The sequence below is a fragment of the Coturnix japonica genome, chromosome 28 (genome assembly GCF_054131305.1).
Source record: "Coturnix japonica strain WE chromosome 28, WE-NBRP24, whole genome shotgun sequence".
Lineage (NCBI taxonomy): Eukaryota > Metazoa > Chordata > Aves > Galliformes > Phasianidae > Coturnix > Coturnix japonica.
Window position 1 is genome coordinate 3,546,289 of NC_140690.1, and position 71,363 is coordinate 3,617,651.

A 71,363-nucleotide genomic window follows, 5' to 3' on the forward strand; every position below is an offset into this window, starting at 1 on the left:
GGGGTTCAATACAGTCAAAACAATTTCTCTCACCTGTGACATGAATCATGAAGGTGAGTTTCTGGCCAGCAGCCTCGCAGCTGTACTCCCCTGCATCTTTCTTCTCCACCTGGCTCAGCACCAGCCGACGCTGTTTGCCCTCTGACTCCACCCTGAACTTCTTGCTCGAGGTGATCAGTTTCCCCTCCTTGTACCACTTCACCTCCGTCTTCTCCTGGGCCACCTCGCAGCTCAGCGTGGCATTTTGAGTCAGTACAGCCTTCACCTCCTTTTGTACCTTGTCCTTGTTTGTAAACACGTCTTCTTTCTCTGCAGGGACATCACAACAGTCACACCGTTTTGCTGTAGTCTGCTGCAGAGCTTACTCCAGTTCCCCATTTTCACTATACTTGCCCTTCACAGGGAGCATTGTGATACCTCATTAAGACAGGAAAATACTTTCCCCTCTATTTTGCCTTGGGAAATTATAGGCATATCAGTTCATATCATATCATAAATCTAAACATTTCGAAGTCTGATAGCAGATTTGGACATGAGATTTAGATCACCTGCATGCACAACTGAACCTCCTCCCTTATCTTTTTTTCTTCTCATGTCTCTCTACATTTCCAGTAAATCAGAAGGGAACGGCCCTCTAGAACAGGTTGCCCAAGGAGACTGTGGATGCTCCATCCCTGCAGGCATTCAAGGCCAGGCTGGATGTGGTTCTGGGCAGCCTGGGCTGCTGCTTGGCAACCCTGCACATAGGAAGAAGGGGGTTGGAACTGGATGAGCACCGTGGGCCTTTGCAACCCAGGCCATTTATGAGTCTGATTAGTGGCATTTTCCACCTAATTGTGTCATTCAAATTTTGTAACCAGATCTCTTCAAACACCTCCCCTTTTCTCACTCCTTGCATGCCTGGTGTGCACTTGCACTGTAACCCTGCAGACACCAGCTGACTACAAGAGCTGCACAAGTTACCCTCCTTGCCTATTGTTTGTTGCAGTAATTCATTCCTGGATGTAAAAGCACATGTAGAAAAGTGTAGCTATGACACTAGATGACAAAGAAAGTCCTAGAGCCAAAATGTTTTGCACCAGAGAGGCTGTCAGTTGATCCTCCAAATGCAAGACACACCAAATGAAGCGTTCCTTTATCTCTGGGATTCCAAGCATTTTCTCACCTCTGACTTTCACTTGGAATGTTGCTTTGTCATCTTTTGTTTCACAGCTGTAGCTCCCTTGGTCTTTCAGGGTCACATTTTTGACCATGAGCTTGCGGTGCGTCCCCTGGGAGATGATGGTTGTCCTCTGGTCCTGCTTCACCTCTGTTTGATCTTTCTTCCATACGACAGCTTCGCTTGCAGCTGACACCTCACACACCAGCTCCAGGTCTTCAGAAGGACTGACTGATATTTCTGGAGTCGTTTTGGGCTTGTTGACAACATTAATGGCTTCATCTGAAGAAAAAAAGAGAAAGTGGTTTACATCCTGACTCAGGCTTATTCAGCATGAAGATACAGTTAGAACTGATTGTAATGTCTCTGCTCATTACATTTGGGTGATCGAGTTTCACCTCTGGAGGTACTCACATACAAACGTGTGCTTGATTCTCCTGTGTAAGGAAAGAGTAAGTTCTATGCAGACAGTTCTTATTTCTTTTAATCAATTCTGTATTCTGCACATGTTCTTCTGAAGCTAAAATGAAGGCAGCTAAGTAACGTGTTTTCAATACATGAACAAACCTATTCAACACCTTGTCTCTAAGCTAACAAGCAGCGTTTGATGAGCACATCAGTATTTCAAGCCCTTCATTCCATCCAGACAGAACCTGCCTGAGGAGCAAGCTGATGGCTGTCAGCTACAGGCAGACCTAGCTTAGTATTGCATTTCTTACAGCAACAACTGTTGCTTTCAGTCACTGAATATACCAAGGCCAATTGCTATGCCAGGCGCATTTATGGCATCAGTGAACAAATAATGCATTAAAAATTGTAATAGACAGGAGCCATCTATTCTTTTAAAACTAGGTGACCAAAGAAGAACAGTCCCTCTAGAGTCAAGCTGTTAAGAACTAATAGCATGAATCAATATCACATAGATAGATTACAGCGAAAGGCTTTCAGTAGAGCTTCAGTTCATAAATGAAAACTGGGTTATGGAAAATATGCTCAAGATATACACCAAAAAACAGACCTTAACGCCAGGTTCTGTGAATGCAGCCAGCTGAATTTCACAGATATTGAATTTCAATGACAATTTCTTGTGTTATTTTACCCTCCAGCTCCACCCTGAACAGGAACATGTCAGTGACAAGCATTACTCCTCCAGGCTTGACCTGACAGTGTTTTACTTGCACTATGAGCTAATGGCTGTGCTTACAGCACCTCAGGGAGACACCTCAGAGATCACAATGTCCTTCGGGTACAGCAGGAGACACTCAACTCTCCAAATGTGGAGTTTAATTTGTCAAAAGAGGAGACAGGATTCCCATGCTAAGAACTTAGGAACATTTCAGTCATAGGTTTAAAGATGATGTAAGCGCTGAGGCAATTCATGAACTAGAAGAATGAAGCCCAGATGTCAGGGCTCAAGTCATGACTCCAGCCCGAGCTGGAGCTAAGGCTGTCCTGAATTCATCACAACACAGTTACATGATTTGCTCATACTGTGGATTTGCATAGGGACAACAGGAAGTTCAGAATTGCTTCAATAGAGATATGCAAACTTTGTCCTAAATACTGGAAACCCACAGGGTTGGACAAATCAAATGAATTAAGTCTGAAGTGCTTTACATGGATTGTGATCCTATGTTTGCCTCACAAACTTACCTGAGACTTTCCAATCAAAAATCAGAGTGTCATCTCCAATTGTGTAGATGTATGTTCCCTCGTCTACTTTCGTTACAACTGAAGCCACAAGCTTATGCAGTTTCCCTTTATCTTCCATTGTGAATTTCTTACTGGTCGTGATTTCTTTGCCATTTTTGTACCACTTCACCATGACATTGGCTTCAGAGGTCTCAGAAACAAATTCAGCTTGCTTTCCAGCAACGGCCCTGATAACTCCTCCAGTTGTCTCTTTGATTACGAAGTTTGCCAGTGCTGAAACAAAATATGGACACATAAAATATGTATGATGGTAAAGAACTGCAGGGACATTGGTGACCATGAGGCATTCATTTATCATAAGATCAAACGTGCACGTTTAGTCCTAGTTCTAATTGCTGGATTCTAATTCAGATGCTGGCAAATTGGCAGCTTTTATAAACCACGTACCAGATTACCTTATCTCCACAAGTTGAAGGACATACACTGGACAGGGGACAGAGCCAAAGGAAGAAGCCCAAGGCTTCAAGAAAATGTCTAAAATAGGAAAACTGAGGAAAGAATTGGAACAAGCAAACTAGAAGGAAATCAATGGAGGGGGTATCTATTACTGCACTGTAACCCCCTGGCAAACAAATCGAGCCTAAAAGATGGAGATATCACTTAGGACTGAAAAGATAAACAGAATTCCTTTATGGAAATTAATTGGAGCGCAAAAGTTAGATGATAAAACTGGCCCCTATTAACACACAGTGGAATAATTGACTTAAAAGATTCATGTGCATACACTACTCTAGGGCTTTGTTGTTTCTCCACGGACCAACAAGGGTGACAAGCCAGCAGAATATGATGAAGAGCCTCATGCAAACTCAGTGTAAAAAAAAAAAAGGCAATTGTTGCTGGGAAGAAGGTGCATTTGCATTTGTGTCATCTGCAGAGGGTACTGCAGAAATGGAAAGTCTTCCACTGGAGCAAACAAAGGGCTCTCATTTATTGCAATCAAGGCCCAGCGTGTGGATCTCAGAGATCAGACCTACACCCTGCAGCAAAACAGAGACCTGCGTGGGAAAGTTCAGTTTCTCTCTCCATCTGTGTCAGAAAAAGCCCACCATGGAATGACAGCTAAGTAAACATCCCTGTGACTCTTCACAGGTCTCTTCTACGTTTGGGATCACTGCTACAAAAAGAGCTGTTGACATCATCTCTCGTGGCCACCCTGAGAGAAGAACAGGAAGACTGGGATGCTCTTTTTCCTATCTTTCCCTTGACTTCCTCTATATCTTAGGGACGAATCACAGGACAGAACACAGAAATCAAATGGCTCTACAAAGCAGATTGGCCAGTTCAAGTCAAAACAGCCACTGAAAACACCCCAGATGCTGTCTGACAACAGCTGGACTGTCGGGGAGTCAGGTGAATGCAGTCTGCTGGCCCTGGGCAGGAAGAGGACAGCCCAGACTGTCACATACCTTTCACTGAAAGCTGATAGAGCATTTTATCCCCCTCACAGATGCACTGACAACTTCCAGCATCATCCATAGAGACGCTGTGAATTTTCAGGGTGTGTTTCTTCCCCACAATGTGCAGTTCCTATTTTTCACTGGCCTTGAGCTCCTTCCCATCCTTCATCCACTCCACAGTAGCGCCTGTGTCTGAAAGCTCAGCCTGCAGTTTGGCTTCCTCACACAGCCGAGCGCAGGTCTTTTCTACATCTTTGCTCTTATTGGTAAATCTCACTGCAGCACCTGTCAGGAGCAAAGGCCTCGTTATTTCAATTGATATCAGGCTAACGTGGTCAATGTTTGCTGCAAGATCTCTGAAAAAGTATCACCTTCTGTTCCTGCACTCATCATTGTGTCAGTGCTGAGCAATTCAAGATATTTCATTTGGTCTTCTTGCCAGATTTACTAAGTAAAAATCAACCAAACATCTCCTTCTACTGATTAATAATGCTCTAAACATGCTTCTGCAGAGGTTTCCACCCAATGACAAACAGGTCCTCCCATAATGAATGTTTATTTTTAATATTTTGTCATGCAAAGCTGATTGATAAAGATATTATTGGAATGATTGCTCCCCTACTTCTAAACTATTCCAGTGCAATCAGAAAGGCTATCTGAACCTGGAGCTGAAAGTACTGCTCTATGGTGATGCAGTGGTAAACCTGCTGACTGAATGCACTGGCCAATAGCTGTGAACTGCAGACATTCATCAGCTGGCATGGGCATGAAGCAATCTGTTTCAGATACCAAGCAGCTGGGTAGATTGGCTTACCCTACACTCAGTGCTATCATGTTGAGGTCACTTACCCTGGACTAAATATCTCTGTGCATTCCAACCCCACCACAATGGCAAGTCAACAGACATGATGAACAGGGTGAAGGAAGGGCAGGAGAAAAAACAAAACGGGAGGGATATCAGAGCTGTTATCTGGCCTTCCTGCACAGATCCAAATCCACTTTGCTACTGAGATAAATTCCAGTGCCACTTCAGAGGGGGAGTCTCTGAGAAAAGACCACCCAAAAATGGCCTACAGTGACAGCCCAAACAATCTGAACTAAGAGAGAAGATGATGCCGTTCCTTCCTCCCTTTTGTGACCTTACAGACCCAACATCAGGAGGTTCCGTGCAGAGGAATGTGACAGAGCTCAGCACTGCACAATTATGCCACAGATTTTGTACCGTATCAGCCCAAGTCGCCTGTCCTTATTACAGGTGAAACTTCATCCAGTTTGCACTGAAATCAACAGCGATTTCCTTGATTTCATCTAATTATTTTTTTTATCAGTACCCAAATGCATTTTACAGAGAGGTGAAAATTCTGCAATTTAGGCCTGCTGACCTTCGTATGGGACAAAAGGCAACAGAGGCGGCACTTCAAACTCCTACTGAAAAGACAAAACAAACAAAAAAAGGCCTGTGGTTCTGCCACTCTCTTCCCTACAGAAAAGTCTTTCTTTTCACTGCAGCTGTGGGTCAGGATGCATTAAGAAACTCATAGTGAGCATCATGCAAGCAGAGGGACTCCTCACAGTCTTGTTTACTTGAAGAACAGGAGTGAACTATGTAAATCCTGTGCTCAGCTGAGCTCAGCGCAGAGCACAGCACCTGCCCTAAAACGAGGCACTTTGCACCCCAAAGCAAAGGAAAGGCACAGCGTGGTTTTCTCAAGACCTTGAGACGGGCCAGTGTCAAAACCTGCAGAAAGCTACACAAAAAGCGGATCAAAACACAGCAGACACGTGAACACCAAGCAGGAATAGCCTCCTGCCCAGGAACCCGCCAGTGCAAGGAACCAAGCAAGGCAAAGGTGGGAGAAAGTCAGCAAAGCCAACCGTGATTGGACAAGAGCAGGGGAGTATCACATGTGTATAACGTATCATTGAGTCTCAACGAGGTAAAAACAAACAAGAAAGGAAACTGAGCAGAGCAGAGATACACACCTGAGAACTCCCCTATGGGCCATGTCCAGCGAAGCACAGAGAGACAAGGGAAAAAAGGAAGTGAAAAAAAGGATCGATCAGTGACTGAAACCAACAAAACTAAAATTTTGTTTCAAAAAAAAAAGAATTAACAATGATTCAGCCATTTCAGTGTCAAAAGGCATGAAATAGTAAGGACGGGAACTGCCACGACTCTACATACAGGACAAAAAAACCAAGGAGAGGGAACCCCTGTTAGAACTGCAGCCACACGCCTCAGCCACCCCCAGCCTTCCAGACACGAGTTTCAGACAGTCGCATCTCAGCCTGGATAAACCTTTCTTTTCTCAGTCACACAGCACTAAGCGCAGAACGGCCAGTTTCCACTGCCTTCTTGTTCCCCTCCCTTTGTGATCATTCTCCTGTTAGCAGACAGATCTGCTGAAATTAAACGTGCACTTCAGCCACATTTCAGCATGCAAAGGACAGCTGCATTTTACAACATTTTTTTTTCCAACAGCAGCGCCAGGGCTCAGTCTGATAATTTCATTTAAACTTCTGTATAGAAAAACATCATTTATATACATGAACTTACCACTAACGTAACAACTGCTGTTTTCACCATAAAACACCCATTACATGAAGTAAGATTTTAATCTCCAAAGCAAACACAGGAGGCCACCCTAACACTGAAAAAAAGGACTTCACAGGGCCCATTACCCAACTGTTAGTCCTACCCTATGCCCAGAGTAAAGGTATAATGAAGACCAGGAAAGGAGATATGAGAGAAAGGGGGAACAACCCACAAGCAGCTGGGACTGCTACACTTTCACAGCTTTATCAGACTGCTACCTGACACAAAGCTGCTTCTCTGACTGCTTCAAAGTCCTCATTGGGAACATAGAACATAATCAGACTTCAGATACAAGAAGCTCCTTCAATATCAGCCTAAAAGGAGAATGCAAAACTCTCTTGGATTGACTAAGAAGGTAAAAACTGCAGTGAAATCTATGATGTTTCCATACGAGAACGACAATTGTTCCCCTTAAACTTAAAGAAATCTTAACAAAAGGGGTTTTTTTCTTGCAAACTTCCAAGAAAAGCTCTATTCCAAGTGAAGCTGCCAGAATGCAGAATTACTGGCGTGAAGATTTGTGGGAGGAGGGGAAGAAGCAATCTTCAAACAAAGGAAAATAACTTACAGACACAAAGACAGCCCAAATACACAGCCATTAACTCAAGCTGTTGGGTAAGAATTACTGCTGTAGGTGCATATTTCAGTCACAGTGTATCCCAAATTCCATGCCATTTTCTAAAGGTCAAACATCCAAGTTCGGAAAAAAGAGTGAATCTAAACGCTTCTAGAAGCCTAACGGAGCTATCTTTGCTTCAGAGAAAACAGAACAGTCCCAACAAATTTTACCTAGCAGATCTGCTCCTTCATCAACATCTCCGATCACCTCGGATCCTGCTGTGGAAAGTTCATGATAGAGGGAGTCTGTGTTGATGCCAAACGCTTTGTTCACAATCCCCTGGGTTGGGCTGTGGTTGGAAGAAAGAAAGGCAAGGATTCTTCTTACTTGGTGATGTTTAAGCCAGAACATAACTCTGAAATACTGAGCATCACAGACCAGTACAGTCAAAACTCTGAGAGTGGATTCTGCCACGGGTTGACTGAGGGAATTCAGTAAGTAAAGGAAAAAGAATGTTTTATTCCCCATACCATGTACCAATACCTACCTTGCATGACCTCAGCCTTGCCTCGCTGATGCCTTTTCAAATAGCTGATAACTACTCAAAAATTCATAGAAAACCTTCCACTGGCAGTCCTAAGGCTGTGCAGTGATGCCTACACTCCCACCAACTTCAACAGCAACCCTCACAGCAGTAAGATCAGATAAGGACTCAAATGCTGTGAACAGCCCTGGATTTCTTTTTTCCTGTCTCAGAGCAGCCTGGGCCACTCACACAGATCCTTCCATATTACTGATATGTGCCTTCCCTGGAGATCTCAAAGGCTGCCAGCACCTCATTTTTGCATTAGGCAGAATTTATGCATTTTCTGAAACAGCTGCATCTTGAGCTCTGGACCACAATATCCACCCTTCACAAAAACAAGACAGAGGGCCAAGAGCAGAAAGTCACAACCAATACCTGTTACCAGGGCGCTCCAGGCGGGGATCCTGACACATATCCAGCTCAGGAGTAGAGTCTATGATGTCCTGAACATCGGACCACTCGTCACTGCTTCCCATACCTACGTAAGACAACACATGATCTATGGCAACAGTGCTCCTTAAAGGCATTTCTGCAGCTGCAAATAGCACAGCTTGACAATGTCATGGTGCTGCATATAGTTAAAATTTCACTTTGAAACTGCACAGTTCAGTGCATGAAATCTAACCTGGTTTCTGTATAATCTGTAGCCTAAGACCAATATTTGAGGAAGAAGATAAGGGACTCCCCCTTTTGCCAACTTACATAGAAACCAACATACTTAGAAACCAAAACATTTGAAAGCTGAGGCAAGCAACATAAACACAATGTCTGTTTGCATAGAGAATTCCCGAAGGATTAAGGATGTCACCTGTGTACTACATTAGCCCCTTTAATGTGTTAGAGGTGACATTTTTGTCCTTTCCAAGCTGCCCCAGAAGTAAAATCTACAAAGCCCATGAGAACAAGAGCGTTCATTGCTTGGTTGAGGCTGGCACTGTGGGCAAACAATAATAAAATACAGAACTGGACTCAGCTGTGAGTCTTTTTATTCAAATGCTACACTAGAGGATGTTGCACGTTGTTTTATAGTCTCAACCTGTTAGGAAACAGCTGGTGAACGTTAGCACAGGAATTTCCTCTGTATTACACAGAAAAGGTTCTGGTTCTGATGCTAACCTCAGAAACCTGTATTCATAAACATGCTCCAGCTCCCATACCTATGCTGACATTCCTCATCTCCTGCGTGACCTGGACTTCCACGTTCCGGCTGTTCCGCTTTTCTCGTGTCCTCTTGTTGCTCTTGGTTGTGCCATTGTATTCGCTGATGGGTTGGATGCTCTCATTCAGGGGTGTGACAGCAGCAGAGGGCACAGATGATGTGGGAGTGTTGGACTTGGTTCCAGTGGTGCTCGGCGTGGTAGCTGCTGAGGACTGCCCAAATTCAGACATTTCATCTTGGGGACATTATGGCAATTCCAGGGTAGGGAAAGAATAAAAAGGGAAAAGCAGAGCTATATATTTCAGTTAATCTCCGGTTTGTTGGTATATGGCTGCCTTAAAGCATTAAGCAAAATGAGCCTTGCTCACTGCACTGACTAAATGCCCAGCATTCACTGGAGACACGTGGCACTGCAACCAGAATGCAGCAGTGAGTTCCCATGCTGAACTCAGCAAGCAAATCCTACCTGTGAAAGGATTGACATCCTTCTTCTCTTACTATGAAGAGTTATCTTCACAAGCCACATCATTATGCGACCTCTTCATCATGCACCTCAAGGAAGAAGGTCTTTTCATAAGTGAAAAGCACCTCCAATTGCCACTGACTACAGCAGAAGCTGAAGGGCTTTGGCACTCGCAGTAAGCCAGGACAGCATTTCCCAAGACTGGAAGGTAACACGGACATTGCTTGGGAAAGTTGCGAGCTCTTAGAGGATCCAGAAGCTGCCATTACAGTAAGCCACTGACATACCAAGAATGAGAATCCCCTGCGTTGAGAGAACAGCAGCGTATTTCTTACACCAAGCTGCAGAAGCAAAGCAGATAACAAACTGATGGTCCGATTTTGCTAGTGGGGGAAGCCCTATGTCCCCGCATGATGTTACACAGAAGCTTGCCAAGCATGGGTCTGGCTTGGCAGCACAGAAGAAACAGGTGTGGTCTCCCCAAATTGATAAGGCAAGACCCAGAAACTCAAAAATAAGAAGCTGACAAATTAACGAAGGCAACAGACTTCCATTGTGAAATGTGCATGAGTGAGTCTCAGCTTTACAGACATTACAGCCCCATTTCTTGTATTAACACCTCTTGAAAAACATGGGAGACTTGTAAGGCTTTGTGAGGATTTTACACTGCAGCCCTTGTTTGTCAATTAAAGCAGCGCTGCTTCAAAGTCAGCCAATTAATGTCTTGACCGATGCAGTAATCATCCCCAGTACCAAATGAGATCTCTCCTTTCTTCACGGCAGCCCACTCTAATTGCTGCCAGCAGGGAGATGGCAAAATGAATTTGGAGAGTTCTATGTGCTGATGACTTGCAATTGGGTGCAGTGACGCACAGCAGCCGCACACCCAGACTCAGCTATAATTGTTACTGCTTGCCTCTCCCCTCCTGTGCAACTGCTGCAGAGGCTCAGACTGCTCAGCAGCTGCTTCAGGCCTCCCATCCTCGGAGCTGTGATGCTGGTTCACTAATTTCTAAGTCTTGCTCTACTGTTCTAACATTAACTGCACAACATAACAAAGCAATTCAAAATGGGATGAGAGAAATACTGAAATATATTAACCCTTTGCAGCCTTTCTTTTTTTTTTTTTTTTAAATCTGGAATCTTATTAACACCTTCCCTTAATTAGACCGGCCACTATGCTTATCTTAAAACACCCTGCAGTGCATTGCATGGCACAAGTCAAAAGGTTCTATATTACATCTGTGCATTTATATAGAAAGGTTTATTTTTAATATTTGACCATTCAGAAAAATTGATGTCTTGTTTGGTTTCTGCACATTCAGTCCAAGCAGCCCCCACGCTCCCACATGGAAGTTCCAATGGCTTCCCTGCACATTTGCTGATTTTACAAGCAAAACTGAGATGGAAACACTTCACTGTGGCTACATGTGGAAACCACACTTCTCACCTCCACTCCAGATTCCTGTTTTGTGAGTTACTTTTCTAATAGTTTAGTTCATTTTTTGGGAACGTGATCCAATAAACCTTGTAACACTTCAGCTGCAATTTACCTGCTGTGCTTTCTGTCATACAGAGGGACAACAAAGAGTTCCAAGCATAAAGTGCAATCATAAAACCTCTTCCCCCACCCAAAAAAACACTTCTGTTGGATGAACAGATTCAGAGCTCCTTCTTGTACCCACAGCCTTTAAGCATAACTGAAGTCTGTGAGAATTTCAGCCCTGCAAAAGGGATGTGCAGATGTCAATTCTTGGACTTGGGATCTAGATGTCATTTAGAAGTTCTACAGCATCTATAGAGTGATACTTGTATTGAGAATACAAGCTTCCTGCTTGTTGACATTATCCTTCTCTCACCCAGAACACATCAGGGAGTTATTACCAATGTAATTCCACTCTATGATTATACACTTGTAGTTTGTAGTCATCTAGAGAGTGTCCTTTATTAAGACTACCAACCTGCCCTGGAGAAATTCCTCTCAAATGTTAACACTACCAAGGCACTTTTCTTCGCAGTCCAGAACATCTATTAAACTTCGCTGGTATCTTCCTTCTACTGTCCTTCTGATTGTTCCACTATTACTGTTCCAAATATTTTACCGACTGTATAGCTCTCCTCTGCAGTCCAGGAGGCACACTGCATTGCTCACCCAAAGAAAACTCCACAGCCACCACTTACCTACAGCCATACCTGTCAACCTCCTAAACATCAAATGTGCAGTAGTGACCTCCAAAATGCATTGCAAAGGCTCAACATTCATAGCAGTCATATGTCACCATGAGTAGTCACACTTGTATGGTTATAACACTGAAAGCATAGTACATAAAAACAAAAACGTTAAGGACTTTCATCTCCAAATCATTATGTAAAATAAACGTGCAACTGAATATAAAAAGAAAATAACAAAGGACAGCAACTTAAACAGAAAATAGTCATAATAAGTACACAAGTACAATTAAAACATAACTAATGTATGGCCCCGTAAGAAGGAAAACTAGCCAGAAAAGTCAAGATACACATATTGGGAAAATAAAGTCAGTTACGTGTCTGCAGTCGATGTCAGTGAAATATCAGAGCAGATGAAGAAAAAGCAAGAAGTGCACGAGCACCACTGCTGAGATTTCAGCCATGCAGAAGAGCTGAAAAACAGCATTTTTAGTCAGAGTGCACACAAGTAGCTCGCAGGAGGAAAATTTTCCATTCCAAACTGCAAATCCAGAGTCAGATAATCAGTCCTTTTAATTATTCATATGTTTCTTCAACAGCCTTAGGAAATCCTCCCTAACACCCCAGCTATCCAAGTCTTCCATAGCCCGAGCTCTATCTGCACACTATCAGCTGACCTCCTTATTGTGTTTCCCACTTCTGAATTTTCCTAGCAAGCATCAACACAAGCCCCAGACCCACCCATCAAATACATGTAGAGCAGCACGGTACTATTTCTGCATGTTTTCTTTTTACCAGAAATGGACTTTTTGCCTGACATCACCAATAATAAATGACAAAGTCATCAAGTCAGTAACTCTCCATTACTTGAGCTTGGAAACCAAAGCTTACAATCTATTACAGTGGATTCCCGCTGTATTCTCCTGCAATGCAGATCCTGAATTACTGCTGAGTTCCCCTCAGCTCTCACTGAAAACCTCTCAGAAGCCCCGCAATGATATCTCTGAAAGAATGATGCCTTCAGTAGTCTGGAAGGTGGATCTCACCTCAACTTTGTTCCAGCTCCTCTAAAGGCTTACACCTGCCACACATGCCTGACCAACAGAGAGCTCAAGAGCACACCCATACCACAGTGTGCAGTGCTGTTCAGAGATCCAAAGGAATAAATTTTTTCCAGAAGTACAAATACGCTCTCTGTACATTTTGGCTGCCGTGTGATTGTGTGCAGCAATGTGCTGGCACACGTCAGACTATCTGAAGCTACACATTCACATCCACATCCCACTGCACTGTGGTTTTGCTATTCCCTAACTGCAGTAAAGCTCTCCAGAAATTAGTGTAGGATCTGATTAGTGCCTTTTAAGACACCTTTAAAGCAGACCAGAAGCTCTGCAGGGAGGACACACTGCAAGCCATGCTGGGTGGATGCATCACTGGCTGTCAGGGCTGACACCAGGCACCTGGGAAACATCGTTTAAGAATCTGGTAGGATTCTGAGCAAAGACTGAGAAGTTTGCAGGCACAGAATGTGGGAAAGATGGCTCATCATGAGCGGCCTCAGCTGTTAATAAATGCACAGATCTGTCAACTAAGAGCACAATCTCTGGGTCTTTGAACTCAGACCAGTCTCCAAATGGCACAGCACCTGAAGCAAAAGGCACAACGATCCAGCTGCTCTGGTGTGGCTGCCATGCTGTGAGGCTTTTGGCAAGCCCCAGTGCAGAAGGCAGTGCACTGAATGTGACAGGCGTACTGGATATACACAGCACAAGACTAGAGCTGCAGACCAGATGTGTGAGGAAGTGAAGAGCTTTAAAAGCACAGTGCAGGACTTGGGCAGTCAGATGTTTAGTACCCCTTTTAGCTGAAAATAGGAAGGCCAGAAGAGTGGTAAGACAAAAAGAACAACTGCTGAAGAGCAAGAGTAACTCTACTTCTAGCCCCATCTGAGGAGCAAAAGCTTTGCTCTTAGAGAGGGAAAGAGAGGAGGCAGGTTCCATCATTTCCTCTCACAAATAAGCTAAAAAAGGTAAGGATTTTATCTTCACTATATTTCTAACTGTCCTCACATATACTCTTTTCAACTTAGGGCCAGCCAACAGATTAACACTGAGACAAGGGGGTAACAAGCATGAGGAGCCTTATAAATCCATCCCACACTGTACACCAGATCTGCGATGGGACATCCTCCCACCTCATCACAGCCACCACAAGAGTAAACTCACAGCAGGAAGAGGCTGCAAAGGGTTATGGACACAGGTTAACCTCCACCTTAATGAAAACATGGATGCTATTGACAGTGGCAGAGTGGGAAACCCTTGCTCTGTGATGGTCTGTAAATCCTTGTAGCTGGAGTTGGACTGCAGCTGCCCGAGGCCACTCAGGTGCCAGTGGTCCAGTGTTGGGACGATCTTGGCCCCTATCTGCCCACGTACCATGCCATCCGCGAGGGGGAAGACATTCAGAGAGTTAGGACGTTCCTTCCTGCTAAACAGAGAAACAGAGAGAGAGGGAAAGCCAATCTGTTAGCTGTTTACGAGCTTCATACACAAAAGAAACAGCACACTAGCTCATGCAAAATGTTAGTCATTAGAAACTGAACCGCACTCCTTGCCCCAGCTTAGCAGTTGTGTGGATTCCCAAACCCACAGCTCCATGGTGCTGTTTGTTCAGACCCAGAGTGTCTACAGGTAGAGCCAACCATCTGCCTAGAAAGTCAAAGGGGGTCAAGTGACCAGGACAGGCACAACTGACATCAGCACCCCCATGCAGTGTTTGAAGGAAAAGCAAAAGTGCAAAGAAACCGAGCAAATTCAAACCAATGTGTCCTTTGAGAAATGGGTGCACCGTGGGAAAACGCCACAGCAGACAATCCCACAACAAAATGGGCATCATTGAACGAAGAAAGAGGCTGAAGTGAGTCACCTACACGCCACTTCTGCACATTCCACCCCAAACCTGGTTTGCACCAACAGCAGAAATCAGTGGGTTTTGGATCACTTCTAATACTAAGCAAGAGAAGTAATACTTGCATTCTGTGATTCCTCCTCCATATCCAACTACAGTCTTCTCAAAATTCAGAATTTATACAAACTTATAAATAAATGCATCACTCATAAAGCCAGATGTCTGTATTACTTTTTCTTTATCACTCTCCTTTCTGGCAAGTGCAGGTGACTAGCAAGCTGTGGATTTGATTCTCAATATGGAAGCTGGCACAGATTTGGGGACCAAGTTCCAGTGGGAGAAAATGTAGAGCAAGCAGTGGAGGTGGAAACTCAAAAAAGAAAGTAGCTTGTCAGCATGAACACTCCAGAAACAGGGCAGCAGTCAACACCTCCTTGCAAGACACCGATCTGCTTCCCTGCTCCATCAGGCTCCATGCCAGCCCAGTACAGCACTGCTCCTGGACACAGCAATCATTTCACCAAGACTCAGCTCAGCTACCACCATCACACAGTGGGACCAGCAGCCTCCAGCAGTCCCTTCAACCCAACCTGTTCTGTGATCCTGTGATCTGTGACCACGGGTGAAAAACAACTGCAGCTGCATCTGAGGCTGCCCCAGGACTGACTCAAACACACTGACATGGCAGGGGCAGAAAAGAGTTCATTTACAAAGTGAAAGCAAAATGTCTAACGGAAGAGACCAATGCTCAGCCTTTCCATTCTGAGCACTGTCCAGCTGACACGGCACACTGCACCGCTGTGCCAGCATGGCTCCTGCTTGGAATGGCTGCTTTCTGTGCCCCATCAAGGAAAAACTGCAGGAAAGATAACTTCAGTTTCACAGTCCTGATGTTGGTGTTACCAGTCCCCAGAGTAGTTCAGAATATCCTCAGGGTTGCTATAAATTTTCAGTGCTGACTACAGCCCTTTGGAGTGACTTTCATACACCCACGTCCTTCTGGTCCAGGGGGACTCTGAGCACTTGGTTAGTTCCACCTCATGTTGTGAGGAAAACAGCAAAAGCCTCTATAAAGGCTTGCAGTAGCCAAAACCTGGATCAGAATGCTCCTCCTGTAAGACCTTAAAGCTTAGAAAATGTAACAGAACTACTAGGTTTGCCATCATTGCAAGGTGGCAACAGCCCTCTTTGTAGGCTGAGGGTGCGGAACTCACTGCCTCAGCCAAAGTCAGATGTGCATTCTGACAGTTACTGGTGACATGCATTTCCTGCCCTGCTTAGAAAAGAGGTGTATTTTGTGCTTGTCACGGTTTGAACTAAAAATCCACCTGCGTCCGTGACAGGGGGCCGTGGGCCCCGGAGGGGCCCTAGGCCGAAAGGAAAAAGTTAATTAGGAAAAGAAAACAGCGGCAACGATCTAAGGAGGCACACTTATTTACTAAATGCTATATCGAAATACCGGATAACACAATATAATACAATATAATTGAAAATTGAAAATTGAGCTAACAAATCAAGCAAAATAGGAGAGAGAATGAGTCCCGTAACCGAGAGGCCTACTGTGAATCTAGGCGAACGGCTGAAGGCTCCCACACACTCCCCTGAACGCCAGAACTCGAAAGACGTCAGTCTGTTCTGCGACCGAGTTAATATAGAGTCCAGGTCCCGTGACCCATCGTGTTGTTCTCTGGGAGATGTAGTCTTCTTCTGTAAGTTGCAGATTCAGTAAAATTATTCATGCTTTATATGATGTTATGATGTGGAATACTGATAGCAAAATTACAAAATTATTAAACCATGACAGTGCTCATATAGGAAGTGCTCAAGAAACGTGTAGATGCGGTAGGCAGGGCATGGTTTAGAAGGGAAATATTGGTGGTAGGTGGACACTTGGATCATTGGGGATCTTTTCCAACCTTGGTGATTTGATGATTCTAATTTAAAGGAGAAAAGACAACTTTTTAAAGTAATCTGGAAGGTGAAGTGCAAATGTCCAATCACACAGGGATGATCCCGGTTTGGAATCCAGCCTCTGCCCCTTCTGCTTTGGGTGCATGAGCTCCTTCCTGATGTAGCAGCTTGCTGGCTCCCTCTGCACCAGCCAAGGGAAGTGTGCCATGTGAGTGAATCTAATGCAGATGTCAGTACACAAAGAGGGCAAATAGGCCAGCACAGAACCTTTCAGCATCACACCACGACCACCCAACAGCAACCTCCAGAACTATGATTAACAAATAGCAGTAGGATTTACCTTTTCCTCCATGACTGGCGATGACTGCAGCGACAAACGTAACAGCCAAAACAGAGCAGCAATTGCACAAAAAGCAAGACAAAAAAAAACCAACAAAAAACACAACAACAACTATTAGAGAATGAAGGTCATGCAAACATGCAGCCCTATCAGAGACAGCGAATGCATGCACTTTTATTCATACTACTTGAAGGTGTGCACTGTACCCATTCCCCTCCTCAGATGGCAGCAGACACACACACCCCCCAGCAGTTCTTGCACCATCTTCTCTCAAGTGACAAGGAAGCACCCTTGGTGCATTTACAGCCTTATGCAAATATGTATTTACACAGTCTACCATATAAAACACACCCAAGCACATCCACAGGTGAAGGTAACCAAATGCACTCACAAACATGTAGGAAGACATTGAGAGATTACACCCATATCCCCCCCAAAACACATCAGTGTACCAACTCACAAGTGCTGGTGTTCACCCACACGCAGCTGTGCAGACACAGGACCACACAACCCTCAAAGGCACAAACATACACAAATACAGCACACATGAACAGCCCAAAGCTTGAAATGAAGGAAAACGACCCACTTCCCAGCTGCTGTTCCTACAGATTCAGATGGAGGCCTGGCAAGGGCTGTGTCAGACACAGAGAGCTGCTCTTTCTTCCCATTCTTCCAGGAACTAGCAACGCGTTACATGGAATAGCATCCCTCCAACACAGAGACAATCCTCAGTGCAAGGTTTGTCCTTCATACCAGAGAACGGGGTGTGGGGGGGCAACCAGCCTAACACACTCCAACCATTACAGCTGTGATCAGGATTGGTTTGGGGCAGAGGAAAACAGAAACAACCTATTGAGGGAGCTGTCAGGAACACACACTCTCACAATCCTAACAACCTACTGGTTCTTCTCACCCCATATCTTCTCTTTCCATACCCATCATGCCTGCCTCCATTCACCTACAGAGGCCACCATCCAGCTTCTGCTCTTCTTTCCTTGTATAGATTTCTATATTTTTCCACTGGTCTGCTAGAAAAGCATTATCTTCAGATGGGAAAGGGTTACACTGTATTCTGTAATCAGTTTTATTTTTCTAAGCCACTCTCTGACATGACACCAATTTACTGCTCTGCAGAAAACACAGCACTGAGAACTTACTACATGGAAAGAACTCAGCCAGATCAGAATGTTCCTATTCCAGTTCCTTTTAGATCCGCTACAGATTTGTGCTGTCCTTCAGAGTTTGTGCAGGAGAAAGCCTAGATAAGTCTCTCTGCCTCTGGAGTTTAGGGTATAACTGCTTCAAACTGCTATATTGCTGCCCCTGAAACACTGCTGGATATTCTCCATGGCAGGAGAGCTGAGCTGCTCTCTGCAGAACAAAAGAAACAGGACCACACACTGACACTTGGCTTCCTGCAATGCTGCACCCTGCCAGCTCAGCAATTCCCAGCTCCCCCTGTTCCCAGCTGAGACATGGAGATGGCAACAAGACAGAAACGCACACATCAGCACAGCTGTTCTTCCTACAAACATTCATACCTTTCAGGTAGGTGGGAGAGGTGAGTTGGACTGAACAAAGACCTAATCCACCCTGTTTCTCCTTCACCATGGGTGTGCCTAAGAGCTTGTACAGAGACATCTGACAGCAGAGGCACACAGCCCAGCAGAAGTCTCAAACATGGATGTTCTGCAGTTACAGAGCCCATTTTCCTTCAGCATCCTCCCTTCCTTCTAACACAATGTTACGTTACCAACAGCTGTGAACAAAACTCCCGTTCCCCCCAGCAGCCCTGTGTGCACACCAGTAAGGCACCAGTACAGAACCAGAGGCTGACCCCCAAACCTTCCCCTCACAGCACGATGCTCGGGCAGGAGGCCAAGCACTGGCTGGGGAAGGAACATCACGTCTGCAAGGAATCAGGGAGCAGTTTGTGTCTCTCTTGCTCTCTCCTCTGCTGTTTTACAATACACAACCAAAACCTTGATGATCTGAATTCCTTCCCAGGCACTCCAACCCAGCAAAAGGAAGCCACAGCTTCCAGAGAGCTTATATTGTTTATTTCAAGACCTGACACTTCCTTCCACTTTCTTTATCCCAAACCTAATGGACACACTAGTATTTAAATGTTACGGATCTAAACAGAAGGTACTAAAATAACCTTATGTTTAGAAAATAGGAAGAATATTTCTTCTTTTCTTCATTTGAAATTATCTTTTTATATGTGGTTTTAATAGAGTGGTTTTATATACTGCACTTCATTTCCTGCTACTGCCATTCCTTTAAACAGAGGCTGGCTCTGATCACTTTGGTGCTATGAAAACAGAGGGGAAAAAAACAAAGCACTTTCATGGGCATAAGTAGATCTATTGAGTGACTGACTCAGATAAATCTTCCCTTAAGAAACTGGGGAAGAAGTTACATAAAGGCTAATGCATTTAACTACTCCAGTTTCGCTGGCTATCACACATGCACACAGACACACACAAATGAACACTCTCTTCCATCCCCATCCATTTTATGGATCAGTCTTTTACATGATACCTAAGAACACCAACGTTGCTTTCCAGAAGACGTCCATCTGCAGCAGCACAATGAAGTCTAAGCTTTGTAACAGAACACAAAAAACTCCTCTCTGTCAAACCTTAGAGACCTTATCCACAACTCACCCTCAACCCATTACAAAAAGCTTCAGGTACAATCCATGCCCACAGGGAAAGATCCTTTGGTTTCTTTCTCTTGCAAATATGCACTCATTTGATAAGTTCCTGGATGGCAAACATTATATGGAGAGGTTATGGCCCTACCTTCTCCCAGGTACGCTGCCCTCAGTTTGATTATTTCCCACAACCTGCTGCATCTTGGATCGTTCGATGTGTTCCACATAGGTCTGGATCATCTGAGAAGAGGAAAAAATACGTGAGGCAAACAGAATAAAACAAAAGACTCCATTGGACTCCATGATCATTATGGGTCCCTTCCAACTTGGGATATTCTGTGATTTCTGTTTTTTGAATATTGTTTTCCAGCATTTACTTCCAATTCCTTAAAATTTCTTTAAAAAATTGCTATCTGATGTTCAGACAGAACCTCCCGTGTTCCGGTTTGCACCCTCTGATTCTTGTTCTGGCACTGGGCACCACTGAAAAGAGCATGGCTTCATCCTCCTTGCACCCTCCCTTCAGATAATGTTGATGCTCTCAAGTTTCTGAAGCTCTAGTCACTGTCAGGATGAAAAACCCAATTCTCTGATGTGGTTTTATGGGTAAGCTAAGAGTTTGTTTATTTGGAAGGAATCAGGCAACAGCTTACCTCTGTGTGACGCTGATGTAAAGCATTATACTCTTTCTTCATTTCTGATTCACGCTCCTCCAGCCATGAAACTGCCAAGAAAAGATTCCACCCATCAGCTAACATACAGATCTAGACATGCTCCATGCAAGAGAAGCAATGAAACCTGCACTACACTAGTGTGGATATGTCGCACCCTGTAGATTGCTCTGATTTTTATACCAAAGAAAGGGACAGCCACAGATTTCAGGCTTTCCACAAACTACATTAAAACAAACAAGAAAAAACAGCACATGAAGAATATCTGCAAGTATATGCTCATGGAAAGCAAACTACATAATCGTATCTGGTGCACAGCTTTGCTTACTCTGATCTGCATAGTTTTTGGTCTTCAGCTCCAACTGTCGAGTCTGAAATTCAAGGTGTTCCACTTGGATTTGTAGCTCTTTCTTCTGCTGTTCCAGGGCATCTTCAAACTCTATGAACTTCTGTACAGGGAAAAACCAGAGAAGGAAGCAAGGATGAGGAACAGACCTAAACGTATTTGACTTTTCCTCTTCTCTCCTCCTATACTATGTGTGCGTATATATACATATATATATGTACACACACAAAAAAAGCAAGAGATAAGAATTTCTATGTGCTTTAAGTTAAAACAGCATTTACTCAAGCTAGAAATACTTATCTTCTAAAATAAAGTAAAAGATGTACTTTGTGTATCATTAAGATATAATCTGCTGGCCAATGCAAGTTATGTAAACCAACACGGTTCCATCATCTTCAACAACACCTTTATCATGCTAGGCTGAATTTGGATTCCTGTTAGTTTTATGTCAGAAAAGCCAAATTCTGTGTCTACGGTCACGCATTTAGAAGTGCCTACGTCAGAAATCTCCTTCAGACATCAGAAAGTTCCCACTATTAATGATGTTGCATCTAAATTTTGCAGGAAACATACAAGCCTTGTGGAAAACCAACCCACAACCGTCACACCTCACAGTCTCCTTTGCAATCCACTTCCCAGATCTCAGACCAGAGGTTTTTTCAGGCACACATCAGAGAAGGGGTAGAGAGTTACACGGTAAAAACCAGAGCAACTTTGACAGGTGATTCTATAAGGATGGCACATTCAGCTCCAGAGCTGCTAAGAAAAACTTGAGTCTTACTTTTTCAGTTCTGTAAGTTGAGTTATGCCTCAATTGGTGCAGAATGGAAGCAGTGAGTGATGAGACCTCACAGCAAGAAAATCCCGGCCAGTCTTCTCTGGGCATCAGTAAAAAAGAAAAAGTTCTAACCAAGACAGCCACACTGAGCAACAGGCCTAAAGAAGCCATTTCACTTGGTTTGGACTGGTTGAAGCTATGCTAAGAAAAGCAGTATTTCCCTCTGCCCCCTCTCAGGGTTTGCTGGAAGCACTCCATGCTAATGCTCTGTTGAAAAACTTCCAATTACAGCCCAGCGCTAAATCCCTCTCCCTTCTCACTTGCTTGGCTTTCACTCTTGTGCAGCTCTCCTGGCACAAGGTGCCCATCTCTTCCCAGCTCCCCACCCAGGCGTGTGCCACCCAGCCAGGCAGGAATTGTGCTTGGAGTAGCAATAAACTTTAACTGACTCTAAGGAAAACATTCACAGAACTCTCAACAGTAAAACAGGAAGCAAAAGAAAGCAGGAGACCAATTTTATTCCCACTATGTAGGTCAACTTTAATAGGATTCCTGGATTTGCTACCGTTGCTTTGGTTTAGTTTAGTGAAACCGATTGGAAGATTAAACATTCCACACTAAGGCTCTTCTTAGTCCTGTCTGTCTTGCTGCCTCACAGTACTCAAACAAACTGCAAACTAGCAATGAGCCGACCACGTGGAGAAGAAACAGAGACAGCAGCAATAAAAATTAATGCCACTCTAAGTGTTCTCAGGGAAGAAGAGCATCTCAGGTGAGTGCACTGCAGCAATATCCTGCTCCATCTCCTACGGAGATCGAACACCAGCTCTGGGCACAGGGACCCAACGGCTCCTCACTCTGTCTGGCTCCAAAACGCTTCTTGGCTGTTCCTCCATCAGAATCTCCCAGCCAGTGTCTCCCCCTGCATCAGAAAGTCAAGACAAGCAAATAAAGTGGGTGCCGTGGGAGTGGCCACCCAGCAAGCATGGGGACATGGAGGCACTGTTCTCTAAGGAACTGAGAGAGACCTGAAATCCAGCTGCCCTGGTCCTTATGGGTGACTTCAACATTGCAGATGTTAACTGACAGTAACACACAGCTATCTATTTTCCACACATATGTTTACAAACTGCACCAGAACAGAAGGAAGGGATGCCATGGAGCCTGGACAGGCTCAAGAAGTGAGGCCTCAGGAACAGGTAATTCAAATGATGTTGAAGGGAAAATCTTCCTTTCTTTTCTACCCCACTACAATGAAATCAGTGGGTGAACTGGAAGAACAAAGAGCCCACTCCCACTTGTCCTGGGAGAGCAAAGCCGAGCACAGCATTACTATTTTTTCCAATCCCTTCATACTTGCTTTCAAAGGATAATTTTCCAGCAGTTATAGGAGCCAGATATATTTTAAACAGTTAGTAATGATGGAACATGACGCTGCTGTACACATACAAATTAGTCTTGCTGGAGCCTCTCCCTGGATTTCAAGCAGGATCGCTGGTCTCTAACATCTCAGGATAAGGTTACAACCAGCACCATGGTTCACACGCTCATCGTTAAATGGAAAACAATGAGCACAAAATCATCTTAAGTGAAAGAACGAGTATTCCTCTGCAAAGCAGCGGTACACTGGAGATGGCTGAGCTTCCTGCATTACTGGCTTTCAGAGGAAGAAAATGACTAAAAATAGTAGCATGCGGTCAGAAACCATCATATCATATTAACAATAAATCAGGCAGAGTGAGCTAGATGTGCATATATGCAGAAATCTTATTATAAGGTCTTAATCTGGGCTGGCTGGCAGCACGTATTACATGCTGACGGGAACAGCAGCAGCTCAGCCGTCACCTTACCCTGCGGCTGGGCAGAGAGCAGCGCTGGGATGCACTGCCCGGGAGAACAGGGAGGATGCACAGCTGGATGCACAGCTGGATACACAGCTAGACGCACAGCTGGATGCACAGCTGGACGCACAGCTGGACGCACAGCTGGATGCACAGCTGGACGCACAGCTGGACGCACAGCTGCCTGTGAGGAGGGGGCTGTCTGCAGGGCAGGAAGGACTCACACCACATTCCACTCCCCACCTGCAGGAAGGCTGTCAGCCAGGGAGCCAATGCAGGCTGTGCAGCCTCCAACTCACAATTTGGGGCAGTAATTAACTGGCAATTTGGGAAGTTACGTTGACAGTATTCTGTCTTAGGAGGCCAAGACAAAGAAATAGGGCAGAACCCACTGGTGGCAGGACGCAGTACTGCCTGGTGGGCAGATGCTTTGAGCTACACCCCACGCTCAAATCTTTGCTATCCTCCCCAAAGAGAAACACTCCTCTGAAGGAACACCTCCACCTGCACAGGAGCACACAGCCTCAGTGAAATAACATCCCCTTGACAACTGCAGCCCTTAAGGGCTTTTGCTTCTCTTGCTAATTTCAAGGATTCACAAGCACATCTTTTATGTGTTAGCTACTTTATAGTTGTAGATTGGTCTTCAAATGCTTCTGTGAAATCAAATGCTGTTATTTTGGCATATATCAATAAAACCATCTCCTGGATTCCTATTCCAAGGGATCTGAGCCTTTTTTTGAAGAATGAGATGCTCTGCCCTTTAAATGCTCTCCATGAAGCAGGCCTGGTGCTATGGCAGAGCCAGGGCAGGCAGATGGGCTCTTCCCAGCCCTGACACAGCTCTGCCCCCGCACACCATGGATCACTGTAGAGGAGCACAAAGGGAGCATGGGCAGCTAACAGAGCTCTTCAAGGCAGCCTTGTGGTAAGTGGGGCTGACAGGGCAGGAGGTGCTACTCGAGTGCAGCAGATGAGACCAGACTGGGAGATGCCACTCATGAAGAGAATCAAAACATCACACAGGAGGAACGAAGTGATGCTGATGGTCAGAGAGGAGCTGGGACTGGGCAAGGGCATGCAAACATCGTGACTGCAATGAGAAGACTTGAGAGAAGGGAGCTGAGCACAAAGCAAAGATGAGCCCCAGGTCAGCTGCAACACAGTGTGAGGAGACAGACAGACGTGCTGCCATCTCCAGCCAACAGGATGTCACACAGGTGAACACGCAGGGTGATCACACCAGATAAATCCTACCATTGTCATTTTGAACAGTGCAACACTCCAATTCATGCTGAAGCCTTCCAGGAAAGCCACCTGCTATTGCAGCCCCACACGCCCAGGGATCAAACCAGGCACAGCCAAGTGTCACCCAAACCAGCTGCACACAGATCCCTCCATGGGGCACTCCAACCTGACCCTCCTCCAGCAGGCAGCGAGCAGAGCTCGGCTCGTGCCACCAACACAATGGAGACCAAAGGCAGGACTGGTTTCTATTAATACTTCAAAGGCACAGATATCTCATGGAGGCAGAAGTTACTTGGAGTAAAAGTCAATGCTGGCACAAGAACAAACCAGTAAAAACAGGCTGCAAGTTAAAAAAAAAAAGAAAGTGGAATTCAGGAGGAGGTCACTTTTAGAAGAGCAGACGCAAGAGGTTTAAGTAATGGCTTTAAGACAAAGCCTGATACATTTATGAAGCAGCTTCTGTAATGCAACTGCCTGCAGTGCTGAGGAATGGGCTGCTGAGTCAGCAGGTCCCTCCCAGTTCTGTGCTCCTACAAGTGGGTGCCATCCTAACACCCGCTACAGAGCAGGAAGAAAATTCCTATGCAAGGTCCTATGCATAAGCTGCAGATATCACTAAATAGTGGGAGCTGCTGGCTCCCTGGAGTGTAGGGAGGCCTTGCAGTGAGAGCTTGACGAGTTAGTGGGATGTGCATTAGGCTCCACATGAGGATTAACAAGGGAAGTGCTGTACTCTGCACTGGGACAGGGCAGCCCCAGCTCTGTGCAATGACAGGAGCGGCACAACAGAGGTGCTATAAAGGAAGGGAAGAAGATCGCTCACCTGGAGCAGAAGATCTCGGATTCACATGGGAAAGCTGCACCAAGGGGGGATCTCCAGAAAGAGACCCTTGCCAGCAGCAGTCAGCCCCTAAATGGGCTCTAGGAGAGGTGCAGCCATTACCCTGCGCTCACACAATGCAAAGCAGGTGGAAGAACATGGCAATACTGAAAAGCTGACGCTGTTCCACAGCTTCAGTGGTTTGGAGGTCAAGGAAAAGAAATGTGACATTCTGAGCCCTGCAATCACAGACTGACTGCACTGCTTCATTTCAAGGGACTTCTGACTTCAGTGCTCTTGTCCGGGTGCTTCTGCTGCCCTATTTTAGAGCAAGTGGAAAATATTGAGTCACTCTGCATTCAAAGTGTCCAGAAAAGCTTCGCTTTTGGCTGAGAGTATTTTGAAAGATACTGAATGCAACCATCCTGGGAAAATGAGTGGCAGAACATGGAGACAGAAACCTCTGCTTCAGAGGAAGGGAAATGAAGGCTGTGCAAGCTGCCCCAATGGAGCAGGACATGGCTAGGTGCACGCTTATGTAAAACAAGATCTGGTGGTTCTGCAGTAGCGGGAACAGGAGGATACGACACAACTTTTATGCCAGAGAATAACATCCACTGCTCGTTTCAGTTCACTTAACATCAATAAACTAACGATGTAATCAGACGCCCATGACATGATATTGCAATACAGGAACAAATTACTTTGTGATCACCAACTCCCAGCTCCCCAGCATTGCTGCAGCTGTTGAAATGATCATTGATACACGCAAAGAACTCAACAGCAAGGGATTGAACATCGCTCCTGGAGGTGGAACCCCCACTGAAGGTGGGGCTGGAAGCTGCAGACCCAGGACAGGCAAAGCACACAGCGCCGAGTGCTGCTCAGGGACGGAGATGGGCTTCCCCTGCTACAGAAGTGCAAGGCGTGTTCTGGTGGGGGGTGCATTTCTCTGCTTACAATGAGCTGATGAACAGCAGAATTCTCTGTAGCATAAGAGATTTTCACTTCCATAACACGTAATCCACTGCACAGGAAGAGGCACACAGGAAACTGCTGCAGGTAATGGTGTGCTTTGGTCACACACAAAGGGAATGACAGCTGTATCTCACACACGTGAGCTGATAGCAGAGGCTACACAGGGGGCAAAACCCATTTGTTCTCATAGAAGCACATTATCTATTCCTTTCTGCTAACAAGGCCCTATGCAGATACTTTTTTGCCCATTCAGCTCAGATGCGCCTGAGGATGACAGAGTGCTTTTACATCTGCCAACAGCACCGTGCTGTGGGTCCGAGCGTCCCTGCAGGATGTAAATGTTGTCACCACATCTGCTTCCAGGAGCAGGCACAGCAGGAAGCAGCACCCCCTGTACCTGGTAAACTGAGAGCAGAAAGATACGAGTCCAAAGATGCAGGATCCATCCATGGGGCTGTTCCACCCCACGCCCCGAGCCCCACTCCTCCCCAGCAGCAGCACATTTCCAAGTATTTAATTCTCAGAAGCTACAAAATACCGGCTTGTGGAATGAAGTCCCACACTTGGAATTGCTTTTCAATCCCTCCCTGCCTTCATATGAATTTGAAAAGATCAGCTGTAAGTTTTATTAACACATACTTAAAACTTAAGGCTACAACCCAAATTGACCAGCATTAGTACAGGGCGATAAATGTCCTGGGCTCACGTCCTCACCATCCAGCACCCAGAGCACCTCCATTGAAATACTGCACGACGCTTTACTCTGGAGTCATGAAGGAATTTCATTTACCACATCTAAGCAAATCAAAACCCGACTCTGAGCAAGACTCCTGGGACGGAAAAAACCCTCTACTCTCCCAGTGTTAAAACACAGCCAATACAGACGCATACATTCCTTTCCCAGCAGCTTTGCAAAGACATGCTGATGACACGGCAGCATTACACTTCTAGCGGTACCAATGTGTCCGGCACGTCGCAGACCGGCCCTGCTGGAGGCCGGAGCCGCCCGGCTGCGCCTATGGCCAGAAAGATGCCGGTGGTGTCGGCAGACTCGAGCGCTCAGTGCGGAGCAGCGCGCTCAGCTCGGCTCCTTTGTCCCCGCATGAGGTGCTGTGCCCCGATGCCGCCCGCTCCCAGCACCTGCCGCAGCCCCGGGGATCCGGGACCCGCAGCGCCCGGGGAAAGGCCGCTGAGATCAGACAGGGAATCATCTCCAGGGCAGGGGAAGTACAGGGAAGACATCAACCATCTGAGGGCCGCGTTTAAACCCGAAACCGGCAGGAATCCTCCAGTCATCCCCGTGCAGCCGGTGTTAGAGCTCGGGGCAGCGCAGCAACACGGAGCCATTCCCAGCTATTCCCAGCCATTCCCAGCTATTCCCAGCCATTCCCCTTCCCCTCCGCACGGGCTGCGCGGAGCGGATGGAGCGGGGCCGGGAGCGCAGCCTGCGATGCGGGTACCGCCGCAGCACATCACATCACATCGTATCACATCATCACATCGCATCGCATCATATCATCGCATCACATCGCATCACATCCCCGGCCCTTGGCGCCGCGCACAAGATGGATGCCGGGCCCCGTTGGCGCTGGGCCGCTCTCACTCACCACCTCGGCCTGTTTGCGCAGCACCTTCTCCCACTCGTGAGCAGCTGCTCACTGTCCTCCTGCAGCAGCTCCAGCTCCACCTCGTGCTCCTGGTTATCGGTCAGCACCGAGTCCAGGTTCTCCAGCACCGTCACCACCAGCAGCATCAGCTCCTTCACCACCTCCTCGTTGTAGCAGTGGATGAGCCGCTCGAACTCGTGGTAGATGCTGTTGGCCAGGCCCGACACCCGCTCCGACATCACCGACCCCGAGCAATAGTCGTTGCCCGGGTACCCCCCCACGCCGCCATCATCCAGCTGGATCTCCAGCATCGTGCCAGCCCCACAGCGATGCGCTGCGCCCCGCGTCAATCCGCTCCGTTCCGTTCCGATCCGCTCCATTCCAATCCGCCGCTGCCAAGACCCACCGCGCTCCGCCCGCCAACGGGACCCAATGAGCCGCGCGGCGCCGCCCCGACACCGAGACGCGGCGCTGAGCGGACGAAGCTGCAGCCGGGCGGGGTGGGGCGGAGCTGCGGCATCCCCGTGTGCGCCGCACGGGCTGCGCTGCCGCCGTGTGCATGTATGGAGCCGCCAAGGGGCGGGGGGGGGGAGTCACAGAACGATGCGGGGCCGGAACGAGCCGAGCTGGAGAGCGGCAGGGGAACACCGGGAACACACAACATAACACAACACAACAACACAACACAACAGCACAACACAGCCCGACCCCCGGCCCCGCACGCACCACCCGATCCCGGCGGCGGGGAGCCGAGTCCCGTGAGCTCCGGCAGCGCGGGCCGATATAGGAGCGATATTTCTGGATGGGAGGAGTCAGGAGCTATAAGCTCATTTTGCAGCTCAATTAGTGATGCCCCAAACGCCTCCAGACCTGAACGTCTCTGCCCAGAGCCTGTGAAAACCAGGGCACTCCTGTGCGCCTGCATGTAACAGTAGTTTCAATGTAGGTAATGATCCTTCAAGGTGAAGTGCCTGCGGGTTCTGCAGCAAAAGGGTTTGATGGCCCCATTGAGGCGGGGATGGATCCAGAGAGAAAAACAGGGAAAACTGGCTGCCTGCCGTCCCCTTGGTCACCCCCATAGGACCCCACTGAGCTCCAGGCCCTTCTCAGCTCCATTGCTCCTCTCTGGACACACTCCAGGGTCTCAGAGTCCCTAATGCTCCGAAAAACCAATAAAGGAAGTTGTCCAAGGAGAGGTGAAAAGAACCTCATCGCTTATTCACTGCAGGGAAACATCTTCAGTTTGGGGGGTAAATGGAAGAGAAACGGCTGCATAAAATGACAGCTTACAGACAGGAGGAGGCTGTCAGGTGTCACGGTGTTATTAAAGGCCACAAGAGCACGAAGGGAAGGAGTGCAAGAGTGGGATTAGGGCAGGGGAGCTCCTGAGGGCTGCCAGCAGATCTGCAGCCTGCGTTCGATCTGTGTGAAACCCACATGGCACAGTTTGACTTCAGCACATTGGCACATCCTGAGCACAATGGAGTTATTGGTGCAAGGGCAGTGCCTGGGGGATCCCAGCTATTCTGTGCTGTGTAACAGCAGCAGAAAACAGCTGCAGAGAAACCTCAGAGTGCTCTGTGAGATCTCAGCTGCAGCTTATCTTGGGCTGTGGAGTCTGAGCACAGGGACAGCAGAAATCCATCTCCTGTCCTGCACTGAGCTGGGCCCAGCAGGGCAGGCAAACCAGGGCCTGATCTTTGGGAAGGCTCCTGATGTGGATGTGAGTTAGAGCTCAAAGATGAGTGTGATTCCACAATCATTATTGTCATCCTACAGACTCCACGTTACACAAAGCGGAAGGCACTTAAACCTGCCCTAAAAGCATCATTGCAGTGGGAATATCACATCTCACCCGTGATTCACGGCCTTAAGCCCTGCAAACACTCCATTCTATGTGATGTCATTATACCTACCTATATTGCTAGCATGCTGTAGATTCGGTGCACGACGACTTTAAAAAGACACATTTAAGGCTTGTCTCACAGAAAGGAAGAAGTGACCATGAAATATTATTATTTCATCTGAGATGTACTTAGTTATGGAATGGAGCACTGATGAATCACGAGGCAGCTCTGCTCCGAGCATCGTGCAGAGGAGCTCATGGGCTTCTCTGGGACTGCAAACCTCCCTCTGAGGAATCTTAACTGCAAGAAACCTGGCCTGAAGGTTTGGTCCCCATTCCCAGTGTTGTGACAAGAGTCACCTCAGTTCTCTGTTACTTTACTTCAGATAACCCCACTGGGTGACCCTTGTGTTGGTCTCTTACAATTGGATCTAGGAGGTGCTGGCTGCCTGTGTTTATGATGAAAGAGCAGCAGTGATGTGGGTCTGTGTGAGGTCACAGTCATTGCTGGGTTGGGAGGGTTTGGCCCCCAGCTGTCGAGCAGAGCTGGTGCTCTGGTGAGCATGCTGCACACAGACACTGAGCTGTGAGCGTTCCTTGTTGGAGATCATCCTTTGCAAGCCCACTGCAGGCACCGCTGCAGCGTGTGTGTGAGCTGGGCACAGCCCGGACTGACCAGGCCAATAAGGTGAGCTGGGTTTGGTGCTGGGCGGCTGCTGGAAGGAGTCTGAGCAGAACAGCTGGGCTGGGGAGGAGCTCCCAGCTCAATGGAGGCCCTTCCGAGTGGCTGTTTGCAGGGGAAATTGATTCCTTGTGAGATTCTGTCACACGTTTTGGTGAGGATGATGAACTGCCATTACTGCCCTGTGTGATGCTGCAGTGCAATGGAAAGCACAGCAGTGATAATGGGGTATCAAAGTCCTGGGCTGCAGCAGGTGAGGATAAGCCCAAGTGCAGCAGCTGTGGGCACAGAAAGGAAGGAAAAAACTGCTGACCATTGGAAGGGCTCAGGCAGGCAGTGATCTCCAGTCAGACACCCTCACCTGCACTGCCAACCCTTCAGTGATGTCTGGGAGGGGTTTGCATGTGCCTGAGCTGCCCTGGGTTGGCCCTGCCATCCCACCAGGTGCTCAATCTCTGCTTCAAGCCGTGACTGAGCATCGCTGCTACAGCCCTGCAGAATTGCTGCTGGTCCCCAGCCTTTGTTTTAGACATTAGAAGGGAAGGAGAGCACAGACTTCATGGAGTGCAACTTGTGCTTTATTGACCCCCGGATCCAGCACATTTTTAACAGAACCCCCTGAAGTCCTGGTGAGATCCAGGTGCTGAGCTGGGCCGTGGGCTGTGCAGTGACATCACAAGCACAGTGAGCTCACAAGCGCTGCCTGGGGCCGCGGCTGCCACCAGTGAGTGCCAGAGCCGTGAGTGCTGCGCAGAGTGTGGACACGCTGTGTCAGCCCTTGTCCCGGCTGGCAGTGACGGTGGTGGTGGCTGCTGGTGCTACCTGCTCTCACTGACGGTGTTGCCCAGCCATTGCACTGGTGTGTTAGCTGGAAGGGAGGAGAACTGCAGCTGTGCCCGGGTAAGCCAGAACTGGAGGTTTCTCAAACGTGTGAGTGGTAGCGCTGCATCCACTGCAGCTGCAGCAAGGGTAGATGATGGAGTCCTTCTCATGGCAGGAACACAAAATGTATGCTGCAAGGTATATAACTGCTGGTGGGATGGAGAACAGCACTTGCTGGGGAAGTCATGGCACTTAGACACACATTGGTTCCAGAGCTGGCACAGTTCTTGCAACCAGCTGCTTCCAAGGCATTGCCCTCCTCGAGAGCCCAAACTGCATCAAAAGAAAGCTGGGAAAATTCTTATTCCTCATGATTCTTCCCTTGTAGGCACTTCCTGTAGGGTTCCGGTCCGAGAGGACTCTTTGGGGATCCAAGCAGTTCGAGCACAACTGTCTCTTTGCAAGAGCAGGGAATTCCTCTGGAAATAACCCAGACGGGCTCTAAGAATTTCACCATGTCTCAGCAAAGAGGCGACTGCTACTTCTACTTCTACTCCACCTGCACTAAGGTACGGTTGACTTTCTTCTGCCTGGGTTTTCTTCCATTTCCTCATGTTGAAGAGAAAGGGGTGGAGCAGGGGAGACCTGCTGGTGATGTTACCCTCATAGCGCTGCTAACAGCCTGGGCTAATGGCATGGACACGTTTCAGGCTGTGCTCTTATTTTCCTGTGGTTTCCTTGTGCTTGCAGGGAGACAGCTGCCCCTTCCGCCACTGTGAAGCGGCTCTGGGGAGCGAACGAGTCTGCAGACTGTGGATGGAGGGCGGCTGCTCAAATAGAAACTGCAAGTTCCGTCACATGAGGATTGATGTGAGTGTTTGCCTAAAGATGTGCTTTCCAGCTTAGTCTACAACACCACTTTTCATGGCTGTGGTTGGGCTGAATGCACTTCTGCAGGCTGGATATGTTTGCTGTGAAAATCTTACTGGTTTCTGTTTCTAGAGGGGACTGGGAGGAGGTAAAGAAGGCAGAGAATTCAGTGCCTTAGGTATATCACAGCGGGAGATGTTTGCATTAGGAGCCAAAAGCATTTTCTCCCCAGATGCAAAAAGCTCGCATTGCTCAGCCTCCTAAAGCTGCTGGAGCTGGGTGGTAGGAGAGAGTGGCACTGCCCTCCTGCCAGCAGGGCTCGGTTGTGCCCTATCAGGCCTTCTCCGTCCTGGATTTCTTCAGAGCAGTTCGTTCTGGCTGCTTGGAGTAGTGAAAGGAGGGGCAGGAAATGAGGGTACAGAGCTAAGGCTCCACACAATGGTTTCTGATGGCTGTTGGAGCGCGGCATCTCCCTGCAGACCTGATGTGCCTGTTTCCATGGCCCTTCCTTTCCTTCTCTCTGCAGAAGCAGCGCAGTTTGATTCCCTGCTTCTGGGAGAACCAGCCCGGAGGCTGCCAGAAACCACACTGCGCCTTTCGCCACCTGAAGGAACGCGGTGGGAACAGACCGACTGCGCTGCTGAGCCACAGTGAGTGTCCGATGGCGTGAAGCATGAAAGGCTCAATTCTGAATGTCAGTTCTGAGCGGGTGCAGGATGCATGTCACCATTCATTGGGGAGGCAGGGGAGAGTCGTGATAGTGAAATATCCGTCTGTGCTTTGGCTGTCAGAGCAGCGCTGGGCTTTTTCTGGAGTGAGGAAGATGCACTGCAGGTCTGTGCTGACTGCACAGCATTTGGGCAGCGGAAGGCAAATGTAACAAACAGTGCTTGAAAATGTGAAGCTTGTGGTTGACTGTGCTCAAACCTGCCCCCAAAGAGACGCTCATCAATCATTCCTTGTTTCTTTTCTTCCAGAAGTTGACACCAGTGGCCTTCCTCCAAAGAGAGGCCTTGCAAAAAGTCTGGGGAACCAGACAGAGGTTGACAAGGCACCAGAGAGAGGTACAGATACTCAACAGGCTCCTGGGTTTGATGCACTGTTTTTCTACTGAGATCTGACTGTTCTTTCCCGGGACTCTTCTCTGCAGTTGACATCCCAGTTTCCTCCCATGGCCCAGCTGGACTAAAACGCAAACGGTCGGAGGAGGAGAAGGGAAAAGCAGGGGAATCACCCTGCAAGAAAAGAGTTAAAGGTGAGCACGAGGAGCTCGTTACGGTGCCTCAGAAAAGCAGTGCTGTCATTTTGCATTGCTCTCTGTCAGACTTTTCCTTGCCCTGGATTATTACTGAGGGCAGCTATTGGGTTTCTTTGTTCCTTTGTATGCGTTGTTGGTACACAGAGATGACCGTGTGCAAAACATGGCTGAGAATCCCGGACAGGGCAATGCAATTCCACTGGCCAAATGTATTTAACTTTGTGGAAGGGTGGTGGGACTGATAAGAGAACTTGATCTCTCTTGAGGCGCAGCAAGACAGTACCAGCTCTCTCTTCCTTTTACTTTAGGTGGGCGCAGGGTCTCTGTGAGGCCCATTGATTGGAAAAACACCTTCCCCCCAACGCGGAGACAGAAACGAAAAGCAGCAGAAATTCATCCATCTGCTGCTGAGGACGCGGATGAGCCCCCAGCTAAAAAACTACCAATGGTAAGAGCAGTGGCAAAAGCAGTAGTGGATATGAAAGGTTTACATTGCCCTTGAAGAAAAGGAAGAAATTCCAAGTGTTCTACAGCTCTTCTGTTTCCCTTGAAGGCAGCAGATGCCTCACAAGGTACTTGTAGAAACTCTGACTCGTGCTTCATACTCTGTCTTTTTTCTTCCTAGGAGACTCTTGCTTCAGTCCCACCCGAATACACCGTGCTCAGCACCGAAGTCATAAAGCTTCCAAGCAGGTGATGACCACAACTTGTTCTTCCTTAATGCCCTTTTCCCATCAGACAGAAGTTCTTTCACATTGGGGGAAAATGGGGTGTTTGAGATGTGTCATGGCATAATGCAACAAAGGAAGAGGTCATCTGAGATCATTGAAACTGCTTTGTCAAAACCTCTGCTGAGTTCATGGGGAAAAGTACCTCAGCCAGCAAGCAGGATTTTGCAGAGGATGATTTCTTGACATGTTTACAGACAAAGCAGTGAGGGTGACAATGTGTTTCTGCTACAAAGCCCAGCCCCTGATTGCCAGACTCAAACTGCTCTACTTGAGCAGATGAAAAAGGCACCTGCTGGTTTCCTTAACTCCAAAGGCAGCCGCAGGTTAATCGAATCACCATCCCTATGTGGGTGTGAGGGGCGGGAGGGTCAACTACAGACCTCAGAGCTGAAAGCACATCTCAGAAATGTCACGTAGATTGTTCTTTTCCTTCCCACAAGTCTGGAGCTGCTCCCAGGAAGCCACGCAGACCCCATGGCACAGCCAGAGGAATCCAACACTACATCATGTTCCTCACAAGGGGCAGAAAATTAGCAGCTGAGCTGCACAGGGGCAGGGGAAGCAGCCATCACTGAAGACAACAACCTTGAGGAGCTTCTGATGGAGCTCACAGAAGAACTGGATGGAGAAACTGATGTGACGTTGAGGATGTGGATGAGCTCCTTCTGGACCTGTCCGACATGACGGCTTAACACCATCGCCTGATTGGACAGTTTAAAACAACAACAATTAAAACCAGCCCTGTTCCTTTCCAGCCCTGCTCCTTTTTGTTGTTACTCTGTGGGTATTTCTGAGACTCTGCACAGAGTCTTAAAGCTGAGTCAAAGCAGTGACAATCAGCACTGACTGCATCCTGTTCTGATTTCCTTGTGGCTCTGAGTTCAGGTCCTGCACCCGCCGCCAGCTCTGGGTGCTGCTTCAGCATTGAGGGCACAAAGCTCCTCTGTGGGCACAGAACGGCGTCCATCCAGGGCTGAAACTTCCTCCTTCCTTCACCCTCAGCAAAACTCTGCCTTGGGCCCAATGGGAGCTCTGCTGTTCTGATTCCTTGGGCAACCCTTTGAGAAGGCAGTAACAGTGGGCTCAATAACTGAGGCTGAAGCACAGCACTCAGGGCAGGGGCTCATGGGGGAACACAACAACGGGGGATTCAGGAGCTGGGGGCAAGGCCGCTGTGCAGGGAGCGGCCCCAGCAGCCGCCGTGGCTTCGTGGTACCCCGGTGGTCGGGGCCTGGGCGGCCTCTGGCGGCAGCATTGCTGGCACAGCCCTTACGTTCCTTTCCATTCCCTCCCGTTCCCCATCCCATCCCATCCCACCCCATCCCATCCCCATCCCCATCCTGTCCCTTTTCGTTCCTCCCCGCCCACCCAGCGGGGAGGATGCGGGATCATCTATGAAGGTGCGGGGCCGGGCAGGGCTGCGGGGTGTCCGTGCTGCGGGTGCCATTGCCATTGCTTTGCCCCATGTTTGGCTTTAGCGTCCTTCTACTCCATCGGATCGTACCGCGCTCCGCCTGCAGCGCAGCGCACTGAACTCACCACACCAGGTCTCCGAGCCTCAGACTCACAGCCGCCATCTTACCGACACCGCGCAATGCACCACGGGACAGCACAGCACCACGAGGGGCGGGGGCGGCGGAGACGGTGATTGGATAGTAGCGGTCACGTGGGCGGGAGGGCTGTCCTTCTTGCTGCATAATCAAGTTTCTGCCAGCCTGTAAGACTTCCCCACGTAGATACCACTTGGGAGGTTTCACAGAAGGAATGGATATCTCGCATTCAAATTTGGCTTCTTCAGGCTCAGTCACATCCTCATCACACAGCTCCTTTACTAGATTAATGGATTGCTCTTTAAGAAGGATGGAACAAGAGAAAGCAGATATTTAGAAAGAATGTAAAAAACCCTTACATTATCACCCTACTTACTCACGTCAGCATTACTGCACATGAACACTACACCTATCACCTCAAAATGCCTTAAAAAATAATTAAAAATAGAAAGAAAGGAATGTTGTTAAGAAGTCAGACAATAAGACTGACAACCTGAAGAGAGCCCAGATCTTCTGATTCCCAGTTCAACATCCAAATCAAACCATGACCTTCCCATCCCGATATCAAACTCCTCGCATTGCAAAATGGAAAAGAGGTTCAATGAAACACGAACACTGATAAATACTTTGGTTAAATACAGCAACTTAGCTCTGAACAACAAGTTTTCACCTAGTAAAGGTCTCTGTAGCTCAAATGTAATGACTCAACTTAGGAGAAATTCCTTTTCCAGGATGTTCTTGCCCTTATCATTCTAACAGTGGCAAAGCTGGGGACTGAACTCTTGAGTAGTGTGCTAACTCAAATGTCTCCATTTTCTTTATCACACTTAACATCATATATATACCCTAACATTGTATATATTAAAAAAAACCCAAAACCTGTGCTCTTCTGAAACAGACAGAGAAAATGAAGAAAAAGTCAAGCTATGTTTTTTATCCCTCAACGTTCAAACACAAATCTGAAGACTAAAGGTAGAAAATCAACCTCCTAAGAAAATAATCTGTTTTACTTAGCAAAAGTAAATCCCAAAAGACAAGCTGGAGATTTTGTGGGCACAAAGGTAGGTAGGTAGGAGTTTTTATTTCTGTCAAAGGTCCTGGTGGTGTTTAACTTCCTTGACATTAAAGCAAAGGATGTTAGCTGGTTTATAACATAATTTAAGCGAAATCATCATCAGAAGCATAGTTACCTTTAACTGTAAGATGGGCACGAGATTCTGCCCTTTATGCTACAAATTTGATTTCTGCTGCATCATTGACTTGGGCACGTGTGTAAGTCAGCAAGTAGGTCTTTACTGAAGCAGAGAACCACAGAGTCACTAAGGCTGGAAAAGACCACTAAGGTCATCTAGTCCAACCTCCAACTCATCCCTACCAAACTGTGCTCTTGAGAGCAAACCCACAACTATACTTGGCTTCCTTGAGCAAAGAGTTCTGAGGCACATGGCCAGGCTGAGCATCACCCATCTGGTTTCACAGCATCACTGCCTGTTCTCTCATGTCAATGAAACCACCCATTCCCCCACATCCACATCCCCACCAAAGTGTAATCTAAACATGGCTTCTACAAGGACTGACCGAATGCGGCCACTGTCACCATTAAAGTACCTGAGACAGAAGGATCACACTCACTGTCAGACAAAATCCCTTTGGAGAGGTGAACTGACTGCCCTGGTCACCCCCACTTTGGAAAGAACTGCACTCATTTCCTACCTGCTCCCAGCAGTGTGGGATGGTGGGATAGCATCACACTTCCCACACTAAGCTTCCCACCATGTCACTTGTTCCACCTAAACCTCAGTCCCAAAACAAAAGGGGAACTCCCTTCTGAACTTTCTTCACTTCATTTCAGATGTCCTTTCTCCTTGATCTCCAACCCACCCCCCACTCAGGAGAAAGACCCCCTGCTTACACCTTACCATCTTGCCGCATTCTGATGTTGTCATCAGCCTTCAGCTTGTCGTCATCTTTGTACCACTGGCTCTGAACCTCATCGTGTGAAATCTCACAGACAAAAGATTCACTCCCATATTCATTCACTTCCACATCTTCCAGTGGTTTAACAATCTTGATATCTCCAGCTGTGAAACACTAGAGATATATTTGTCAGGGTATTTCCAGAACTGAGTGCAGCATCTTTTCCTTACACATATTTGCTTGGAAAATAAGTAGGATTATGTTTTATTATAAACCATCATCCATTCCTGATTCATTTCTCTCTTCAACACGGTAAATGCATTATTGCCTTTGAACTTAAAGATAGACTTACTAGCTACAATGGAGCTCCCTGCAAACACTTTTCACGGAAACCAGAATCTCATTTATTCTAAAACTCTTCAAGCAAAATTAAGGTTAGAAAAACAATAGGATGGAATGAATCTTTAAGGTCATTTAGTTCCAATGCCCCTGCTATAGGCAGGGACACCTCCCTCCAGACCAACTCTTCTCCTCAGGGTCAAGGCTTCTCTCAAATCATTCTCCTCTAAGCCTGTGCCTGTGCTTGGGATTGCCCTGACCCAGGTGCAGGGCCTTGTACTTGGCCACACTCAAGTTCATGAGGCTGCCAAGGGCCCACCTCTCCAGCCTGTCCAGGTCCCTCTGGGCAGCATCCCTTCCCTCTAGCACATCAACAGCACCGCTCAGCTTGGTGTCATCTGCAAACTTGCTGAGGCTGCATTTGATTCCACTGGCCATGTTGCCTACAAAAATGTTAAATAACACTGGTCCCAACACCACCCTCCACCTGGACACTGAGCTATTGACTGCTGCTCTCTGAGTGTGACCATCCAGACAGTTCCCTATCCTGCAACTGGTCCATCCATCAAAACCATTTTTCTCCAGTTTGGTGACCAGGATGTCATGCAGGACGGGATCAAATGCTCTGCACAAGTCCAAGTAGATGATCTCAGTTGCTCTCCCATAGGCCACCAAGTTTGTCAGGCATGGCTTGACCTTGATGAAGCCATATTGGTTACCACCAATCACCTCATCTTTATTTTCCAAACAACAAACCTGTCTGAACCATTGGCTTCTCTGCATGCTCATCATTAGTCTCTCCTTAGCTTGTGTGCCCACAATGTATGGGGAATGTCAGCCACAAATCTTACCTAGGGGACGTCTTTGCTTCAAAATCCCTTGAACATCACACAATCCATTTTAAATCTCCAGGTCTGCACTTATTTATGTCAGAATCAGACCATATTTCTGTGCTGCTATTTCCCTTTCATTCTGAAGGGCTCGGATACAACTTGGATTAACCTCAGGAGCAGAGTTCCTGCATAAAACAGCCAGTACTGAAACAGCAACCCAACCTGGTTGCAGACTGAGAGAGAAAATGAGAGTTCACCACTTGTGAATAATGAGACTTCTCTTATTTCCCTGGGAAGTAATGCCCCCTTTTTTACTTTGATGGAGCTCTTTCCTATCCTAGAAGGGAAAATATCAAGTCAGATCTCCATGAGTCCTTCCATCTCTGCACTGAGCAAAGGCAGCCTTCAGATCTATGCTTAATTCACCCACTCCCCTAGAATTAATGGAACTGTGCTTACTGGCACATATGCTGAAGCTTAAGCACAGTGCAGTGTTTTCAACATGTAGGAATGGCTATAGAAAATTCAGAAATTCTGGCTGACCTATGACAGCTTAAAGCACTGCGGAGGACTGTTAACAAACTCGTTTGGACATCATCTTGAATAAATGACGTTATCCCCAAGTAAGGGAAGGAACAGCTAAGCACCGGGGAGGTACACAAAGTGCCAGAGCAAATTCTCACACTGTCAGGTGCAAAGAAAACTGAGATTTCACCCTAAAACCCAGTTCACAACAAGGCTACAAAATCCTGGCTGACAATTTCTGTGTTAGAGATGAAGCTCAAGACTGTACTCCAACCAACAATATTTTGTACAGCAAGACCTCAGGAGTTCACAAGAAACCAAAAACAAACTTAAATTTCAACTTGATAAATGAACTCAGGACATAATAACAAAGAGTGCTGATCTGGGCAAGTAAAAGACCATAGAGAAGAGAGCAATGCAAAAGCTATCAGGCAAAAGCTCAGACTCGCATCCCTTGGAAGTGAAATTAAAGGCTCTCATTCATTTCCAGAGAAGTCAGAAAGGAAAATTCCATTACATGCCATACCTTGAACCACTTGATGTCCACCTTGGGCCTGGACAGCTCACACTCAAATGTGACCTTGTCCTTCTGAGTGATGCTAATGTCTGCCAATGGTCTGCTGATTTACAAAGGCAATTCTGAGAAGTAGAAAGAAGGATGTGTATTTAGTTGGGAATGAGGTCTCTAGGAGCATCTGGCATAAAGAATAATGAAAGGCAGTGCCTACTCTCCATGCTTACTAGAACTTGTAATTAACAACAATAAAACCTGCAGTTTTGAGCCCATTATCATTACTTGTGCTAGGGACAATCATGTTACAACAATCCTCTTCATATTGGAGGGATATTCTGGTGGCAATGGCCCAGTGCATAACATTCTTTGCAGCTGGAAGGAAAGCTGGTTCTGCTGTTCAAGTAATCTGGGACAGGAGCAGATAATGACACCTTGCACCAACCAATACCGGTCACAGTGAGCCTCCCCGATGAATTAATGCCTTCTGCTTTAAAGGAAATGAGTCCTGCATCTTCAAGGGTCACAGAAGAAAGTGTCAAGGAATGTTTCTTCCCCTGGACACCCATCGTGAAATTTGGTGCAGGCTTCAGCCGCACGCCGTCCTTCTGCCAAGTCCCTTCCACATCCTCATGGGACACCTCCACCGAAAAGGTGACAGTTCCCTTCTCAGGGAATTCCAGGGGCTGCAGACCTTTCACCAGCTTCATCTGCCACACTGAAAGACAATGGGGACAGGTTGGAGATCTCACACCAGCAGCTGAGAAATAGAATCATCAAAGGAATCAGAGAAAGGTTTAGGTTGGAAGGGACCTTTGAGATCATCCAGATCCAACCCCCCCCTGCTTTAGGCAGGGATGCTTCCCTCTACACCAGATTGCACAAAGCCCCATCCAGCCTGGCCTTGAATGCTTGAATAGCATCAGGACTTCCAAAACAAGTTACTTCCCTCTTCCTCTCCCAGGTACAGTATCTGCTAATTAAGCAACAGCCTTTGCAAAGAAGAAAACTTGTTCATAACCAGGTCCATGGGTGCTCTTAAATGGATTCTTCCAGATGGAAAAAACATTTCAGGTGGCCTCCTAGATTTTACCCCTTTTTGTGTTGCACACAAGACTGAAAATAAATTACTTTTGCAAAGTTCTTCTTGTCATAAGGAAACAAACATTTGGGGAATGGCAGAATGGGGTACAATTTACCGTCATGTCAAGAAATTTGAAATATCACTCACATGTTCTTGGTGTGATGTTTCTGCTATAATTATTTGGACTAATTAAGCTTTTCCCTGATGAAAGCCTAAAAGTATATCACAAGAAGGACCAACTTACCCATGACCTTTTATTTGTCTTACTCAAGCATCTCCTCCTGACCAAAACTGACAATAAAATATTCAGCCAGACTACAGGTTTGAGCAGCTGGGTTGTTTCTAGGATCTCCTGCAATCTCAAGCTTGGAACACACACTTGTCTTTTGACTAAGTGTCTTTTACAGTGCAGTAAAACAACAGGTTTTCACATGGCTATTCCTCATTTACCTTGCTCTGAAATCATTCACAAACCATGCGGGATCAGTCCAGGGAGAAGGGGAGGAGAGGGGAAGGGAAAGGGGAAGTCCACTGTCCTCTAAAATCAGGCTTCTTAGCCTAAAGCTCAACAGCAAATAGCAGTCCACTTCCCCACATTGCTAGACTCCGAGCATTTAAAGAACATCAGCTTACCTCATTATGAGCTCTAACATAGCCAAAGGAATTCACATATTCAAATATTCTCTTGAGTGATGAGAAATATGGAGCATAACTTCAGACTTCTGCTGTTAAACTCTCACTTCTATCATCAACCAGGGTAACAGCTCAATGCTGTTTTAGATGGAAGACTCATACTTTAAATAACTCAGCTCATTAAGGCTTGGATTTCCTACTACAATTAGCTAAATTCCAGTTTGGATCATGCTTCACCTTGGATCACTTAGAGATTCAGCCACTTAATGGTACTAACTCAGTTAGTCTACAGATAAGCTGTTTTCTATAGCAACAATAAGCTGGGATTGCAACTGGATGTCAGGAGAGCACAAATCCCGCAGTTATCCTGCACCAACATCCTCTCCTTCCATCAGAACAGCAAGTTTTTAAACCAGACTCATGCAAGCTTGCATGACACACCTTGTGCAAAACTGTTGGCAGCCACCAGGACAGCCAGTTGCTTCCTGTATAGACACTTTTCCATCAGTTTGGGTTTTTTGCCTCGCTAGAACAACATCCAGTGGTGAAAACTCACACAGCTGAAGCAACCACGCTGATATACCGCAGTCACTGGAGGTGCTCAAGAGCCACGGGTATGTGGCACTGGGGACGTGGTTAGTAAGTCCAGTGAGGGTGGGCTGGGTTGGACTCAGCTATCTCAGTGGTCTTTTCCAGCCTTGGGTCCAACTTGTAAGAGGGAATGAAGCAGCAAACTGCCCAGCACTGAGCTGCATTCTTCTGACACGTGGTATCAGTGAACTGCTGTATTTCCCTATCTTCTCTGGAGCTATTCATCTAACCTAACTGAAACAGTAATCCTGAACCTAGATATAAATCAGGATCATAGTCACCCGTGGCTGCTTATATATTCAGAAAGATACTCTAGAGGGTAATTCAGTGCACCTAGAAATTAAAGTAGAAGTTCCTTAGTCAGAAGTATTCCACAGCCAGGTTTTCAGCTCGCTACCACTACATTAAAAAGGAGAATCCAATTAGTGGTGTGGGTCATTGATATTGTTCCAGGGGGAACTGTGGCTGTCCCATGCCCACAGGGTAGAAGACAGCCAGTCTTCCTCTAAGCCACATAAACAGCTGCTTAGTGCTCCCAAAGCGAATGCTCACCAGTTGTTTCCAGCTTGAAGGTCATCTTCTGGCCAGCAGCCTCGCAGATGTATTCTCCAGCATCTTTCTTCTCCAGCTGCTCCACAACCAGACGCCGTGTTTTGCCCACAGATTCCATTCTGAACTTTCTGGAGGAGGCAAGCAGTCTTCCATCCTTGTACCATTTTACTTCGGTTGTATCCTGTGCTACTTCACAGCTGAGGGAGGCACTTGCTGCCAGGGCAGCACTCAGCTCTTTCTGCACCTTCTCCTGGTTTATAAACACAGGTTTTGGCTCTGAGGGAAGAAAAGAAAAAGTATTGACTGAGGGACTGAAATGAGACCATCTTGCAGGTTTGTATGTACAGCTTGGAACAGGTTTAGGTTACCACTTGTGCCCAAACTAATAGCCTTCACTAGAGAATATCAGCTCTTCTGTTGAAACAAAGTGTCAAATCTAGGCAAGAAAGAACCTAGGAACTGAAGGAACCAAGAGGGTCCTTGAACACCAGTCCCATGGTTGCAAGTCACTATGCAAACATATTGAACCCAAAAGAACATCTGTCCTGCAGGAAACCAAAACCTGAGTTCCTTTTGCTTAAGACCCACTGTGAAACATCAAAACACATAAACATGCGATAGTCAAACCACTGGCTGCCTTTTCATGACCCAGAACAGTACTCCTGGCTTCCTGAACAGACTCCTCATGGCCTCTACCATTGCCACAACTGTGACTGTCAAAGGCACAAAGGAAATATGCTCACCAACGCAGTCCTTTGTTCTTTGTGTGTGATTTGCAGATATCTATCTTACTTTGAGCTCTGGCAATAGTCAGCTCTACCAGGTCTCTTACTGTGAGTAGCAGACTCACCTATCCATATGCAGCCTCCAACATAAAGGCATAGTAAAAAGGCAGTGTACTACTAGGAGAAGTTCCTGCTTCTCCTGCCATGAAAGGCTGCACGTACAACATGCACTCCAGCCTCACTGCACATACTTATCTTAGTCAAATGTTTCGGTGAACAAGAATTACAGTTTGGGATCTCAGGCACAGGAGAGATTTGAATAATAACGTGAATATTGTTTCCATTGTACAAATATCAGTAATTATTATTCTACAGACAGACTGAAACAGGTCTTTGTGCCATACTAAAACCAAATACTTGCTACAAACCCAGGCAATCAAGTCTAGGGAAAAAACCTCAGCACAGACTACTGCACCTGGATCACTGTATAATGGAAACTAGATTTTACTTTACTGTTCTCTGCTGTATTTCATACAACACCTGTCTTACCTGTGACATGAATCTTGAAGGTGAGTTTCTGGCCAGCAGCCTCGCAGCTGTACTCCCCTGCATCTTTCTTCTCCACCTGGCTCACCACCAGCCGACGCTGTTTGCCCTCTGACTCCACCCTGAACTTCTTGCTCCAGGTGATCAGTTTCCCCTCCTTGTACCACTTCACCTCCGTCTTCTCCTGGGCCACCTCGCAGCACAGTGTGGCATTTTCTGTTGGTTCAGCCTTCACCTCCTTCTGCACCTTCTCCTTGTTGATAAAAGCATCTTCTGCTTCTGGAATTGAAGGCAAATGGGCACATTTAAGACATGAATCTTTTCTACACAGCCTTCCCCAAATGCCCAAATTAGTCTTTGGACTGTACCGTTGAGGACAGCTTTCCCACTCACATTTCCTGACAGTGCTATGAACTTGTATTGGCAGTAACTATGCTGGTACTAACAAGGATAGCAATTACAAGCAAAATGGTAGAAATACAGAAGATATAAGGAAAAGGGAATTCACCAGAGCTGAGGCAATCCTCCCTGGCAAGCAATCTCCAAGAGATGCTGCCTCAGTGAGGGTCAGCCCTTAAATGAGGTCTCAGAGGAGGTGGAGTTGAACTCCACCCCTCCAGGGAGCACAGCTACATAACTTTCACCTGTGCTCCCACAGCTGACCCCACACTTGCCTCAGCTGATCAATCAGTGGTTCATATTGTGATCTCCCATACACTCCACCCCTTCACAACGTGAACCAATGATTAGGTGAGTTCCCCTTACTACAGAGACCAAATCACAACGCTGATACAATCTCCCGTCGCATTAGATGTTGATATTATTCAAATGATGATGATTGGATGGGTGTTTATGATCTTCCATGGGCCAGTGCTTGATAGATGTTACCGGAGACAAATCATCTTGAAGTGCAGGTCCGTCTGCGTTTCATCAGTCCAGAGTAATGGTCCTAGAGGCTTAGAATCAATCTTAAGGGGAGTAATATAGATGTTTCAAGGGTACTAGGAGGGGAAGATCCGCCCTCCAGGGCAAGATACAGGCCGTATTCTTATCTTGGGTCAATACTTCTGCTTGTACTGGATTATGTCCCGGCCTCCGATACCATACCCTCTGGCCAGATATCTGTGGCTGTATAACTATATCTGGCACCAGAGGAGGAGTCTTGATCTGCCATAGGGACATAATAGGTGTTCCTTTAGCAATAAAGGCCGGAGTATTGACCACGATGTCAGTAGGCCATGTACCTATCACCGAGGGGGTGACTGAACCTCCCACCTCCAATAATCTCCCCCAAGGTGCAAGTAGGCCACACCATTTGGGTCCTACCTGCACCTTCCAAGGCCAATTTATCTTATGGATTCCCGGTTCTAAATTCTCAGGGGCAGGGAGCAGAAGATTATTTTCAGTACCAACCTGCGGTTTTACCTTATTATCGGTGCCTGTAATTTGATCCTAAGAGGGGAGGCCCATATAGTTTGTAACATTTTCAGGGCACTGGGTCTGCCATCCCGAGGTCTTTCATTCAGGTCCCGCACGGTTTCATATAATCTTTTTGTCCACCCCTGCAGGGACTGAGAGTCTGTCTTCAGGGCAGCCTTAAGGATACCATTATAACGTTCAATAAGGCCTGCCCCTGTTGGGTTATATGGCAGGTGGAATCGCCATTCAATGTTGTTTTCTTCTGCCCAGCGCTGTATCATCGCTCCAGTGAAGTGAGTCCCTTGGTCACTCTCGATAACTTGAGGTGTCCCGTATGCAGACATCAGTTTAGTAAGTGCCTTAATTGTGTATGCTTGATTTGCCTTTGGTACAGGATAGGCTTGCAGCAGTCCACTTACAGTGTCAACGCAGGTCAGGGCATATCTCGCCCCCTCAGACCGAGGGAGGGGCCCAATGTAGTCGACCTGCCATCTCTGAAGAGGACTATATCCTATAGCAATGTGGGATGTTGTTTCAGGCAACGGTCTCGGTCTCATCTTTGAGCAAGCATCGCAATCCTGACATGCTTGAATGATATCAGATAGTTGTACAGGCAGCCCCCATGCTTTAGCGGCTGCCCACATTATCTTCTGTCCAGCATGCCGTAGCTTCTGATGTAACCAACGGGCAATATTTTCAGATTGTGAATTCTCAATCCATCGGAATCAGGCCAGTGTGTCAGCTTCATCATTTCCTGGTGACTGCAAGGGTTGATGACCAGAGACATGGTAGACACATACTGTCCTGTGTTTGACCGTATTCCAAATGTCTACCCACATGTCTTTACCCCAAATCGGTTGGGCGTGGATAGTCCATTCCTGGGTAGCCCATTGCGTAATCCACAGAGTGAGCCCCTGGTACACAGCCCAACTATCTGTACAGATGTTCAGGACGCCGTCACCAGGTTCTTTAGTTATAACCATCCACACGGCTCGCAATTCTGCCCATTGGCTGCTTTGACCATCCCCCTCATCAAACCAGATGGTCTCAGTAGAGGGATGGTATGCTATTGCTCGCCACTTGCTCGGGTTGCCTCTGCTGGACCCATCCGTATACCAGGCATCTTCAGGAATAGGATATCTTCCTTCCTGAACGGGACTCTTCTCTGGTGGAGCAACCATCGGTTCTTTTGATGTATCACTGTGATACGTCACTGGGCCTAGGATCTTCTGTAGTTCTTCTTTAAGTGGAGATGAAGACAGACTGCTTCTCTGGCTTAGATAGGCGACCCATCGTGCCACCGTTTGTGCTTGGGCCACCCCCGTCTTAGGAAGGTGAGTCAAATCTCTCACCCACCCCTGGATTGGTAATGAAGTCTTAACTATGACCTCTGCTGTTTGCGTTATCGGCTCTACTGCTTGTAATGCCGAATAGGCAGCCAATAACTGTTTCTCAATCATGCTATATCGTTCTTCTGCTCCGTGCCAAACCTGAGACCAGAATCCAATGGGGGTTCGAACAGAACTCTGGCGTTGCCACAGGCCCCAGCCAAAACCATCTTGAGTAACATGAACATCTAGTTCAGCTGGGAGGGTCGGATCAAATATACCCAACGCCTGAGCTTGTTTAACTGCCAGTTTTGCCTGTTGGAAAGCATCCTGTTCTATCTTTCCCCAATTCCATGATTGACCCTTCTTTGTAAGCTTATATAATGGCCTTAATAGCTGAGCTAAATGAGGTATAAAGGAGCGCCAATACCCCAATATACCCAAAAATTCTTGCAATTGTTTTGATGTTGTAGGGACTGGAAACGCTTGGACTTTATCTACTACCGCACTGGGTAGTACTTTGGTTTTCCCGGACCAAATTACTCCCAGGAATTTTACAGATAGCCCCGGACCTTGCACCTTCTGTGGGTTTATAGCCCACCCTCTTTTCTGCAGATAAGCTATCAACAAATCTGCTGCTTGTCTCACCACCTCTGACGAATCGGATGTTAACAGGAGGTCATCAATATAATGATATAAATTGACATTATTTGGCTTTTCCCACTTAGCCAGATCACGTGCCACTAAATTATGACAAAAAGTGGGCGAATGTACGTACCCTTGGGGTAGGACCTGGAAAGTCCATTGCCTCCCTTCCCATGTAAATGCAAACTGATCTTGCGATTCTTCACTGATTGGAATACTGAAGAATGCATTCGCCAAATCCAAGACACAGTGATATGTTTTGATTTCCCTGCTTAGTGTGTCCATTAGGGAGGCAATATTGGGTACAGCCGCATGAACAGGTGGCGTGACCTTATTTAATTCCCTATAGTCTACTGTCATCCTCCATGTTCCATCCGGTTTTCGCACTGGCCATATTGGGGAGTTATATGGGCTATGTGCAGGCCTTATAATACCCACTCTTTCTAATTCCTGCACCGTCTTTGTTATTTCATCCTGCCCACCCGGGAGTCTGTACTGTTTCACATTAGTAATCCGGCGTGGCTTCGGCAAACAAATAGGCTCATGTTTTGCATGGCCTCTCAATATTGTCTGGATTGCCCGGATACTAATGCATCTCTGCCGCAATCGGAACTCTCCCACTGTTGTATGGAGAGCCAGACCCCACAGGATATCAATTCCTAATATATACTCTGGAATTGGGGCAATGGATACCTTGTACTCCTGTGGTGGAAGACGCCCGACCCCCAATTTTACCCAGGTTTGGGTGACCGGAATGGTTTGTCCCCCAAAACCTCCAATCATCACTCTATTACCTTTAAATTTAGTTGGGTCTCCATATATTATAGATGTCTCTGCCCCGGTATCAACTAGGGCCATAACCTTCTGTATATTCTTTCGGGACCAGTATATCGTCAGTTCCACATAGGGCCTCCGGTCCCGTCTAGAGGCCCTAGGGGGACTGACATCCCTCGTCAAGCCATGAACTGAGCCAGATTCAAGTCTTTTACCTCCGATACCTCCGGTGTCGTAACCCGAGGCACCTGAGGTGGCTTCTTTTTCCTATTTGGAACTATAAAATCTTCTAAATTCCATGTTGTTGTTGGTCGCCGCTCTATAAATCTTATCCCTGGCCTTTTGGGTTTATTCTGAAATTTTTGTTCATCCTTCAGTTGCTTCCACAACTGAAGGAGAACCTGATTGGGCTGCCCATCAATTTTTGAAAACTGAACGCCTGCCCGGAGCAGATCATTAAACATTTGTTTCCGGGATACCCTAACAGGTCCTGCCCGAGAAGTTCGCGGGGCCGATCTTCTGGCTCGCACTATTGGAAAAGCCTCGGCATCCTCAATCACCCTGATATTGCGCTTAGCTCGTAAATGCTCAGTTTCTCCGAGGTCTGCTACCAATTGGGCGGCTTGTTGGACTACTGCCTCTGCGGATACTACTGGATTAAGTATGGAAACCAAGGTTCCATACATATGAGAGGGTGCTTGCTGTAAAATTAGGTCCCTCATTCCCGCAGAAAATTTAACCATATCAGGGCTATCGAATGTGTCTTCGTAGATAGCCTCTCTCATACCTAATTCGCGTATATAATTTTGAAGGTCTTCCATAGAAGACCACATCCCTGTGTTTACTGGCATGTCAGTTTTATTTGTCCACACCATGCGGCAAGCAGCCATTATCCATTCGACAATTGAATGGTTTTCTTCAGGGAACTGAGTCCCAGCATACAGTCTCTGCTGAAGGGCAGGATGTATTGTTATTGTGGCCAACTTCGATACTTCGGGGCCACTAACCAGTACACTATCTGCCCCTGAATCCCATAACCGTAATAACCAAGCCGGAACACTTTCCCTTGGCCTTTGCCTAAATCGTTGCACTAGGTCCATGAGTTCAGTAGGCGTATATGGACGGGCTGTTACATGTAAAACAGATTCGGCAGGGGGCCATTGATCAGGAGGCACTCCTGCTGGTCGATCTTGAATTTTCTTTGTTTTTTGAGTTATTACTGGACGGACTTCTAGTGAGTCCGTCTCAGATGGTTTTTCTAGATCAGACTTAGTGATCTTATTTTGATTCATTTCTTCAGGATCCTGATCGTCATTAAATGAAATGTATCTAACTTGAGGGTTGGAGGAAGAAAATGACGGTTTTTTTCCTGTCAATAGATTGATCTTACCCTCCAATTTTTCAATACGGGCCTTTAACAATTCATTTTCATGTGCAATGTTGTTTGATTTTATCTCTGCCCGGTTTAAGGCATTTAATAATGGCCAGGCTGCCATAGATGCAGCCATTCGCTTTTCTTTCGTAATTAAGATATCTTTTTGTAGTCCTAGAAAGTAATCAGTTAGACAATAGGCGTCCATGTTATTTTGTACTCTTAAAGGGCCCCATTGTTCAATAATTGTTGCTAATTGGTAATATGGGGACGCCTCAAAACCTGGAATTTGTCCAGGAAGGCATGTCCCTAAGGGGGTGATCTTCTCCCCCTTGTACCAATTAAAGATTTTCCACACAAAGGACATTTTTTTTCCTTATATTTCTAGATGCCAAATCAGTGGCTCCTGCCTGGCTCGCCAAATGTATTGGCAGTAACTATGCTGGTACTAGCAAGGATAGCAATTACAAGCAAAATGGTAGAAATACAGAAGATATAAGGAAAAGGGAACTCACCAGAGCTGAGGCGATCCTCCCTGGTGAGCAATCTCCAAGAGATACTGCCTCAGTGAGGGTCAGCCCTTAAATGAGGTCTCAGAGGAGGTGGAGTCGAACTCCACCCCTCCAGGGAGCACAGCTACATAACTTTCACCTGTGCTCCCACAGCTGACCCCACACTTGCCTCAGCTGATCAATCAGTGGTTCACACTGTGATCTCCCATACAGTTGCTTTGCCAGCAAAAGCCAGGTGAGGGTCAAGGTTAAATTCTGTTTGTGATTAAGTCATAGTGAGGAAATGTATTTTTCTCACCTACTTATTTCTGAAAACAGTTCTAATATCTCCTGAGTTTTCAGAGGCAGTAATAAAATGGTTTCCCCTATGGAATCATAGAACGGTTTGGGTATAGAAGGAAGCTTTAAAGATCATCCAGTCCAACTTCTTGCCGTGGTCAGGGACATCATTCACTAAATGAGGCTGCCCAGGGTCCCCATCCAGCCTGGCCTTGGACACTCCAATGATGAGTCACCCACAACTTTCACTGGACAATCTGTTCCAGTGTATCACCACCGTCATCATAAAGAACTTTTCTCATGTCCAAACTGAGTCTACCCTCTTCACTTTTGAAACCATTGCCCCTTCTTATGTTGCTATAGACCCTGGTAAAAAGCCTTGTTCCACTTTCTTATCAGACTCTCCTAATAAATGAACGCCTGTCTTCCTCCATTTCTGGAAAGAAAAGCACCAGCTTGAAGCCTTTCTATTTTTAAGCATTTCTTTTGTACCTGCTATAGAGAAGAAAACAAAAGAAAATACGGGAAAACCTTTTTAGTTGAAGGTTTCTTTAATTTAATAGAAACCACCAGTGCCGCCTTCTAGCATTGTGACCAAATGCTGTCTCTGAGACTATTTAGGAAGAAGCATTTGCAGGGGTGTGCTTGTGCCCTGAAGATATCTTTATTATTCTTTAATTTCCCCTGAAATTATTGACTTCTCATTTTGCTATCATTGCATCTACTTGAGATCCCCAGGGAAATTCCCAAATTATTTCCAGCCTGTCTTAAGCTGAGGCTACCCAAGTCCTAAGTGTGCATAGCTTTGGAAGGCAAACAGAAAAGCACATGAATGAAACAGAATTTAAGCACGGTCTACATCACTGAATGCTGGGGTTGAATGTGTCAAACCACTTAAATTTCCCCTCCTTCTTTGTTGGGGGGTTCAATACAGTCAAAACAATTTCTCTCACCTGTGACATGAATCCTGAAGGTGAGTTTCTGGCCAGCAGCCTCGCAGCTGTACTCCCCTGCATCTTTCTTCTCCACCTGGCTCACCACCAGCCGACGCTGTTTGCCCTCTGACTCCACCCTGAACTTCTTGCTCCAGGTGATCAGTTTCCCCTCCTTGTACCACTTCACCTCCGTCTTCTCCTGGGCCACCTCGCAGCTCAGTGTGGCATTTTCTGTTGGTGCAGCCTTCACCTCCTTCTGCACCTTCTGCTTGTTGATAAAGGCATCCTCTGCTTCTGGAACTGGAAAACATTGGGTAAAATATACATTAGATATGAACAGCTTGTGACTAGAAGACATTAAAAGTTGCTTCTATGTTGTATTGGACCATTTCCTGGAGCAACACTGCTTCACAGTGTTTATCACACATTATAATGCATCCTCAGCACAGTCCCTATGGTCATCCCATCCCTCTGGGTAGCCTTTACTATCAGCTAGGACTCCTAATCTTCAGTTTTCTTCTAATGAAGACAATGACAGATCTTCATCTGTCTGTCTTTTTGATATTGCTGCACTCTACACTGGATATCAGCCAAGTACAGCTCAGTTATGAAGACCTCAAAATCAGGAAACCATAGAAATTTAAGAGCAGAAAACCATCTTTTGACTCTACACTATGGTAATGATATAGCCCTTAATATGGTGAATATTTGGCCTACATTAGGTTTTGTAGCTCGGTTTTATGCATAAAGCATGGTTTTCTACTCTCAGCAACCTCTGATTCTTCAGAGAACTGGCTGAGGTAATCTCCTCTTAATACCTAACACATAAAGAAGAAAGTGTTTAAAGCCCACCTTACCCTTTGTGTCAACAAATGGAGTTAGCATCAGAAAGATATCAAGTTAGGCATACACACTTCAGTTAAGGTGATTCAGTTAATCACTTTGCTAAGTGGGATCGATTGATACATTGAATCTTTTATTGATTACTTTAATGACTGTTTTATCTGATTCTCCTTTTACCAACAACTGGTTGCTGAGAGCGTTCATGCTAGTTCCTATTTGAGGCGTGGGAGAACAGATAAACCCTAAATAAATGGGCTTCCATTTCTATTCCATGGTTTGCCCTACAAAAGGCTGTAGAAGTGCAGAATATTTCTGACGCACTTACATCATGGACTTCTCTAGTGCTAGCCAGCTTCTAACAGCAGAGCAATTTTGAATAAGCTTCCTATGCTTGTTTGGGTCCCAGGAAAGATCCCAGGGTCCTGATGTTGATACCAAGACAGAGGCTCCAAGCATGAATGCAGGACTAGCAGTTGTGAGGGGGATTGACATTGCCTTTTATTTGCAGTGGAGACATGGAAGACCACTCATTCAGATCATTCATGCAAGCATATTCAGGCATACCCAGCTCAGGTGACCGGGAAGGCTCCTGCTCCCCAGCAGTCATGGCAAACCCTTCCATGACCTGTCCCCTATCTCCTTCCTCCCCGCTGTCACTCTGTGAAGCCTTCTGCTGCCATCCCTTTCCCTTCCTTCATGACTTTCTCCTCTGCATGCTGTCTGAATTCTGAGTGGCAGCAGCTGCCCAGGAGGGTAAGTTCAGCTCAAGTTCCTGTGCTGCTGACCGTTGCAGTACGTGCAATCCCAGGATTCACACCACAGCTCTACCACCAGCACTGCAGTCCACTGAAGGCGAGGGAGCAGGGCAGCAAGCCAATGCAAGAATGCAGTTGACACACTCTACATTTGATCTCCCTGCTTGTATTGACTGCAGAAGCCCATCTCCGCCCATCTTCAACAGCCCCTGTTTTGACTGATGATTTTCAGGGGAGGTTCAAGTTGGATGTTAAGAAAAACTTCTTCTGAAGAGGAATGGTGATGTGGTGGCACAGCTTTGCAGGGACGTGGTGTTGTCACCATCTCTGGAAGTGTTCAATAACCATGGAGATGTGGCACTGAGGGACGTGGGCAGTGTGCATGGTGGGATGGGGTGAGGCTGGATGTGGGGATCTTTGTTGTCTTTTCCAACCACAATGATTTGATGAAGATCAGAAGGGTTGCTTATTAGCAAGACAACAAACATGGCCTAGACCAACCAGGTGATGCAAAACTTCTCACAAATGCAATGGAGCTTTGGCCCACTTCAAATAAGGATTTCAGCGTGCACCACAAATACTGAGATAATGAGATGGCAGAATCAGCCCTTTTTACTCTAGTTTTATATAGGTTTCCAAGGTGTACAGCACTTGTTTCTTTTAAGCAAGAAGGTCTAATCTGCATCCCGTAATGCTCAACACTCAGCACCTAACATTCAACATGTCCTTAAAATGGGATTGTTCTGTGCTACCAGTGGAACCCTGGGGTAGAAGAACCCTGAAAATCTTTCTGAGTGCAATGGTAAGAGGACAAATTAAGACTCAGGAAGCCATTGCACTTTGGGAGAAGCTAGTAAGATGAGGATTTCTGTAGTGAAAGAGCCAACCACTTCAAGAGTACTCATAATCCCTCCTGACTTTCACACCACATCATTCTGCAGTGAGGGCTGGACTTGCACGTCATGTTACAGTGGTAAACATGAGAAATACAGCAACGGTAGCTAGGCAAGCACTCTCCACGTATGGCAGAGGAGGAAGTATTACATTACCCTGTGCAGCCATGAGCTCATCCGGTCTGAAAGAGAACAGAAAACCTTTGGTTTCTGAGGCAAACAGCTAATAATAGCCCTCAGCTAGCAAAATTCAAGTGTAAAAGCACTACATTGCTGGGTTTTCTCCCTACGCCTCTGCAATAAGATGTGGGCTGGCTTTGGCTGCTGAGGATTAACTTGGTTGATTCCAGCTGTTGCCATAGTCTTTCTGTCATCGTTCATATTTCATTTTCTCTGACAGATACCTCCCAAATCTACCCTTTCTGTAATCCACTCTTTGCTGAAACTGCCAGTTTCCTGAGCCAAAAGCATGAGCGACACAACTCACGGAACAGATCCAAAGGCCCCAGAATCACATCCACGTGGTGTGGGAATAGTAAGAGCTGATGGTTTAGAGTCTACACCACAGGCAGCAGCAAAACTGTCTACTACAGGAGCAGAGATATATTGCACACCAGGGACTGAAGGAGCAGAATGCCCCAAGATGGAGAGAGCAAAGACTGCAACCTTTACAAGGGAACAGAACGCAAGCTATGCCCTGCAAGGACACCAGGTCTGTGTGAGCAGAAAGGCAGTAGACTCCCAGTACAGTTGCTCCTCCACACAGCTGATCAAATGCCAAACCTTGACCAGGATTAAGCTCCAATGTGTTCACTGCCATAAGAAAGAAGATGAGAAAACAGATTCCCTGTCCTGATCAGCTCAGAATACAAGGCAAGAACTGTAAAATTAACAGAGAACAAGCTGACTTACGAGCAAAAACCAGCAGAGTGCAGCTACAAATAAAACAGAAGACAAACCCTCGTCATCAGCCAGCTCACTAATGGTCACTCAGAATGCAGCTGATGTGCCCATGGCTATCTGGAGTCTAAGTTAAAATTTACTGGATCATGTGCAAAATATACTGACACCAGAGCAATCTCTACTGCAGCTGGAGTGAGAGATCTGCCTCCATGCTAAACTCCGAGACTAATGAGAAACGTACAATTAGAAAGGTATCAATGGATTCATGACTGGTCATTACATTTACAGAACATGGAACGAATGGTCGTCAACATGGGATTCAACAAACCAAAGGCAAGTGCAATGCCTCTGACTAAAAGTTCTTAGGACACCAACAACCAAACCTCAGTGCAGCCACAGTAGAGATCTGTAACTACTACTGTTGAAATATCAACTGGTAGAGCAGTGTTGCACATTGTACAAATCACAGTTGGACATCTATGGACAGCTCATTATAAAAGTAGTCGTAGGGGAAGAGCTGGATGAAACACTGTTAAAAACAAATAATCATTTTAGCTGCACGTTTGTAAGCATTTCTTTTCATCCTCCCCAAAACAGTTTCATGGCAGAATCAAGAGGACACATTCATACAGACGTTTCCACAGCCAGACTATGGAATAATCAAAGAATATCAACCAAAATGTGTTTCCTACCAGTTACATGAATCTTGAAGGTGAGTTTCTGGCCAGCAGCCTCGCAGCTGTACTCCCCTGCACCTTTCTTCTCCACCTGGCTCACCACCAGCCGACGCTGTTTGCCCACTGACTCCACCTTGAACTTCTTGCTCGAGGTGATCAGTTTCCCCTCCTTGTACCACTTCACCTCCGTCTTCTCCTGGGCCACCTCGCAGCTCAGCGTGGCATTTTGAGTCAGTACAGCCTTCACCTCTTTTTGTACCTTGTCCTTGTTTGTAAACACATCTTCTTTCTCTGCAGGGACATCACAACAGCCACACCGTTTTCCTGTAGTCTGCTGCAGAGCTAACTCCAGTTCCCCGTTTTCACTATACTTGCCCTTCACAGAGAGCATCGTGATGCCTCATTAAGACAGGAAAATACTTTCCCCTCTATTTTGCCTTGGGAAATGATAAGCATATCATTTCATATCACATCATATCACATCATATCACAAAGCTAAACATTTCTCAGTCTGATAGCAGATTTGGACATGAGATTTAGAACACCTGCATGCACTGCTGAACCACCTCCCTTATCTTTTTTTCTTCTGATGTCTCTCTACATTTCCAGAAAATCAGAAGGGAATGGCCCTCTAGAACAGGTTGCCCAAGGAGACTGTGGATGCTCCATCCCTGCAGGCATTCAAGGCCAGGCTGGATGTGGTTCTGGGCAGCCTGGGCTGCTGCTTGGCAACCCTGCACATAGGAAGAAGGGGGTTGGAACTGGATGAGCACTGTGGGGCTTTGCAACCCAGGCCATATATGAGTCTGATTAGTGGCATTTTCCACCTAATTGTGTCATTCAAATTTTGTAACCAGATCTCTTCAAACACCTCCCCTTTTTACACTCCTTGCATGCCTGGTGTGCTCTTGCACTGTAACCCTGCAGACACCAGCTGACTAAAAGAGCTGCACAAGTTACCCTCCTTGCCTATTGTTTGTTGCAGTAATTCATTCCTGGATGGAAAAGCACATGTAGAAAAGTGTAGCTATAACACTAGATGACAAAGAAAGTCCTATAGCCAAAATGTTTTGCACCAGAGAGGCTGTCAGTTGATCCTCCAAATGTAAGACACACAAAATGAAGCATTCCTTTATCTCTGGGATTTCAAGCATTTTCTCACCTCTGACTTTCACTTGGAATGTTGCTTTGTCATCTTTTGTTTCACAGCTGTAGCTCCCTTGGTCTTTCAGGGTCACATTTTTGACCATGAGCTTGCGGTGCGTCCCCTGGGAGATGATGGTTGTCCTCTGGTCCTGCTTCACCTCTGTTTGATCTTTCTTCCATACGACAGCTCCGCTTGCAGCTGACACCTCACACACCAGCTCCAGGTCTTCAGAAGGACTGACTGATATTTCTGGAGTCGTTTTGGACTTGCTGACAAAATTAATGGCTTCATCTGAAGAAAAAAAGAGAAAGTGGTTTACATCCTGACTCAGGCTTATTCAGCACAGCATGAAGATACAGTTAGAACTGATTGTAATGTCTCTGCTCATTACATTTGGGTGATCGAGTTTCACCTCTGGAGGTACTCACATACAAACGTGTGCTTGATTCTCCTGTGTAAGGAAAGAGTAAGTTCTATGCAGACAGTTCTTATTTCTTTTAATCAATTCTGTATTCTGCACATGTTCTTCTGAAGCTAAAATGAAGGCAGCTAAGTAACGTGTTTTCAATGCATGAACAAACCTATTCAACACCTTGTCTCTAAGCTAACAAGCAGCGTTTGATGAGCACATCAGTATTTCATGCCCTTCATTCCATCCACACAGAACCTGCCTGAGGAGCAAGCTGATGGCTGTCAGCTACAGGCAGACCTAGCTTAGCATTGCATTTCTTAGAGCAACAACTGTTGCTTTCAGTCACTGAATATACCAAGGCCAATTGCTATGCCAGGCACATTTATGGCATCAGTGAACAAATAATGAGTTAAAAATTGTAATAGACAGGAGTCATCTATTCTTGTAAAACTAGGTGACCAAAGAAGAACAGTCCCTCTAGAGTCAAGCTGTTTAGAACTAATAGCATCAATCAATGTCACGTAGATAGATTACTTCCCTGCCCTAAGACCATCTTGTGACCATTTGGTGCTCCTAATTAAGCCCTCTTGATGGCTTTTTTGTCTGAGCCATGTGACATTTTGTGATAGGAGTTACTGCTAGTGTTCCCTTCACCCTACACCAAAGTAGGAGGTATCCATTCTCAGGGAATCATGCAGGCTTCCTCTGTATTTGATGCTCAGAGACAGCCCCAGAACTTTTTAAATCTTAGCTTAACTCTCATCCAATAATGTTCATCAAACAGTGCAACTTGTCCTTTGGGGATGCCTTTGTTCTGCATCAACCAGTTCCAACGGAGTCTTCTCGGCTTGTTTTAGATCAGTTTTTTAACAGATAAAGAAAGGGGCTTTGAATTACAAAGTGAAATTGCAGAATGCATGATTCTCAACCAAACAGAACGGGAGGTGGGATGCAGGGTGAATACCTGAGCCAACACCACCTGCAAGCAATCCTTCAATATCTTAGGAATCTCTAGCCATCCCAAATCCAGTGTTGGGCTTGATCTATCATCTCTGCTGAGTTTTTAGCTAGCTGATGGTGAGCATCTTGGTGGAGATGGGTGAGCAGTCGGACTAGAGGGTCTTAATCAACCTTAAGGATCCTGTGATCAGAGGAACTTGAATGTGCTGTTAAAGGTCACAAGAGCTGCACTGCAGCATGAGCATACACAGCGAAAGGTTTTCAGTAGAGCTTCGGTTCATAAATGAGGACTGGGTTATGGAAAATAGGCTCAAGATAGAAACCAGAGAACAGATCTTAACGCCAGGTTCTGTGAATGCAGCCAGCTGAATTTCACAGATATTGAATTTCAATGACAATTTCTTGTGTTATTTTACCCTCCAGCTCCACCCTGAACAGGAACAGGTCAGTGACAAGCATTACTCCTCCAGGCTTGACCTGACAGTGCTTTACTTGTACTATGAGCTAATGCCAGGAAGAGCAGGAAAAGAGTTTCATCCACGTGCCTTCTCCTTCCTTAGTAAAACCAGTGTGAAACTGCAGCCACGTCAGGCTGAAGGAGACGTCTCAGATGTCCTGCCTGGATGCAGGAGCTCACGTGTCAGAGGATGTCTGGCACGTCAAGTCTCATGGCAGTGCAGTGCATGACAAACTGCAACAACACTTTCCTGTGGGCTCCTTTGGGCACGAGGCCCAGCGGGTGACACACCTCTGGCTGCAGCTCTTCAGAGCCTCCCAGCAGCCACGTGATGCCCATGGGAGAGACACAGCTGACCCGCACAGCAGATGATTTACCAGCTCGCTCTGATTTACAGCAAGAGAAGATACAAGTGGTGATGCTGAATGGTGAAATACTGCGAGTGTGTGGCATAGGTATAAGATTTGTGAGCCTGAGGATGTTCAAAGTCAGGATGGACAGGGCTCAGAGCACCTGATGGAGCTGCGGTGCCCCTGTTCATTGCAAGGGAGTCCAACTAGCTGACCCTTAAGGGTCTCTTCCCTATCTATGAGATACACAAAAGCTGATTCTGCAGTAACCAAGCTACCAACAGCAGCTGTTTGTCATACAGCTTGCCAACACAGATTTTAAAATAACAGCATTGATTACTCATTTGATAGTCACATTACAGTGCAAAGCACATGGAAACGTCCATCAGCTAATTCATTTAATTCTTTGGGCAGACCTGCCAGTATGAAATATTATGCTAACATGACAGAGAGAAGAAAAGCAAAATTAAGACTAGCTGACAAGCCGTGGCAGGAAGTTCTGCTCTCCATCAATTTAGTCCCATTATTCAATTCTGTTTGGAGATGTCTCCATGACTCTCTGGAGTTTGTTCTTTGAGAAGAAGCAATTAAGTAAGCTCTCCAATGCTAAAGTGCATACACTACTCTAGGCCTTTCTTGTTTCTCCATGGATCAACAAGGGTGACAAGCCAGCAGAAGATGATGAAGAGCCTCATCATGCAAACTCATGCATTTTATCCCCCTCACAGATGCACTGACAACTTACAGCATCATCCATTGAGACGTTGTGAATTTTCAGGGTGTGTTTCTTCCCCACAATGTGCAGTTCATATTTTTCACTGGCCTTGAGCTCCTTCCCATCCTTCATCCACTCCACAGTAGCGCCTGTGTCTGAAAGCTCAGCCTGCAGTTTGGCTTCCTCACGCAGCCGAGCGGAGATCTTTTCTACATCTTTGCTCTTATTAGTAAATCTCACTGCAGCACCTGTCAGGAGCAAAGGCCTCGTTAGTTCAATTGATATCAGGCTAACGTGGTCAATGTTTGCTGCAACATCTCTGAAAAAGTATCACCTTCTGTTCCTGCACTCATCATTGTGTCACTGCTGAGCAATTCAAGATATTTCATTTGGTCTTCTTGCCGGATTTACTAAGTAAAAATCAACCAAACATCTCCTTCTACTGATTAATAATGCTCTAAACATGCTTCTGCAGAGGTTTCCACCCAATGACAAACAGGTCCTCCCATCATGAATGTTTATTTGTTCTATTTTGTCATGCAAAGCTGATTGATAGAGATATTATTGGAATGATTGCTCCCCTACTTCTAAACTATTCCAGTGCAATCAGAAAGGCTGTCTGAACCTGGAGCTGAAAGTACTGCTCTATGGTGATGCAGTGGTAAACCTGGTGACTGAATGCACTGGCCAAGAGCTGTGAACTGCAGACATTCATCAGCTGGCATGAAGCAATCTGGTTCAGATACCAAGCAGCTGGGTAGACTGGCTTACCCTACACTCAGTGCTATCATGTTTAGGTCATTACCAGGACTCACATCAGTCCATGGGATGCAATTTCAGGTATTTGGTACAGGCAGTGAATGCCTGCAGCCCCAGTTCTAATCATCAGATCACAGCAACTATGCCTTGACTGTAAGAGGAAAGGAGAAGGATCAAAGCAAATACCCTTCACTCTCATCTTGGTGCTGACATCAACATTTTCGGCAACAAATTTCACTTCTGCTCCACCATCATTCTTGGTGATGTTCTTTATGATTAGGCTGTGAGTAGTTTGGGTTCTCTTGATGATGCAGGTCTCGCTTTCCTGTAAGACTTTACCACTGAGGTACCAAGTGCTGCAACACATTGTTGTAAGATCAGTAGTAAACATGGCATCCCCTCCAGGTACAGCTTCACCAGCTGTTAGGGGGGATTTCACAGCCAGGACTGGTTCTGAGGAAGAACAACATGGATGTCTTAATGCTCTTTAGATGCAAGTCTGGTATCTCATTTAGAGATGGAAGATTAAATCATAGGTACATTTCTACTTCTCCCTTTGCATGAGTGCTGGAAGAAGCACTTCTATGCTTCAAATCTGTTACAGAAAGTTCTGCCTCTTGCACATGTGAGATATCAAAAGATAAGGATATTCATGTCTCTGTCACAGAAACATAACTTGTATCACTTTAGTGGTAGCTGGAGGTTGACAGGAGAACTAGTAATAAAGGAAAGCCTTTGGTGTGTTAATGCACTACTATCCTTAAAGTCAAAGGAAACATCTTTAGGGAACCAACACAGCTGCTCAGCTCACACTGACCCATTTCCATTGGGGTTTTTGTGCTTACCAAGGTGCACGCTCCCTGGGAATTCCAGAGACGGGCTCTGTCCATGCGCATTGACTGCAGACACTCGGAACTGATCATCAGCCTCTTCAGACAGATTGCTCACCGTGAACTCTGGGACGGGGACATGAGACTCGTGGCACCTCACCCAGGTGAAGCCAGTTAGTTTATTGCCTTCCACAATGTAGCCATCGATTGGAATGGGGCGTTGCATCTTCGGAGGGGACCATGCCAGCGTCACTGAGGTTTCTGTTTTATTTTTCACCACGGGGTCAGCTGGGGGCTGGGTGGGAGGTTTTCTGGGAGCTGAACAGAAAGAAATACAGAAATATTAGCATAAGGTCGCGCAGGCTGGAAAAGACCTTCAAGATCAGCAGACTCAACTTTCAGCATGACCTACTGAGTCCCACCATTAACTACTGTGCTACCTGAGGACATACATGACAAGCTTATTCCTGCAGGTATTTGCATAGGGAATATATTCACCCTCTGGTTGCTTTGGAACATTTTAGAGGTTAAAATCCCATCAGACTTTTTCACCGTGTGCAGCCACTGATACAGGCAGGAGGCTGGGAATTACCTGATGGGCTCTAGTTACAGACTACTGACACAGTAAAGGATTGATTTCATTTCATTTTGGCCATCAAAAAGTTTGGAGTCTGGTTTAAGTCATCCATCTAGACTCCAATTATAATCATATGGAGAACAGCGCATTTAGGAGAACTCATCTCATCTTAATAAACCTGAATGAAATCACAGAATCATAGGATCACGGAAGGGCTTGGGTTGGAAGAAACCTTCAAGATCATTAAGTTCTAAACACCCTGCCATGAGCTTGCTGCCCACTAACCAGCTCAGGCTGCCCATCACCCATCCAACCTCGCCTTCAACACCAAGGACAGGCACCCACAGCTTCTCTGGGCAGCCTGAAATGGAAGCAATGAGCCACATGTTGAAGATACTCAAACATTCATGACTGTAGAGAGAGCCAAATACTCCATACATATTGCCTGCCTGGGAAATGGTATTAAAATGCCAACAACAGACTCATCCAGCTCATTGAAAATGGTGTGAACAAGGCGTACAGGATTCTTCCAGCAGCGAGTTAGATCTGCAAAGTGTAAAAATAGGAAATCTCAATGCAATGCAATTTTCCCTCATAACATAAATAGACACATAACTGTTTTGGGGTGCACTGTTACCAGCCTGTCAGTTGCTGTTGGTCAGTGCTAGATGCCAAAGGTCCCACTAACATAGCATGAAGCCGAAAGCTAGACGCTGGAATCAGATCTCCTGACCTTACCATCAGAAACGGAGATGTCATATTTTGCTCAGAGGTGCCTGCTTGTAGGAGGGACAGCTTCCGAGCTTTTTCTGCTCCAGGAACCAGCTCCAGCTTCAGGATTTAAACAGCAGTCAGAAATTAAACTGAGCTTTGTCACCTCCATCAAACAGAAGGAGTGGTTGGGTGGTACAGCTTTCCAAATCACTTAGAAACTGTCACAACAATCAGATGCCTACCTTTTCTTTTTGAACTTGTTAATACATAGAGCTTAATAGCATCAGAATGCCCCAAGCACTTCAGATAACACGACAGCTGTAAACCCTTCTTTAAGGATTCCTTTGTTTAACCACTGAGTAACTGTAATTCAGTGGTGCTGGTGGGAGAAGGGAAGTCCTAATCTTCCCAGATGGTGAATAGAGCTGATGTTCACATGCAGACTGGTGCTGCAGCACAGCCAGAAACCACTCATTTGGGACACACAGCACCAAGAAAATAATGGGAATAGCTTCATAAAATCAGGCAGCTTCACCCAAATTTCATGTCAGGTCCATTATTCTTCCTATTTTCAGGAAGAAAGGTTTTCCCTTTTTCTTGTAGTTTTATTTTCTTTTCCTTTCATGCAAGCAGCTTTGTAGCTTAAAAAATTGTTTTCTAATCACCTCCTGGTGTGGACAAATCACACAGGTTTGACTCCATGTTTTACATAGTTAGCATTTTATCTTTGTTCCAGTATGGAACTGTAGAGCCATAGAATGGCCTGGGTTGAAAAGGATCTCAAAGATCATCCAGTTCCAACCCCCTGCTATGTGCAGGGTCGCCAACCACCAGACCAGGCTGCCCAGAGCCACAATCCAGCCTTTCCTCATAGGAGAGCTGCTCCAACCCTCTGATCATCACAGTGGCCCCTCCTCTGGACCCACCCCAACAGCACCACAACCTTATTGTCCACAGAAAGCATATAACCCTCATTCAATTGCCCTTCCACTCAGCTTAGAGCACTACTAAAACCAGCATCTTCACCTTAGCTCATCACACTGCTGCAGTTCCTTTTACAAGGATTTCACTGGCAAAAATTAAATCAAAGCCATCACAAGGGATTTAGCACAGTTACGTGTTACTGGCTACGAGAGCTGTCAGCACAGTCACCTGTCAGGCTTTGCTGCTGTTCTCTTTACGTAGAGGCACAACAAGGTTCAGACACCTCACAGTGCAATTCTCACTTGGACTGTAAAGAAAAAGGAGGCTTGAAAAGCAGCGTGTGGAAAACAAAGAAACAAGAATTAGAACAACAGTGGGGCCATGGCACTTGTAGGAATTGTTCTGCCTTTAACAGCAGAGCTTTTCAAGAAGGATGAGGGCATTCCAAACCAGACCAGTTTGGACAGATTAACAACTGCAAGTAGTGGGTTCCAAAATTCCAGACATGAAATCAAAGATAGAAAAACTCTTCACATTTTCATCTCTCAATTTTTCGTACATTGTGCATTACAGTGCAAACAAGTCTTCACATACAACTTGGAAGCTAAAGACAAGTCTAACAAAACAGACTGCACAAAAATGATGGATAATTAACAGAGCAAATTGCTCTTTCAAAAACAGAGTTTATGTCTTCTGGTCATAACACTTCAGAAGCCTCAGAGGCTTCTTCTCCTTTGTATATTTTCATTAATCTTAGATTTTGCTTTCATTCAATGTGACCTCACTAAGCAAATATTGTCTAAGACCATGAGCATCACATGAATGTGCAGATCTCAAGCTGCTCACTTATCTAGTACCCTTGGCATGATGCTTTATTTTCCTCTGCTGATCATCTAGATTGTGCCTGTTGATTGTGCAACAACAGCCTGTTGGTCTCGATTACCTGTGAGAGGCTCTAACTTTGGCCAGGAAAAATCATTTGAGGACAAGTAATTCTCTTGGAATCAGTAAGGCAGTCTTCCCATTCTTTCTTACCAGCACCCATCTTACATGTTAATAAAGGATTCTGGAAATCAGTTTGAAGATCAAGAAACAATTCAGTTCAAGCATATGCAATCACAGGATTTGTACGTCACCTGCAAAAGTCATTTTATTCTATCCACAATCTCATCCTACATGCAGTTCCTTAGAGGGTTCCTTAGGCACACCAATCCCATGCTCCTATTACAGACCCTTGCATAAGACAGGTGATATACCTACAAGATTATCTACAGCTTAGACTATGAAAACAGGGAGTCTAGCTAGAGAAAATTATCTACCTGTGCTTCTGAGCAATCTGTTAACCACTCTCATACAGTTCAGGCCAATCCAAACAAGATGCAATGACATGTCAGCCACAGAAACAGCTTGATTTTAAGGAGTTTGTTTGGACAAGCCCCTGTTGCATACGGTGGTCAAACATGCATTACTTGGGGGCACATTGTATTTGATTTAACAGATACTCTTACCTTTGGCTTTGCACAGAGTCCAAAGTCTATCAGCTTCAAATTGTCAATCAGCAGATTTTCCCGGTGGATGAGAAAGCAGTCAGGAATGATTTCCACCCAAATGCCCAAGGAAACATCTTTTCTCTTCTCTTATTTCCTGCTGTGGACAGTGGTTCCCAGTCTACTCAAAGCTCGCTCGCTCTCGCTGTCTCAGAGATCTTCACTGACTGCTGGCAAGTTCCCATCTTCCAATATCCCAGGTGGGAAATACTAGCTTGTATCTGTTGGAAAGGACCTGGGGACTAGGAGGACAAGTGGTGAGAGACCACAGGCTGAATGCAAGCCAGCAGTGTGCTCTGACAGAAAAGAAGTACAACAAGATCATCAGCTGCATTAAAAAGCAGCACAACCAGACCAGGACAAGTCATTCCTGCTTCAACACTCACTGGACCACATCTACAATACTGTATCTGGTTTTTGGCCAGGAAGGATAACAACCTGAAACAAACTCTGAAGCAAGTTCTATGGATGACCTCCAGCCTGTGCAGGGGGCTGAAGCTCCCACTCAGAGAAGAGAAGCTGGGGAGAATGATCTTTGTGACAGAAAATCCATTGGATGGGGCCAGAGGAATGCATCTCACCCCATACCCTCTGTACAGCCACCATTTGTTTAAAGGATCACTCTTCCTTGAGGCACAAAACTAGAGCAGGTTACACAACAGACTGACACCACAAGGGCTTCTCTCGAGATACAAACTGCAGCAAAGAGCATCACAAAAATGTGAAACCAACACTCAGATCAGATCTGTGTCTCTGCTCCGCTCATTAGGAGCATCATGTTTTACTCCCCTTTCAGAGGAAGATACTTCTTCAAGGATAACAAAATCCAGCTCAGCTACAGAACACAGTACCACATAGCAATAAATATCTAACATTTCCTGTAGGGAAAGAATCCTAAGCACAAGTTATTGTCTGAGTTTCAGCTGGGACTGAATTATCTTCTTCAGTGTCTGATCTAATACTACGTTTTCATTCTAGAGAAACAATGGAGATAGCGCAGTGATGCTTACAGTTGCTGCCAGGCAGCGTTGTACAGAGCCACAGTCAATCTCAGCTGAGAGCCCAAGGAAGTGAGAAGGAACAGAACTAGGACAGCTGACTTAAACTGGCCAAAGGATATTCCATACTATATGACATATTGTGGAAGGAGTTTTGAAGGGGGTAGAACTTCATGTAAATCTCTTCCACTACTAGGAGGCTAACTGGACACTGATTGGTAGGTGGTGAGCAATTGCTTTTGCATTCATCATAACTATTATCCTTTTCTCTATCTCAGTACATAATTCTATCTCAACCCATGAGTTCTACTTTGTGTTACTTCTCCCCCCTTCAGTTCTCTCCTGCAATCCACTGGAATGGAGTGGAGTACTGTAACTCTCTCTGCCAACAGAAAAATAAAAACACATTCATTATTATTTATGGAAGACTGACTGCAGTTCAGGCTCACTGGTTTGAGGTCTCTGGGCATAACCCTGACTGTGAACAGAAGCAATTGCTGAAACAGTCTGTCAAAAAAAGACTGGAGCTTCCTCTTCCAAAAGGCGGTCCTTAGAAACAATGCAATCAAACAGCTTCCCTGTAAGATAAGGTTATCTGAAAATGCATTTAGAGAGTATCAGAGAAAGATAAGTAAGAAAGACAGCACAGAAAGCAGAAACTATTTCTTACCTCTATGACTATAAATATTTCTTTGATGTCTCTCTTACGTGATCCAATGGGCAAACATGTTGATGACTTCAGTTCTTCATGGCATCAATTTCTGTTTTAGCATGAGGCAAGTCATCCTTAAGAGACCATAAAAGCAAGCGATGAAATCGCTAACTACTGTGACATACCAGGTACCACATCTGACTGCTGTGGAACAGAACAAGCACATATGGGACAGTACACAATTCAACATCAACTCAGCAATGACTGACATCACTCCCATAGAAATTCTGAAACAGAGCTGTGAAAAATGAAAAGTAAAACATTCAGCATTTTCATTGGCATTTTGGTAAAGTTGCTGTAATAATGTAACAATAATGTAATGTAATGTAATGATGTAATAACTTCCTCCATTTTAAAGCCAGAGAATTCTGCCCTCTGAACAACCAGCAACAAGATTTGTGGTGCTCTGTTAAACTTTTTCCAGCTCTACAGCATCTTTCAAAAGGCAATGGGCCCAGTAGGCTGCATTCGTATGTACCATCCCACCTGCCCCCGTGTTCTTGAGAACTCCACAACTCCAACAGAAGATATTATCATATTTAAATGCCTTTTGGCTTACCCCTACAGTAACTTTCTCCATGATTTTTAGTGCAACTTTTTCACCAGTAAGAAGATGCCGCCCGAGTTTTACCTTGGCAAAACTACCTACAAATCAAAACACAGATGCTTAAAGTTGAGTGTGAATTCTTCTCTAATATAACATTACAATTTCCAACTGGCTTAGAAAACGAATTTCAAATTTATACAAATGAAACCTGACTTAGAGAACTGACAAGAGCTGTTAATCTATTCTCAGATTAATTCTAGAGTGGTGAGACAGACTGTTAGGCGTGCTGTTTCTGTACAAAGATGACACTTACCCGTTCCAACTGTTTCATGGAATTCCTAGTACTTGAGAATTTCCTCGTAGTCACTGACAGACATCCTGAAATGTGCAAGAACTGAAGATCCTCCAAGCACGTGCAATGAGGAAGTGCCAGCAGTGTTCACATCCTACTTAGGACATATTCTTAGAGGCAGAAGGGACACTCGTGGCAGATCCAGCAATGCTCATCTTCTCACCAACGTGCATCCCCCTCTCACCCAGCAACAACAAAACACAGTGCATGAAGCTGGCTTCACTTAGGTTAACAATATGGAACATCCCTCAGGGCTTTGTGCCACAGAGCAGTAGCAGGGCTGGACTACAGCTTGAGGAAGCAGTGGAAGCCTTTCCCTGTATGGTTACAGTGTCCCTGCACGCACCCCACAGCCAGAGCGTTGCAAGCTGAGCTGTCTTGCTGTTTCTTGTACTCATCCCAATCTCTGCGAATGAAAACTCAGAATTCAGTCAAGGCGTTGATTGAGCACGAGCGTGCCTTTATTCAATAGGAAAAAGGAGGGGGTGTGAGGTCTGGAGGAAAGATGGGACTCATTCTCTGTTGTCTGACGAGAGTGTCTCAGAAGTCGTGCTGTTGCCCGGAGCCTGGGACTCTTGGCCTGATTCTACCTCCCCCTCCAAGATGTTTGGCTTCTCCTCTGTAATGCTGACCTGAGCCTGCATGGTTGTGCTGCTGTCGGGGCACTCGTGCTGTGCTTGGGCTGGGCTGTCCTCGAAAGGCACTCGGTTCAGGCTGGTGCCTGAGGAGTCTGGCAGGCTCAGGTCAGCAGCTTCAACAGGTATGGGATGAACGAGAGCTTCAACGATGATGGCATTCTTCTCTTTATAACTGATGTTATACGGAAGGCTTTCATCTGAACTGCAGCATCCTGTGCTTAGTAACAGTTCTTCATTGATGGAATCACAGGATGCTGCATCGTAACATGCCTGGCGTCTTGGAGATATACAAGGGCTCGGGTCACCTAGGAAGGAGTAGACGCACAGCAGTTAGTGTCAAAGTTTCACAAGATGAATCATGAAACAGGTTCTTGACATTTGGCTATGCAGTGATGGTGGGCAGAAGCAAATAGGCTTCTAGCAACAGTGTCACTGTCTTGAAAGTGATCCTCGTGCAGGTCCAGCTCTTATGTTGACAAGAGACTCATTTGGGAAAGACAGGGGTCAACTGAAGATGTCAGGCACAGGCTTGAATGCCAGAAGGATGTACAAGCCCACTGAAAGCATGAATTCTACCTGTGTTGCTGACAAGCAGTGTTTTGAAAGCTGGATTTGCATGCTTACCTGCCAGGACCAAGACTTCAGCTTCAGAGGGCTCCCTGGCACTGCTCTGCAGTTGGTGTTTGGCCACAGGGGATGGTTTGCCCAGGCAGAAGCAGGAATGCCAACTGCAAGCTGCTGACTCTGCCCTCTTACTGGGAGAACTCATTCTGCAGAGAAAACAGAGCATGCTGTCAGTCGTGGTGCAGGGTGAGGGAAGAGCTGCACCGAACCCTTGCCAATAGTTGCCTGTTCCTGGCAATGCCTGGTTTCTGCTGAAACACAGCTTAGAAAAGCCCTCTGTTTCAAACAGCAGAGGACGCTTCCATTCCTACAGCTCAGCCCTCAAATCCTGTTGGCTAAATACCTCTCAACGATGTCAAGCAGGGACATGGATCCCGAGAATGTTGGAGGCTCAGGCTGCTTCGCTCTCCTGGGGCAGGCCTTCAACAGGGAACGAAGGCAGGAGATGAACTTGCCCCGTTTCTTTGGCTCTGCGCAACAAAACAAAAAAACAAGTTCATTTCAGCCCTGGCTCGGTTGGACGAGGCCGAGTGCAACACATTCAACAGAACACGTAACAACAGAAAGCATGTTCCCAACAAAGACACGCAAGAACGGATTTTCCCCATCCCTGGAGGTGCCCAAGGAGCTTAATGCAGTTCTCTTTCTAAGCTTGCTCAACTCGGGCATTAATGAACCCCCTGAAAGCCACGTTCAGACCCCATTTTACTAACCCGCATTGTCAAATGTAAAATACGCACCTGGCTTTGGCAATGAATGTAGGATGGACTCGGGCAGTTTTCCCCTGATGAGTTCCACGCACTCACCAGGGAAAAAACCAACCTGTAATAAGAACAAAAAGACAGGTGGGCATTAGCCCAAGCCCAGAGCCAAAGGGAAGGTCCTCTGACACCGACACAGGGCAACTGTTTGCATCCAGAAGCCATCCTGTGCAGGCAGAGCAGCTCCAACCGGAGATTCCCGACTCTACTGAAGCTGTGCTCTCTAGTCAAAAATGTGTGCCTACCTCAAAGCCACGCTTGCCTCTCCAAAAGGGGCTCATCTCCTTTGGTGGCATATCAACAATGCACACGATGTCTCCAACCTGCAAAAGATTGAAACATCAATCCCAGCTTCAGCACAGCTAAAACAAAAGCCTTCTTCTACGACACAAAATATGAGAGTATTCCCGAGGCGTTCACACTCTATACTAATTCTGTGCACAACAACAAGGAACGCCTGGAACTGCTTACCTCCAGAGAGAGCTCATCCGGCCCCTGGGCGACGTGGCTCCTAATAACATGGGCTGCCGCAATCGCTGGTACGTTTAAAGATGACATAGCACGCACCAGCTGCGGCTCCCGCATGTTATCAGCCTGCAAAACAGAGCACAGCCCGTGGTCAGGAGATGAGGACAAACCAGGAGGATTTCAAGGTGAGGAGCACATCTGCAAAGAAAGCTGCAGCAAATGCGCTCCGTCCTTATCAGGAGCACTTCAGAAGGAGCTGCACGTCTCATCACAGTTATTTCCCTTTCTGGCGTGCATTGCCAGGCCATGCAAAGATGCATCTCTCTCTACCCAGACTAATCAGCAATGGCACTGGCACAGACAGGTGGCCAGGCCCTTTTTGGCCCATTCTTTCCTGCAGGAGAGTACACCTGCAGCTCCTTCTAATGGCTCAACACAGGGAAAAAAGACTGGCCAGAGCTTCATACTGTACCTCCGTCGCCGCCAACTCAGGCTCACGGCTGATCCCACTGCACGCAGCACCCATCGCAGCAAGTGTGAACAGCTGGAACAGAGCAGAAACACACTTCTGTTTTCTCTATTCACACAGCACAGTATGGACAGACTTCTTCAGAGCTACCCGCGCATACCCTGCGGCAAAACCATGCGGGGGGACAAAACATGGCACGTACCTGGCAGTGAGATCACCTCAAGCTATCTGCAGCAGTTCCTTGTCGCTTTGCTCGGATGAAATGAGAGCAAAAGCTGCACCGAGGCAGTGGGCGGAGGGTGAGGAGAGGAGAGAGAAAGAGCAGGTCAGTGAGCAGGGCTAAGACAGTCATGGAATAACACACACAGCACAACTGTCCCACCCACTTGCTGCAAGACATGCTGAGTCTCAGGCTACGTGATGCCTGTCCGCCCAGCAACTTTACAATGCTTCCACTACTGAGCAAAGACAATGGAAGAAGCACGGGACAGGTGCCAACTTTACTGATACCCCCTTTGGAACGTGTGTACCGGGGAAAATTACGTCTGATGGTCAAGAGTAAGCAATACGGTGCTGTGAGCTCAAACAGCCAGCAGTTCTCAACACCTCACTGCCCACCCATCCATCCCACGTCAGCTCAGCTTACCTACAAGCTGCTGCACACGACGGTGAGAAGAAAAAGCACTAAAGATACTAACTAAAGCCACTAACTAAAGGCACTAACTAACTAACCGCACTAACTAACTAAAGGCACTAACTAACTAACGGAACTAACTAACTAACGGCACTAACTAACTAACGGCACTAACTAACAACAGTAACTAACTAACAACGCTAACTAACAACACTAACTAACTAACAAAACTAACTAACTAACAAAACTAACTAACTAACGGCACAAAAGGCACAAGACCAACAAGACAACCAACCACTCCGACCACTAGCTCACCCACAAAGGAACACAGAACGCACCGCTCCTCCCCTCATTCCAGCCGCTTATGACATCACCAACGGCCAACAGCCTGGTCCACCATGACCCCCCACAAGGCGGGGAGCCAAGACCACGTGGTCACATCTGATTCCAACACGGCACCACAACATTCCAGGACTCAGTGTGGGCTTGGAATTCTATCCTGGTGTGGCAG

The 71,363-nt window shown here is 46.3% G+C and overlaps 2 protein-coding genes, 1 long non-coding RNA gene and 1 pseudogene across 4 annotated transcripts in view; 1 reads left to right on the top strand and 3 right to left on the bottom strand.

Moving 5' to 3' along the window:
- Positions 1-5,686: 5,686 nt before the first annotated feature.
- Positions 5,687-9,877, bottom strand: LOC146756071 (C-Jun-amino-terminal kinase-interacting protein 3-like). The gene is made up of 5 exons (XM_085524793.1): positions 9,168-9,877; positions 8,386-8,488; positions 7,655-7,773; positions 6,253-6,264; positions 5,687-5,697 (listed from the first exon to the last, which is right to left on the bottom strand). The coding sequence occupies exons 1-5, from the start codon at positions 9,397-9,399 to the stop codon at positions 5,687-5,689; spliced, it is 477 nt and encodes a 158-aa protein (XP_085380919.1). The 5' UTR covers positions 9,400-9,877.
- Positions 9,878-11,993: 2,116 nt separating this feature from the next.
- LOC146756072 (C-Jun-amino-terminal kinase-interacting protein 3-like) lies at positions 11,994-28,218 on the bottom strand (annotated as a pseudogene).
- A 1,032-nt stretch (positions 28,219-29,250) lies between these two features.
- LOC146756073 (uncharacterized) lies at positions 29,251-34,870 on the top strand. Of its 2 annotated transcripts, XM_085524840.1 has the most exons (9): positions 29,251-31,335; positions 31,646-31,826; positions 32,008-32,127; positions 32,654-32,777; positions 33,105-33,191; positions 33,278-33,382; positions 33,694-33,833; positions 34,011-34,078; positions 34,557-34,870. In XM_085524840.1, the coding sequence occupies exons 2-9, from the start codon at positions 31,773-31,775 to the stop codon at positions 34,648-34,650; spliced, it is 792 nt and encodes a 263-aa protein (XP_085380966.1). In that variant the 5' UTR covers positions 29,251-31,335; positions 31,646-31,772; the 3' UTR covers positions 34,651-34,870. The 2 variants fall into 2 exon arrangements, with proteins under 2 accessions (XP_085380966.1, XP_085380965.1); XM_085524839.1 differs by lacking the exons at positions 29,251-31,335; positions 31,646-31,826 and having other exon boundaries at positions 31,946-32,127.
- A 35,271-nt stretch (positions 34,871-70,141) lies between these two features.
- LOC146756074 (uncharacterized) overlaps positions 70,142-71,363 on the bottom strand; it is a 1,564-nt gene continuing 342 nt past the window's right edge. Inside the window, exons 2-3 of the long non-coding RNA XR_014937569.1 lie at positions 70,421-70,493; positions 70,142-70,293 (exon numbers count right to left, since the gene is read on the bottom strand). This is a non-coding gene — a long non-coding RNA (uncharacterized LOC146756074). The remainder of the gene's footprint in view (positions 70,294-70,420; positions 70,494-71,363) is intronic.

What these genes read in the sequence shown, in the direction of transcription:
- LOC146756073 (XM_085524839.1), top strand. Translation starts at nt 31,948, where the DNA reads ATGGCATGGACACGTTTCAGGCTGTGCTCTTATTTTCCTGTGGTTTCC. An exon ending in GACTGCGCTGCTGAGCCACA is followed by an intron (nt 32,778 to 33,104) that starts GTGAGTGTCCGA and finishes CTTTTCTTCCAG; the next exon opens with AAGTTGACACCAGTGGCCTT. An exon ending in CTGCAAGAAAAGAGTTAAAG is followed by an intron (nt 33,383 to 33,693) that starts GTGAGCACGAGG and finishes CTTTTACTTTAG; the next exon opens with GTGGGCGCAGGGTCTCTGTG.
- LOC146756071 (XM_085524793.1), bottom strand. Translation starts at nt 9,399, where the DNA reads ATGTCTGAATTTGGGCAGTCCTCAGCAGCTACCACGCCGAGCACCACT. An exon ending in GATGAGGAATGTCAGCATAG is followed by an intron (nt 8,489 to 9,167) that starts GTATGGGAGCTG and finishes TGTCTTACGTAG; the next exon opens with GTATGGGAAGCAGTGACGAG. An exon ending in CTGGAGCGCCCTGGTAACAG is followed by an intron (nt 7,774 to 8,385) that starts GTATTGGTTGTG and finishes TTCCAACCACAG; the next exon opens with CCCAACCCAGGGGATTGTGA.